Here is a 72,089-nt window from a genome sequence, read left to right on the forward strand (position 1 = left end):
GCTAACAATTGTTATCTCTTGTCCTTTTGACAAAAGCCATCCTAAGAGATGAGAGGTGTGATATAGTTAGAATATTTGTTCTCTTAAAATATCATGCAGAAATGTGACCCCCAGTGTTGGAGGTGGAGCCTAATGGAAGGTGTTTGGATCATGGGGGCAGATCCCTGATGAATGGTTTGGTGTCCTCCCTCACAGTAATGAGTGAGCTCTTGTTTTATTAGTTCACATAAGATCTGGTTGTTAAAAAGAACCTGGCACCTTGTCCTCTCTCTCTTGCTTTCTCTTTCACCTGGTGACACGCTGGCTCCCCTTGCTTTCTGCCTTCAAACTGAAAGGCTTCTGTACAGCAAAAGATACAGTCAAGAAAGTGAAAAAACAACCTATAGACTGATAAATGTTTGCAAACCATTTAACTCTGAAAGGATTAATATCTAAATTATATGAGAAACTGACCTAACACAATAGCAAAACAATGAATAGCCCAATTGAAAACTGAGCAAAAAACAATGAGTAAAAGCTTCCTGAGATACCTACCAGAAGCCAAGCAGATATTGGTGCTATGCTTCTTGCACAACCTGCAGAATTATGAGCCAAATAAACCTCTTTTCTTTACAAATGATCTAGTCTCAGATATTCTGTTATAGCAATGCAAAATGGATCAATATGAAGTGATATATCACTGTGGTTTTGATTAGCATTTCCCTGATTACTGATGTTCAGCATTCTTTTATATATCTGTTGTTATATGTCTTTTTTGAAGAAATGTTTATTCAGATCCTTTGCTCATTTTTTCAGAGTCCAGAGTGCTCACCATTACTTGATGGAACCTCTCTTTGCTCATTTTTAAATTGGGTTATTCATTGTTTCGCTATTGAATTATGTCAGTTTCTTACATACTTTAGATATTAATCCCTTAAGAATTAACTGGTTTACAAACATTTATCAGTCCATAGGTTGCTTTTCACTTTCTTGATTGTATCCTTTGTTGTGCAGGAGGTTTTTAGTTTGATGCAGTCCCACTTATTTATTTCTGCTTTTGTTGCTTGTGCTTTTGGTATGTTATCCAAAAATCACTGGTAAGACCAATGTCAAGAAACTTTCCCTTCATGTTTTATTCTAGGAGTTTTGTGGTTTTAGGTCTTACACTCAGATCTTTGGTGTATTTTTTAGTTGATTTTTGCATATGGTATGATAGGGATTCAATTTTATTCTTTTGCATGTAGATATCCCCAACACCAGTTTTTCCAACACTGTTTATGGAAGAGACTGTCTTTTCTCCATGATGTCTTCTTGGTGTTCTTGTTGAAAATAGTTGACCACATAAGCTTGCATTTATTTCTAGTCTGTATTCTGTTCCATTTGTCTGTCTGCTTTCATCTCAGTGCCATACTGCTATGATTACTACAGCTTTCTAGTAGATTTTGAGATAAGGTAGTGTGATACATCCAACTTTGTTATTTTTGCTCAGGAATGCTTCGGCTATTTATGGTCTTATGTTGCTCCATATGAATTTTGAATTTTTTTCCATTTCTGTCAGAAATGTTATTGGAATTTTGATAGAGATTGCACTGAATTTGTAGATCACTTCGGGTAGTGTGGACATTTTTACAATACTCATTCTTCCAACACAAAGTTGATAATAACCTAAATTTGATTGCATTAAAAAATTCTAGTTTTACTCTCACACATTTTATGTTTTTGATGTTACAACTTATATATTTTATGTTGTATATCCTTTAAAAATTATTGCAGCTATAGTTATTTTTAAGAGATTTCTCTTTTAACATCAGCATATAGATATAAGTTATTTATACACAACCAATACAGTATTAAAGTATTATGAATTTGACTGCATATTTGACTGTATTTTTGAGTCTTTCACTTACATATGTTTTTATGTTGCTGCTTAGCATCCTTTATTTCAATTCAAATAACTCCCTTCAGCATTTTTTCAAGCCTAGTGTAATGAACTCTCTCTGCTTTTGTTTGTCTGTGAATGTCTTTATCTCTCCTTTATTTCTAAAGGACATCTTTTCTGGTTTTAGTACTATTGGTTGGCAAGTTTTGTTTTCCCTTCAGCACTTTGAATACATCATCCCACTGCTTCCTGGCTTGCAAAGTTTCTGGTGGGAAATCTTCGTTATCCTTATGGATTTCCCTTCTATATAATGATTATCTTTTCTCTTACTGCTTTCAGAATTCTCATTGTCTTTAACTTTTGAAAATTTAATTATAATATGCTTCAGAGAATTCTTTAGGTTGATCTTGCTTGGAGTCTTTCGAGATTCATAAATTTGGATGTCGATATCCCTCACCAAATTTGGCAAGTTTTTATACAGTATTTCATTAAATATGCTTTCTTCCCCTTTACTTCCTCTTTTCCTTCTGGGACTTCCATAATTCAAATATCTGCATGTTTGATGGTGTCCTGTAGGTCCTTTGATATTTCTTCACTCTTTCTCATTCTTTTTTTTCTTTTTGTTCCTCTAATTGTCTGATTTCAAGTGACTTGTGTTTGGTGGGCCTGTTAACAGGGGCTGAAGTGGGTTTCTGGCCCCTGGATAGTGTGGACTGCTTCCAGAGCCTTGATCCATAGGGCTGGTGCTGAGATGAGGATCCACTTCAGGAGCCACAAACAGTGAACCTGTTACTAAGTGTGAGGATGGGTGTGGCTTTCGCTGGGTCCCTACGAGTTCTCCTGCTGGGTCACTGGGTGGATCTCTAGGCAGGCAGTATTGCCTTAATCTGTATCTGAGAGGATCTAGAACTGAGTTTCAGGGCTATTATAGGGTCTATAGCTGGGACCAATGTCAGCAGGCCTGCCCAGAGGACTCAGGTTGCATGTAGTTCTCTGTGTCCCTGTGCTGCTGGCAGCACTGATCACAGACCACTACTGAGAGGGGCTAAGGCTGAGACTCCGAACCATTTCAGGATCTGCTGTAGACCTGGGGTCACAAGCATGTCCTGGCAAATGTTTCTTCCTTTGGGTCCCTGTGCTGCTGGCAGGACTCTTCTCTGACCACTGCTGAGCGGGGCTGGAGCCAAGTCTCAGGGCTATTTCAGCATCCACAACCATGGTTGAAGCCAGAAAACCTGCCCTAATGACTCAGGTGGACATGTCTCTTCCTGTGTCCCTATTCTTCTGGCAGGATTGAGCCCATAGGCTATCTAAATAGCTCAGCCGTTGCTTACAATTTGTACTTCAGGACCCTGACAGAGTTCCCCATAAGGCTTCTAATAGCACTATGTAGGTGGTGTCCTGATATGAGGGCCCTCTGAGGAGGCAGTCAAAGAGGATTTGCATGCAGCATCTCCAAGAACAGGGGCAGGCAATGACTCTACACAAAATCCTAGGTCTGCCAACCTCAGTGAAATTCTTGGGCATAGTCTGGTCTTCCAATGGCCAACAAATTTCTAACACTGTTAGACATTAGCTTTTATAGCTCAGCCCATCCCAGACATTTTGCCAGGCTCAACATCTGTTAAGTCTCTACATGTTCTGGCAACAACACATTCCACCCCTTTCCATTTTACTTCAGCCTTTCTACAAAATCACTTGCAAGTCTACCACCTTCCACTGGGGGAAGCCCCAGCAATGAGCATTAGAAGAAACTCAGCAGGCTATATAAGGCAGTTGGTTCCCCCAGAAGCCAGTTTTAGATTTGAGATATTGGCCAACCCTGACAATGCTTTCTGGAGCATATGGAATAAGCATGGTCAAAAATGGCTCCTGATGGGATTTTGGATCCAGAGGCTGCCATCAGCTGCTGCCTGATACATGCCAAATATCAAATGTTTACTGATGACTGCTACAGACCAAGGCTCATTTTGGCCACCAGCAGGTAAAACTCTACACCCAGATCCTTACTTTGTCCTGGATGGATAGATTCCTCTCGGCAACAGCTCAGCACAGCTGTGGAAGTTTCCTTGCTTAAATGGAAATGGTACTTCTAGGAGTGTGTTAAACTGGACAAACAGGTCTTTTACAAGTTCTAGGAGGTTGCAGCTTGCCCCATGCTCAATCTCTTGCCTGTGGACCTAGGGACACTGGTACTGGCATTACCACTGCCTCTTCCTCTGGAAAATGAGGTGCCCCTTGGGACCAACTGTCTGACATGAAAAAGGAGTCAACGTACTTTACTGATGATATTGTCACCATTGTATGCAATGCAGCTTGCTGGAGAACCATGGCCTATCACTTGGCTTTGAGTACCTCTCTAACCAGGTTCAGTGTCATCAGGTCTGCCCAACTTGGAAGCTATACACTTGGCTGTACAGAATGCCCTTACTAGGTAACTTCTTCATAGATCTTCTTCTAGATCTTTACTGATTGCTAACAGCTTTACATCTGGCAAGGCCAATAGCAGAGAGATGATTTCTTAATACAAGGCTGTCCCTTCTGGGGATCCTAAATTTGTAAGGTATTGTCAACTTGGCCTATTTCTATTTTTGTTACACGTTTTTGCACAAACTTTAACATGACATTCCAGAGGCACATTTCAACAACACAGCAGGCTGATTTCTAGGATGAATACACTTTCTCTAGCCACTTCTGTTGCCTCCCTGGATCCCTCCTCACTTCCATACCTGCTGGCAACTTGGCCACATAATCCCTCTGGGCATTGAGGAATGCATGTGTTTGTTGAATGGACCCATAGACAAGGCATTCCCCTGCAAGTCTCTCTGGCCAAGACAGAGACTGACAACTGAGACATATGCTTCAAGATCAAATATTGGTGTGAAACTCAATGGGGATCTTTTCCACAGAATTTCTATCCCTTTTCCTGGTGTTGTATTGATTACATTGATCCCTTGCCCCCTACTGCAGGCGCTGCCTAGTGTACCCTTACTATGATTGACTCCTTTATGGGGTATGCTGGCCTTTCACTGCCTCTGGCCTAATGAGGACCATTTTAGTTTCCTTTGTTGTTCCAGATATCATAAATTCTGACCAAGGGACTCATTTTCTCTACCATGCTACCCAGAACCAGACACTAGAACAGGGCATCTTATGGAACTTTCATTTGCCATACCAAGCACAACCTCAGGCCTCACTTAATGTAACAATGGCCCATTGAAAGACATGCTACTAAAATTACTCTTTGGTAAATGGATCTTTAAGTAGGTCTCCTTTCTCCTACAACCCATAATTTATCTCAACTCGTTATCGACAGTATTCTATATCCCTTACACTAATTTTATATAGCCTTCCACTCTGCTCCTGTTTGCTCGCAAGGGCAATCTGGCTCATTTTGCTGTCCGGGAGGATTGTACCTGTTACTCTGTCAATGATTTCTCTCCATATGAATTTGACTTTTCAATTATTCCTCCAACCTTTTTGACTTGGATGCTTAATCAAGAAACAGATGGCTAAATACAATCCCTTAATGACTGAAAGCCCATTGAAATGCCCTAGACATTTAATTTGAGCACAAGAGTACCTGGATAAGCTGATGCCAGAGCCTGAGACCCTGCCTTCGTACTCAGGATATAAAGGGTGCCTGCTTAATCCCCATCCCACGCCGAGGCAGGAATTGGAAATTATAGATACAGGGTTGAGTAGTGGAAATGTGTGGGTTGCTATTTGTGGAGACAGCAAGTTATATCTGGAGAATGCGAGCCACTTCTGGAAATGACAGATTCCAAATGTGACCCACAGCCACCACCATACTAGTTCCCAACTCTCACTACTGGGAGGTTTGTACTTAGCTAGGAGCTACAGATGTATTTAAGACTCCAAGATTCCCCAGTGGTGTTACTACAACTGCCCCATGTCCAGGGTACAGTCTCTGCCAAATTAATAAAATATTGTTACTTCCCTTGGCTGTGTTTGTTAGTTTGCTTGTGCTTAACTTGGGCACTGGGGATATGGGTCAACCCATAATGTTTCAACCTGACCCATGGAATGTGCAACAGCCCCACAGAGCCCCTTCAGTAGTGTACCACAAATTGGAGAAATTGGACCTGCCTGGAGGTTATCCTGAGCTCCATGAGAGCAGCCTATCTTTGAGCCTGGCTCATGACTGAATCCCTCCCCAGCTGGCAGCCTTCCATTATGAATAGCTCAAATGATATTGGTGTTTAAACAATTTTGAGCAGTAGTATATGCTAGTGGACATTCTCTTGAGCATGGCCTCTATAGATTGACTGAATTCATGTCTGTGGATTAAACCCTGGCTGTTAATTCTTTGCTCCATGGTACCTGAGATCTCTACGGGAAGCTGTGCCCCAGAATGTAGAATCATGCATAGAGTCTCTCTGAACACAGCCTATCAGTGCTCCAAGAATATACATCCTTTATAGATAGACTACGAAGGGCAGTCCCAGATCAAAGTGGCTTTAGCATTTGCCTGTTGTGTCACTGACGACCCAGCAGACTTGAAAGAAATCTGTGTCTCCCATGCACACATATGTTTATTGTGGCACTATTCACAACCGCAAAGACTTGGAACCAACCCAAATGTGCATCAATGATAAACTGGATTAAGAGAATGTGGCACATATACACCATGAAATACTACACAGCCATAAAAAAGGATGAGTTCATGTCCTTTGTAGGGACATGGATGCAGCTGGAAACCATCATTCTCAGCAAACTATTGCAAGAACAGAAAACCAAACACCACATGTTCTCACTCATAGGTGAGAATTGAACAATGAGACCACTTGGACACAGGAAGGGGAACATCACACACTGGGGCCTGTCATGGGGAGGAGGGAGGGGGGAGGGATAGCATTAGGAGATATACCTAATGTAAATGACTAGTTAACAGGTGCAGCACACCAACATGGCACATGTATACATATGTAACAAACCTGCATGTTGTGCACATGTACCCTAGAACTTAAAGTATAATAATAATAAGAAGAAGAAGAAATCTGTGTCTCCAGCAGCTGCAGAGTCACCTGTAAATCTATTTTGGGCAAGACCTTCACATGTTACCATAACTCTTAGTCCTTAGACGCTCCCTTTTATTCCCTATGGATTGCTACATGGTAGGGACATCCTTTTCCTGGATTGCTCCTGACATCAACCCAATCCAAGAGGTCATTGATAGATATGACATCATCTCAGACAATGTCATCCCAGCCCAAGTGCTTGCCAGTGGAATTGATTTCACCTCAGACAACTGCTTCTGCTCCAAACTTGGACTGTTTTAGACATCCCCTTTAAACAACTCCCACACTCAGTGCTCAGTCTTGATTCCCCTGCTATCCATGACTGATCCAAACATACTGCAACCTTATATTGCCCAATGTGAATATGAACCCTGGGAAGACTATTTCCTTGAGATTGTTACTTGTTTGACCCTGGATCCTGCCCTGCTGACACCTGCCTGTGAAACTAAGAGTTCAAAAGTCCTACTATTGCAAAGCAGCCCTAGAGTGCATTAAGCCTCTGTGGGATGCAAAGCATTTCATCTTGAATGCCATTCAGGGTAGAGTTTCTCCTAATATGTCTTCTGTGCCATGCCTAGCCATGTACCATCCAGATTTTCTATTCCTATGTGCACTTCTAATGATTTCCTGCGATTTCTCTTTGCCTGCAATGCCAACCATGGCAGAAACAGCCATGCACCCCAGCATTCTTGAGGCTGGTGCCCAGGAAACTATACCCACAGATACCACACCCATAAATACCTCTACTTCCTGTCTTCTTCACACTTATGTCACAACAACAACTACACTAACCTGGTACAGACCAAGATCTCCAACACATATGTACAAGCTGCCAAAGTTTCAGCCATGGCCATAGCCCTTCACAACTGTTAAGCCTACCACCAAGTCCCATTGGGCATGGACCCACCTTAATGACTTTCCTGCTGACACCACATTAGGCCAAGTTCTATCAAAGCTTACAATAAAATTCTTAAATTTCACATCTGCTTAAATATACCAGCTACCTTCATTTCTAGCTATACTCACCAGGGACAGCTGCACATTATAATCAAGTTCCCCCCTAGGCTTACCATTTGTGCCCAGGAGCCCACTAAACTTGGCCAGTTCTCCACATTGGGGCCTTCAACCTCCTTATAATATCTTCATGGGTACATTAGGCTCTAAATAACAGCACTTTCAGGCTCTACTGTGGCCCAAACTCATAGGCATAGCACCTTATATATTTTCCTTGCTTAATCCCCCATATTTTTCCGAATAAAACCATACTCCCATGTACAGTGGTTACACTGAGGATTCTCCTAGTTCTTTATCAACCAGCTAACTGCTCATTTCCATCAACCCCAAAACACCAGGCAAAACAGGTAATATTTATTCCCATCTTAACAGGGCTTACCATAGCCACAGGAGCTGCCAGTGTTGGCACCAGAACAGCAGCCTTTGCATACAAAACAAAATCTTAGCTGGCAACCAGCACATTTCAGATCATAGGCCCTTTCAGATCATATTCAAAGGCTACATGAAACGTTGTCCTTTACACAACAAGCCCATTTGTCTCTAACCCGAGTGATAATGGATAGCACACTGCTCTTGACTACTCACTAGCCAGGGGAGAGAGGGGTTTGTGCCATGCAAGGCACCTCCTGCCATATATACATTAATAACTCTGGACAGGTACAGGCCAAGCTATGAGGAATAGGCTAAGAAGTAAAGAACTTTTATAAAATAACCAAAATCTACCAATGTATTTCCTTAAATACACAGGGATCTGATCTGTTCTCTTGGCTTTCTCGCACAAGGCGATGTGCCTGGTTGTGAACTGAGTTCCAACCACTTGCCATATGGCTAATAGAACATCTCCTAGTTGTCATCTGTATCAAAGTTTGCCTTCAGTGGCTAGCTAGTCACCTTTAACATCTCCACAATCCAGGTGGCAAGCAGTCTTCCTCCCAATTAGTATTGTTAAAGATGTTGAGGCACCACAGGGTTGAAAGTATTGTAAATTTAAAAACTTTATATTTTCTTGCTGCCTCAACATCCCCACAAAGAGGCTATGAACACCACGACCAAGTAACCAGATGTACCTGTGTGGTAAGGTTGGCTTCTGTCACAAGTTTCCTTTCTTGCCCTCCCTGACTGTGATCTACTAACTTTCTGATGCACCAATGAAATCCTTTTATGCCTTTTGCTTATTTACTCCACCGTGGCCCTTAATAAAGGCACTTATGCGTGGGTCTTCTCTCTTTTTTGACTCCCTTCTGCATGGTTGAGCCCACTCCCTTGGTGCTCTTCCTATGTGAACCTCTCTTGGCAGGCAGTTACTCTTTAGGGTCCATGATGTAATCAACTTTGTTTTCCTGAACCTCTCCTTTTCCCCCATCTTGTGGCCATACCTGACCAACCATCACCTGAAAGTAAACAGAACAGAAAACAAAAAGGCAATCTAATGGATGGGAGAAATATTTGCAAATTATATGACTGATAAAGGATTCATATCCAAAATATATAAAGAACTCCTACAACTTAACATTTTTTTAGAAATCAATTCAAAAATGGGCAAATGATTTGAATGGACATTTCTCCAGAGAAGATACACGAATGATCAATAAGCTCATGAAAAGATGCTCAATATTATTAGTCATTAGGAAAATGCCAGTCAAAACCTCTTCACCCACTAGAATGACTACAATTTTTAAAAATAGAAAAATGTCAAGTGTTGACTAACATGTGGAGGAACTTGAACACCCATACATTGTTTGCTGAGAATGTAAAATGATGCAGCCACTGCTGAAATAAGTTAGCAGTTTCTCAGAAAGTTAAACAAAAAATTACCATATGACCCAGTAATTTCAGAGAATTAAAAACAGGTGTTCAAACAAAAAACTGTACATCAATGTTTATAGCAGCACTATTCACAATGGCTAATAGGTGGAAATAATGCAAATGGCCATCAAAAGGTGAATGCATGAAGAGAGTGTGGTATATCCATTCAATAGAATATTATTCAACCATAAAAATGAAGTATTGATACATGCTACAACAGATAAGTGCCTAGAAAATATTATGCTAAGTAACAGGAGCCAAACACAGATGGTAACATATTAAGATTTCATTTATATGAAATACCCAGATTAGGTAAATCTGTAGAGAGCAAAAGCAGATTAGTGGTTTCCAGGAGCTTAGGAGAGGGGGAAATGGAAGCTGACTGCTAATAGACAAAACATATCTTTGAGATGATAAAAATGCTTTGCAGGTCCGGCGTGGTGGCTCACACCTGTAATCCCAGCACTTTGGGAGGCCGAGGCAGGTGGATCACTTGAGGTCAGGAGTTCGAATTCAGCCTGGCCAACATGGAGATATCCCATCTCTACTAAAAACACAAAAGATTAGCCCGGCGTGGTGGCAGGCACCTGTAATCCCAACTACTCAGGAGGCTAAGGCAGCAGAATTGCTTGAACCGGGGAGGCAGAAGTTGCAGTCAGCCAACATTGCGCCACTGCACTCCAGCCCAGGCGACAGTGCGAGACTCTGTCTCAAAAAAAAAAAAAAAAAAAAAAAAAGAATGTTTTGCACGACATTGTGAATAAATAAATATATACAGATCTGGTATGGTGACTCATTCCTGTTATCCTAGCACTTTGGAAGGCCAAGGAAGGAATATCACTTAAGGCCAGGAGTTTGAGACTAGCCTGGGCAACATAGAGAGACCATATCTATATAAAAAAACAAACAAACAAAAATTATTCAGGCATGGTGACACACATCTGTAGTCCTAGCTACTCATAAGGCTTAGGCAGGAGGGTTGCCTGAGCCCAGAAGTTGGAGGTTACAAGGTTATAGTGAGATATAATCATATCACTGTACTCCAGCCTGGGCAACAGAGTAAGACCTTATCTCATATATATATATATATATGTATTCTTCTATTGATTCTATTTCTCTGGAGAGCCCTGATTAACACAAGCAAACTGATGTCATTGATTTGATACTTTTTTCCTTTTTCTAATATAGAAATTTATAGCCATAAGTTTTCCTTTAAATACAGCTTGAGAGGTATTCCATTAATGTTTTTGATCAATAGGCTTTCTTTCTCAGCAGCTTTAGATAAATGGAAAAAAACTGAGCTAAAAGTACAAAGTTCCCATATACCCTTTATCACTCACTTTTAATTCCCTATTATTAACATCTTGCATTATTGTGGTATATTTGTTACAATTGATGAGCCAATAATACATTATTATTAACTAAAATCCATAGCTTACATTAGGATTCGCTCATGGTGTTGTACATTTTATAGATTTTGACAAATGTATGATGACATGTATCCAGCATTATAGAATCACAGAATAATTATTTCACTGCCTTAGAAATTGGTGCTGTACTTAAATTTCCCTCTCTTCTCCCTAGCCCCAACAACCACTGATCTTTACACTGTCTCGAGTTTTGCCTTTCCCAGAAAGTCATTTACAGGCATACCTCATTTTAGTGTGCTTCATTTTATTGCACTTTGCAGATACCCCCCTTCTTTTTTTATTTACAAATTGCAGGTTTGTGGCAACACTGCATCAAGCAAGTCTATCAGTGCAATTTTTCCAAAAACATGTGCTCCACCAAAACCTCTCAGATTTGATAAATGAATTGGGTAAAGTTGCAGGATACAAAATCAGTGTACAAAATCAGTGGTGTTTCTATGCACCAATAACTAGCTGAGAATAAAATCAGGAAATCAATCTCATTTACAATAGCTACAAAAAAATAAAATGAAATATCTAGAAATAAATTTAACAAAGGAGGTGAAAGATTACCATAAGAAAAACCACAAAACACTAATGAAATAAATTGTTGATAACACAAATAAATAGAAAAACGTGCTCATGGATCAGAATAATTAATATAATTAAAATGACCATATTGCCCAAAGAAATCTGTAGATTCAAAGCACTATCAAAATATCAACATCATTTTTGAAAGAATTTGAAAAAACAATCCTAAAATTCATTTGGAACCAAAAGACAGCCTGATTATCCAAACCAATTCTAACCAAAAAGGAACAAAGCTTGAGGTATCACATTACTTGACTTCAAATTATATTCCAAGGCTATAATAACCCAAACGGCATGGTACTGGTATAAAAATAGACACATAGATCAATGTGTCAGATTAGAATAGAATAGAGAACTCAGAAATAATGCCACATATTTACAGCCAACTGATCTTCCACAAAGATCAGTTAGGGCTTCAGCATATGAATTTTGGTGGAATACAATTCAGCTCATAGAAGTAATTCAGGGAATAGGGAAAAGTAGATAAAATCTAGATCCTATCCAAGGTAGGAATCTAAAAGGAGGCTCCTTCCATCTATAATGCTGGGATCTCAAAGTGGCAAACCCTCAGTGTAACTGTAAACAACTCAGGGATCTGTGTGAAGGATTTGGCAAGAGATAATGCTTGTCTTACCTTTGTCACCAGTGAAGGGAAACTTAAAGTTACCTATGTGGTCCTAAAAAAATCAAGTGTATCATTTAAAGTACTCTGACATGGGCATCTTCCTACAAAGACTGGCAAAAGAAAATGCAAATAGCCAAAAGCTAGAAAGAACACAAATGTCCATCATTATTAGGAAGAATAAATAACTTATGGCCTTATATAATAGAATATTACATACCAAAGAAAAAACAAACTGCTGCTAAATGTAACAACGCAGACAAATACCACAGACGTAATGTTGAGCAAAAGAATCCATGATATGCTATAAATTTTTTCTATATAAAAACCAATTACTTTTATAGGCCCTAATCCTGTCTTACTGGTGTCCTTATAAGAAGAGGCAAAGTTAACCCATGTGATAGTGATGTGAATAGTGTTTTTCCTTACTGATGGAGTGTTGAGTGGTAACATACAACATGGAGCCTTTTGCAGTCCAAAAACTGTTCTACATGGGCCAGGCACAGTGGCTCACACCTGTAATCCCAGCACTTTGGGATGCCGAGGTGGGCAGATCACTTGAGGTCAGGAGTTCAAGACCAGCCTGACCAACATGGTGAAACCCCATCTCTACTAAAACTACAAAAATTAGCCAGGTGTGGTGGCACATGCCTGTAATCCTAGCTACTCGGGAGGCTGAAGCATGAGAATCACTTGAACCCAGGAGGCAGAGGTTGTAGTGAGCCTAGATCATGCGACTGCAATCCAGCCTGGGCAACAGAGTGAAACTTCATCTCAAAAAAAAAGAAAAGAAAAGAAAAGAAAATACTCTACATGGATGTGTTCATAAGTGAAAATTTGCTGAGCTGTGTACCTAAGATTTCTCTAGTTTATTGTATGTAAATAATACTTTAATTTTTAAAATCTTATTTTTTTATTATACTTTAAGTTCTAGGGTACATGTGCATAACATGCAGGTTTGTTACATATGTATAGTTGTGCCATGTTGGTGTGCTGCACCCATCAACGCATCAGCACCCATCAATTCGTCATTTATATCAGGTGTAACTCCCAATGCAATCGCTCCCAAAATCTTATTTTTAAAAGAAAATGCAAATTATCTATGGAGGAATGAAAGGCTAGACTTTTAATTTTTATAAATCTATAATGACAAACTTATAAAAAGACTAGAAAATTAATATGAATTTCCAAAAAACCTGATCTTGCATTCGGAAATTATAATCAGAAATGATGCCTAATAAGCTTCTCAAGGATATTAGATACTGAAATAATCAAACTATAAAAAATATATTTACTGAATAAAATTGAAGTTGGAAAGTAAACATGTACCAAAAACTTTAGACAATTAGCAGAATCAAAAATGAACTAGATATCCTAGAAAGGAAAATTATAAATATTGAAATTACAGAATCAATATATTTTCTTGAGAAAACTTTTAGTTCTGACCAGGACGGAGTAGCTTATATTTTAGTAACCCTTTTTACATATACACATACAAGCATATACATATGTGTGTGTGTGTGTGTGTGTGTGTGTGTGTGCATGTGAACAGTCTATATAAGACAATGGTTTAAGGCATTGAGGAGTAATCGATAATGTTAGGAGTTGAGGAACCATGGTCCTTGAGAGAAGGAAAGCATAAGAGAAAAGATTCATATTTATCCTGACCTATTTTTTGAAAAAATTTTAACATGAGGACTATAGTCAAAGTATACAGCATAGTCATATTGGAAAGAGAAAGCAGAGATCAGAATTCAGAGATGCCAAGTGGCTGGGACTTAAGCAAATTCCCAAAGGGGAATAAATCATAGAGAAAGAAGCCAACTACAAATTTACCTCAAATCACTGGCCAAATTCTGAGCTTCACATTAAGAGTCAGGAATCCAATAAATCCAGCAGAAAACAGCAGCTAGGAGGCTAACAAACTGTACAGAAGTTTCAGCAATTATGTTGTACTGATGAGACAGAGATTGGAGTTCAATATTTGCCAAGGTAAAGGGGTTTTGGTAAAAACTGGGTTTTCAATTGAGATCCCAGAATGATCACACTCTAGAAATATAGACCATTCTCTACAAGTAATAATAAATTGAAATGGAGTAGTCATAACAAAGTCTCAACTCAACCCTCTGCAGGATTGATATGGTCATTAGTACTTAGAAGAGGACTTAACTCCTTTAAGTTTTCATGGAGAATGTTTAGCACCCAGTACAAATTGTGAGACATCTTATACAACATAAGCAAAAAGACAAAAACAAAGAGTAAAATAGACAATAAAAACAGACTCAGAAAAGATTTGACATTAACAGATATTTTATATTATTATTAATTGACACATAAATACAGATTTAAAATGTAAAACTTGATCAGAGATATGAAATATAAAAAGAGTCAAATGAAAGTTCTAAAATGGAAAACTACTATAATTAAAATAAGAAGTTTAATAGATTACTAAATAGTTCATTAGATACGATTTTTCAGATGGTTGGTGAGCTGGGAAATATAAAAGAATCAAGAACATAAAAGGAGATATAAAATATTGAATAAAACATAAGAGACACATGGGACATTGATAAAAGGGCTAACATATGGGTAATTGGAGTCAAGATAGAAGCGAGAGAGTAAGTAAAAGGTATAGTATTTGAAGAAATACTGGTGAATAATTTTTGAAAATTGGAAAGAAATTGATTAAGAAATGAGTGTAAAAACTCTTTGAGGCTTTTTTTTTTTTTTTTTTTTTTTTTTTTTTTTTTTGAGACGGAGTCTCACTCTGTCTCCCAGGCTGGAGTGCCGTGGCGTGATCTCGGCTCACTGCAAGCTCCACCTTCCAGGTTCACGCCTTTCTCCTGCCTCAGCCTCCCCAGTAGCTGGGACTACAGGCACCTGCCACCATTTTTAGCAAAGAAGAGTAAAGATTTAACTAAACTATGGATTTATATCCTAGAACAGTCATATAAATTTATTTTCTTACTTTTTTTGAGACAGAGTCTCACTCTGTCGCCCAGGCTGGAGTGCAGTGGCGCCATCTCGGGTCACTGCAAGCTCCGCCTCCTGGGTTCACGCCATTCTCCTGCCTCAGCCTCCCGAGTAGCTGTGACTACAGGCGCCCACCACCACGCCCAGCTAATTTTTTGTATTTTTAGTAGAGAAGGAGTTTCACCGTGTTAGCCAGGATGGTCTCAATCTCCTGACCTCATGATCCACCCACCTTGGCCTCCCAAAGTGCTGGGATTACAGGTGTGAGCCAGGGCGCCTGGCCAATTTTTTTTAAGTTTATAAAATATAGGTTCAAAATTCCCTATAAACACCAAACAAGATAAATACAAAGAGAACCACATCAGGGACTAAGCTTAACGCTCAGTTATTATTTCTTCTGTAAGATATAATCTTCCATTAATGTAATAAAGTGTATTTTTCTTTTTTTAACTGCTGTGCAGGAAAGTATTTTATTTAAAAATGAACTGAAAGTGCCTGTCAATATTCATATATAGGAACTGTGAACACAATCATAAAATTAGAATCAAAACACTTTGGTGATAAAAGCTTCTTCCCAAATCAAGCATGAGGCAAAAGAAAAATGTAAGACTTCATAAAACAGTAAAAATACTTGAGAAATTCAAAGCTCATAGCAGAAGTGGACATAAAAACAAATATGGCTGGGCACGGTGGCTCACACCTGTAATCCCAGCACTTTGGGAGGCCGAGGCAGGTGGATCACATGAAGTCAGCAGTTCGAGACCAGCCTGGCCAACATGGTGAAACTCCATCTTTACTAAAAATAAAAAAATTAGCTGAGTGTGGTGGCACAGGCCTGTCATTACAGCTACTTGGGAAGCTGAGGCAGGAGAATCCCTTGAACCCAGGAGGTAGTGGTTGCAGTGAGCAGAGATCGTGCCACTGCACTCCAGCCTGGGCGATGAGAGTGAAATTCTGTCTAAAAAACAAAACAAAAAACCAACCAACAAACAAAAAACTGTAAAATAAAAGAAGAGTTGGCTGAATTCAATAAAGTAAATGAGGTTAAGATCATCATAGAAATAAGGTAAAGTGTATTTTCCTATTTCATCACGATAGCTTTCCTCTTTGGAAATTTTATTTGAATTTTAAAAATATCCTCTATATGTTTACTTAACTTTTTGAACATAGAGTATACAGTTGTAATATTTGTATTAATATCCCTATTTGCTAATTCCAATATCTTGGTCTGTTTTGACGGATTATTTTCCTTGTGGATATTGTATTGCCTCTGTATGCCTGGTAATCTTTGATTAGGCTCTAACATTGTAAATATTACCTTGTTGGGTGCTGGATATTTTTGTATTGCTATACATTCTCTTGAGTTTTGTTTTGAGATACAGTTATTTTATTTGGAAAAAGTTTGATACTTTCAAATCTTGTTTTTGTGATTTGTTAGGTACATCTGAAGTGTAGCAGTACTCTATTCCACACACATGAAATATGAATTTTTCCAGTCCGTGGTGGGAAAAGGCACTGTTTCCAGCCATGTGTGTTAGGTACTATTCCTTCTTATCCTTTTTGACAGTTCATTCCCCAGCATTGAGTTTCATTACAGACAGACGCTTGTCAGTACTCTACTGAATATTCCACATGAACTGTGCTGGTTAATTTTATGTATCAGTTTGTCTTGGCTAAGGGATGCCCAGATAGCTGGCAACACGTTATTACTGTGTGTGCCTGTAAGGGTGTCTTTGGAGTAGATTAGCATTTGGACCAGTAGTCTAAATAAAAAGATCTACCCTCACCAAGGCATCATCCCATCAGTTGAGGGTCTGAATAGAACAAAAATGTGGAAGAAGGATGAATTCCTTCTTTTCTTGAGATAGGCTCATCCACTTCTGCCATCAGACATCAGCACTCCTGGTTTTCGGGCCCTACGACTTTGAGACTTACACCTGCACTCTCCTTCCCACTCCCGGGTTCTTAGGCCTTGGAGTCATACTGAGAGTTATACCATTGGCTCCTCTGGCTCTTCAATCCTTAGATCCAGACTGAATTACACCACTGGCTTTCCTGGTTATCCAACTTCCAAATGGCAGATGGTGGAACTTCTTGACCACTATAATCACATGAAACAATTTCCATAATAAATCTCTTCTTCCCCCTTTCTCTCTCTTCACACCACCAACTCACCACCACCACACACACACACATATATCTCCTTCCATGCAGTTATCTCTTCTTTTTGATAGTCTGTCCTATCAACTTTGGCTTCCTTGGTTTCCCAGGATTCAGCTCCATTTCCTCAACACAGCTAGTCTGACAGGCTCTGCCTCAGTTCCTCTTCCTTGAGCTGTAGGCTGAAAATCTCTCAAGATGGTAAAATGAGGCAATGGTAACGCTTACCTCATTTTTTCCCATATTTCAAAATCACTGTCTTTCATTGCCTTATTCCAGTATCTTAAAAGGTACTGTTTCACACATTCTTGTCTGTTTTGTTGCTGTTGTTTTTGCTATAGACATTGCTGCAAGTGGGAGAGTAAATCCAGCCCCTGTTGCTCATCTCACCCAAAGTGGCTTTACAAAGGTTTTTAAATTATCTTTGTAGGTAGTTCTGATATAACATGACATATCCATTCCTAACATCACCACATTATGCAGAATCATACAATAAAAACCCCAGGGTTCATGGGAAACTGAAGTTAGGGAAACAATATAAAATACTGATACATTAAACAAAAATACAGCAACTGCCAAAAAAATGGAAGTACAGTTTTTAACATGTTAAATGGTTAGTAAATACATAAATAATACGTGGACAGGACACTTTACATTGTAAAATACCTCAAATTTGCTTTTGGAAGTGTATGCCCATGCTCTTGCACTGCACCCAGCTCCCACACCTACCACCCAGCCTGTGTAAGGAAGAGAACAAAAGAGAGATAGAAAAGGTGAAAGAAATAAGAGATAAAAAGGAAGAACATGGAGGCAAATACAAATAAGCAACGAGGAGAGAGGGGAAAATTAAAGGGAGAGGATACAGAGGACTGAGTAGCCAAGATGACAATTTGAAGAGCTGCAGCTTGTGTGTTATTAAGTAGTAGGCGTTAACTGAATTAATGTGAAAAGTTACAATGCCTTATGTGGATGGGTGTGGCTCATTGTCCTTTTGAAATGTGTGGAAGTTTTTTTTTTTTTTAATTTAAGTTTTAGGTTAAAGGGTACATGCGCAGGTTTGTTATACAGGTAAACTTGTGTCACAGGAATTTGTTGTACAGATTATTTCATCGCCCAGGTAGTAATCCCAGTGTCCATTAGTTAGTTTTCCTGATGTTCTTCCTTCTCACTCCTCCAACCCTACAATAGGCCTCATGTCTGTTGTTCTCTATGGGGCCATGTGTTCTCATCATTTAACTCCCACTTTAAAGTGGAAACATTTGGTATTTGATTTTCTGTTCCTGTGTTAGATTGCTAAGGATAATGGCCTCCAGCCCCATCTATGTTACTGCAAAGCACATGATCTCACTCTTTTTTATGGCTGCATAGTATTCTATGGTGCATATGTACCACATTTTCTTTATCCAGTCTACCATTGATGGGCATTTAGGTTGATTCCATGTCTTTGCTATTATGAATAGTGTTGCAACGAATATGTGCATGTGTCTTTATGGTAGAATAATTTATATTCCTCTGGGTACATACCCAGTAATGGGATTGCTGGGTCAAGCGGTAGCTCTGGTTTTGGGTCTCTGAGGAATCACCACACTGTTTTCCATACTGGTTGATTTAATTTACACTCCCACCACAGTGTATAAGTGTTTCTTCTTCTCCACATCTTCACCAGCATCTGTTATTTTTTGACTTTTTATAGCCATTCTGACTGGTGCAAAATGGTATCTCATAGTGGGTTTGATTTGCATTTCTCTACTGCTTAGTGATGTTGAGCTTTTTTTCATATGCTTGTTTGTTGCATGTATGTCTCTTTTGAAGAGTGTCTGTTCATGTCCTCTGCCAACTTTTTAATGGGCTTGTTTTTCTCTTGTAAATGTGTTTAAGTTTCCTATAGATGCTGGATATTAGACCTTTGTCAACTGCATAGTTTAGAAATATTATCTCTCATTCTGTAGATTGTCTGGTTACTCTGTTGATAGTTCTTTTGCTGTGCAGAAGTTCTACAGTTTAGTTAGATCCCATTTGTCAATGTTTGCTGTTGTTGTGACTGTTTTTTGTGTCTTTACCCATTCCTATGTCTCAGATGGTATTGCCTAGGTTGTCTTCCAGGATTTTTAAAGTTTTGAGTTTTACATGAAAGTCCTTAATCCATCTTGCATTGATTTTTGTATACGGTATAAGGAAGGCACCTAGCTTCAATCTTCTGCACATGGCTAGCCTATTATCCCAGCACCATTTATTAATAAGGCAGTTTTTTCCCCAGTGCTTGTTTGTGTCAGCTTTGTCAAAGATCAGATAACCATAAGTGTACAGCCTTATTTCAGGGCTCTCTATTCTGTCCCATTGATATATGTGTCTGTTTTTATACCAACACCATGCTGTTTTGGTGACTGTAACCTGTAGTATAGTTTGAAGTCTGTTAGTATTGATACCCCCAGCTTTGTTCTTTTTGCTTAGGCTTGCCTTGGCTATTCAGGCTCTTTTTTGGTTTCATATGAATTTTTAAATATTTTTTTCTAGTTCCTTGAAGAACATCATTGGTAGTTTAATAGGAATATCCTTGAAACTATAAATTTCTTTGAGCAGTACGGCCATTTTAACTATATTGATTCTTCCTATCCATGAGTATGGAATGTTTTTCCATTTGTTTGTGTCGGCTCTGATTTCTTTGAGCAGTGTTTTGTAGTTCCCCTTGTAGAGATCGTTCACCTCTCTGGTTTGCTGTATTCCTAGATACTTTTTTCTTTTTGTGGCAGTTTTGAATGGGATTGCATTCCTAATTTGGCTGTCCGCATCACTGTTGTTGGTGTATAGAAATGCTAATGATTTCTGTACATTAATTTTGTATCCTAAGACTTTGCTGAAGTTGTTTATCAGCTGAAGGAGCTTTTGGGCTGAGGCTAAGGAGTCTTCTAGATATAGCATTGTGCCATCGGCTGACAGGGATAATTTGACTTACTCTCTTCTTGTTTGGATGGCCTTTCTTTCTTTCTCTTGCATGACTGCACTGGCCAGGACTTTCAATACTATGTTGAACAGGAGTGGTGAGAGAAGGTATCCTTGTTTTGTGCTGGTTTTCACAGGGAATGCTTCCAGCTTTTGCCCAAATAGCATGATGTTGTCTCTGGCTTTGTCATATGTAGCTCTTATTATTTTGAGGTATGTTCCTTCAATACCTCATTTGTTGAGAGTTTTTAACATAGAGGGGTATTGAATTTTATTGAAATATGCTTGTTTGTTGCATGTATAAGTTATTTCTTAGAACATTTACAAAAAAGGGCTTATAATTATGCATCCTTTTCATTTTCCTTTGAAATGTATATATAACTCCTACAACTCAGAAGTGTCTTTCTGAAGAAACTGAAGGACATTCCTTTGAAATGTAATCATCAGGAAGTATAAGACCCCTGTCTCTCAGTTTCTAAGAAAATAGAGTCCTAACTTCAGTAACTGCCAGATAGCAGACACAGCTGGCCTAGATGCATTTATGTTGACCGATCTTTTGTAATTTTTTACTTCTCTGACTTTTCTTGACCCTCTGCTCATGGGTCCCTCATTTTCCCTTTAAAACACCCAATCACCTCTGCACAAATAAAAGTGGAACTCAGCTATTTCCCTTACTATCAGTAATTACTGAATAAAATCTGTTTTCAATGTTTTAACTAATGTCCTGTTGGGTTTATCTTTGGCAGCCCACGTGACAAGAAACTGAAGGCAGCAGCCTTTGGCCAACAACCAGCAAGAAACACAGGCCCTCAGTCCAACTGCGGCAAAGAACTGAATCCCTCCAATAATAAAAGAGCTTGAAATTGGCTCCTTCTCTAGTTGAGCCTTCAGATGAGACAGTAGCCCTGACCAACACCTTGAGTGCAGCCTTGTAAATGACTCTATAGCAGAGGACCTGACTAAGCTGTGCCTAGATTCCTAACTGACATTTGTTATTTTTAACTGCTAAATTTATGGTTATTTTTCATGCAGAAATATGTGGTTATTTGCTATGCAGAAAATAATACATTTTTCCTCCCTGAAAGCTTTGTTTTTTTTTCGTTTTGATATTCTAGTTTTAATTTCTTAAGGCATTTTTTTTTCTTATTTCTCTTACTTGGTACCTTAGGACACGCTTTAACTGACATCTTTCTGTTTTCTTTAATTCTGGGAAAAAGAGCTTTCAGATTTAAAAAATATTTGTTTTAATTTCTGTCCTTCTGCAATCCTATTTTCCAGATATTGAAACTTCTACTTTTATATCACACAAATTTTAACTTTTATTTTTATATTTGCTCTCTTTTTATCCTTTCCTACTGCTTTCCAGCATTTTCTTTACTCTCTTCTATCAGTTTCCTAATTCTTTATTCAGCTGCATGCATTCAACTATTTATCTCATCTAGTGTGCTTATTTTGGTTCATATTTGGTTTCAATCTCATGCCCCAAATATGTTCATTTTTTTTCTGATTTTCACTGATATACAGAAGTATATCTGTGGGGGATATGTTTCAAGACTCCCAGTGAATGCTTAAAACCATGAATAGTACCAGACTGAATATATGCTACATATTTTTTCTTATACATACATACCTATAATAAAGTTTAATTTATAATTTAGGCATAGTAAGAGATTAATAACAACTAATAATAAAAATAGAACAACATGCTAGCATCACTACTCATGTACTTTGGGCCATTTTTAAGTAAATAAGGGTTACTTGAACATAAACATTGTGATACCATGACAGTGGATCTGAAAACCAACATAGCACCTAAGTAACTAACAGGTGGGGATATGCTAGAGAAAGGGATGACTCACACCCTGGTGGGCAAAAAAGGACAGCTCAAGATTTCATCATGCTACCCAGAATGGCACACAAGTTAATACTTGTGAATTTCTGGAATTTTCATGTAATATTTTGGAACTATGGTTGACCACGGGTAAGTGAAACCACAAAAAACAAAACTGGATAAGCAGGGTCTAATGTAGTTTTCTATTACTTTAATTTTACATGTAACTTGATTGTACGTTTAACATTTTTGATCTGTTTTTGTAATGCTAATTTAGTAACAGGTCATTTCATTTCTAAATATGTCTTTAAACGAGTATTTATTAACTGAATTGCGAGGTGATGCGCACGAGTAGTCCCAGCTACTCGGGAGGCTGAAGCAGGAGAATCGCTTGAACCTGATAGGCGAAGGTTGCAGTGAACTGAGATCACGCCACTGCACTCCAGCCTGGGTGACACAGCAAGACTCTGTCTCAACAACAACCACCACCACAAAAAAAACCAAGAAAAGAAAGAAAGATATTTAAGCCTCAGTCTGCATTTCCCAATGAATTTAGAAGAAAACGTGTACGTCCCAAGGAATTCAAAGAAGCACTGCTGATCATACCAGTTACCTTCCACTCCAGAAGGCAGTTTCCATGGTTAGAGTTATATTTAAATTGTAGTGCAAGACCTGACTGATAAAAGTCAAGTTACCTATTTATAATGTACCATCCAGGGCAGTTTTGTGGGAAGGATGGAGTAGTGACTTCCCAACTTTGGCTGGTAATACTGCATCTATTTTCATCAGTGCCTTACCTTAGCATTTGTTTCTCCTGCCTTGACTTTATCCTGTTTATACCAGGAGCTTGGCTATTGCTACAGGTTTATTTTCAAAGGACAATTAATGATCATACCTGTTACAACGAAAAATTCAAATAATTTCCTCCACCCTCTGCTGCCCATGCTGGTCCTTGGCTTTAGCCTGTAACAATCTATACACTCACATACCAGTTCTGAAAATTTCCTACAGATCGGAATTTTCACAGCTGCTTTGTGTGTGTGTGTGTGTGTGTGGTGGTTGTTGCTGTTAATTCCTAAAAATCTAAACTTCCTTTTTTTTTTTTTTTTTTATTTATCTGGGTGTCAGCAGTCTGTACTAGTTCAACATCTTGATTAGAATCAAGGATTTTGGCTGGGCACAGTGGCTCAAAAGTGCCTGTAATCCCAGCAGTTGCCTGTAATCCTTGGCAGGCAGGCAGATTGAGGTCAGGAGTTACACACCAACCTAGCCAACATGGTGAAACCCTGTCTCTACTAAAAATACAAAAAATGAGCCAGGCATGGTAGTGTGCGCCTGTAATCCCAGCTACTCAGGAGACTGAGGCACGAGAATCGTTTGAATCCAGGAGGCGGAGGTTGCAGTGAGCTGAAATCATACCACTGCACTCCAGCCTGGCATGACAGACTGAGACCCTGTCTAAAAAGAAAAAAAAAAAAAAAAAAAGAAAGAAAGAAAAAAGGAAAAGAATCAAGGATTTTGATCCTTATCATAAAAGCAATGGGGAAACTGATTTTTTTTTTTAATGCAGTGAGATGACACTATCAGATTTGTTTCCATATGGTATCTCTGGCTGCAGCATTTAGAGGAATACAAGAGTGGATATGAGGCCCATGCCTGTAATCCCAGCACTTTGGGAGGCTGAGGCGGGTGGATCACGAGGTCAGGAGATCAAGACCATCCTGGTTAACATGGTGAAACCCTGCCTCTAATAAAAATACAAAAAATTAGCCTGTGTGGTGGCGGGCACCTGTAGTCCCAGCTACTCGGGAGGCTGAGGCAGGAGAATAGCTTGAACCTGGTAGGCAGAGCTTGCAGTCAGCTGAGATTGCACCACTGCACTCCAGCCTGGGCGACAGCAAGACTCCCTCTAAAAAAAAAAAAAAAGTGGATATAAGGATATCAGATAAAGCTTCACTAGAGTAAGTAAGCTTGCTCTATAGTAGTAGTAATAGAAATATAAAGCAGACTTGTAAGATAGGTAGAAGATAAAATCTGCAAAAGTTGGTGAATTATATATTTTGGAATAAAAAGAGGAAAGTGTTAAGGATGACACTGGAATTTTGGCAACTTTAATAGAAGGAAGTTTTTTCTTTCTTTCTTTCTAGAGATAGTACTGATAAAAGAAAATGTGTAGTGCGGGGAAGAGAAGCAAGTCAGAAATGTGGTTTTGAACACGTTTCATTTGAAGGGGCTTTTAACATAGCAAAAAGGATATCTCAACAATTCACTTGAACATCCAGGTATAGATCTCAGAGAAATCAGAACTGTGAACATAAATTTATGAGTCACACAGCAGCATAATGCAGTAATAAAGTATATGGTGTGTTCAGCCAGACAACCTGGATTTGGAGCCTGGCTCCATCACTCACAACCTCTATGACCTCTAAAAACTTGTTCACCCTCTCTGAGCATCCGTTTCTTCATCTGCATATAATCATTCTTTTATTAGTTGTTAGGAGTAAATTAATTTTGTAAAACACTTAAATCAGTGCCAAGGACACATATGTGTTTAGTGGTAAAATAATGGGTGGATGTGGTAATTCAAGCCAGGAGTATGAATAAAACCACTAATTGAGACAAGACAGTTTGAAAACATTAAGAGAATCAGTGATCAAGATGTAAGGAACTCCCTTGAAAAGGGAGAGATCTTCAAAAGAGATTGAGAAGCTGTAGACAAAAAAGTAGGAGCAAAACCAGGAAAGTATATTGCCAATGGCGTCAAGATGAGGGAATAATTAATAGTGCTGAGAGGAAAAATTTTGAAATAGTGTGAGATAAAGAGCATCAACTGCAATGGATAGCTGAATAAATGACTGAATGAATACAATGGATGTTCTGATGCAACTCCAAGATCTCCCTTCAGAAAGGAAGGTCTATGACAATAAGTGATAGTTTCGATGAACGTGGGCTGGAGGAAAGCGTTAGGTAAGTCTAGAGGCAAAGCTTCAGGAAAGAGGAGTAAATGGGAAACCTTCAGAGAACCAGCAACAAAAATCGCTGGCCACAGGCAGGCGTTTGAAGTTTTCTCAGGCCACAAGTGTATGATTCCAAAAAAGCCCGCCGATGTCTTTTGCACCGACGGGAGAGCAAAACAAACCAGCCGCGAGCACAAAAGCGGAAAATTTAAGATTGACCCCGGAAACATTTTATTTTGCGTAGGTGTCCGGAGAGCTTTCTTTTGCGTTTGTTCCTTGATCCGGAAGAAAAGATAGCAAATATCACTTGCCATTGGATTGAATCATAAGGGTTGGGCTTTAGCGAGCCAGTCACCTTGGCAAACGGACGTGACGACCCCGGAAGACGCCCGACCGAGCTTTTCTCCAGCTATCCGCTTCAGTGGGCGGGGCAGCAGAGCCAGTCTGACGCAGTCTTCAGCACTGACCAGGCCCCGTTGGGGGCGGTGCCACCAAGGCCACGCCCCTTGCGCCTGCTCCGGCGGGGTCTGGCGCGTTGTCGTAGGCTCTGGGGGCGGAGACTCACGCCGATTCTCTCTGAGCGTAGCGCTGTGAGGACGCAGTCCACCGCCAGGAGCCTTCCGGTTTCTGGGTGGCTGCGCGACCTCGCTCCGGAGCTTGGGGATACACCCTCCGGAGAGCCCGGTGTCGCTCTCCGTTAAGGTCGAACCTCTCACAGTTGCTGCGGGCAACTGCTGCCCAACATTCCCTCGCTTTGGTTCTCGCCCCATTGAGAAACTCGGCCCCACGCTTCCCACTTTCCTGGCTGAGGTGTCCCCTTTCTCCCCACTAAAATGTCAAATAACCTACGGAGGGTCTTCCTGAAACCCGCAGAGGAAAATTCAGGCAGCGCCTCGCGTTGGTAAGTACCGGTTTCGAATCCTCCCCACGCCTGCCCCCCTGTCCGTCTTTGGGATGTGGAGTCGGCCGTCGTTTCCGGACGCTGTGTAGTTTGAGAGGAGTTGGAGCCCGCAGAGTGCGCCACTCAGGCGGGAAGCGCTCGTCACCGGGGCGCTTAAAGCCCATAGAGCGCCTTCCTCTGGGAAATGTAAAACCTCTTTTAGAGGCAGACACAGCCCCTCCCGGGCTCCGCGGGACTCCAGCGTCTCAAGTTTAATAGGCGGACTGAGTAGATCTCCACGGGAGATGAAAACCAAGATGGCCGACGCTCTTATGTGACTCAAACCTTCTGGAAGATTCTCACGCACACGCAGAAACGCGGCAGTCAGCGCGGATTAGCAAGTGCAGCCCTGGTGGCGCTGGACCTTCAGTGAAAATAGTTACATTTTAATGGTGAGACAGAAAGGGTGTGTGATTGAAGAAAAATGGCTTTAGAACAAGGAGATTGAATATTTAAAATTTCAAGTAATAGCTTTATGTGAAGAGAGAGAAGTAAGAATGGAGAAATCCTCGTGTAAAGTCAATCCTTTTGAACAGCGTTTTTGAAGTGGATTGTAATGAAGTGCCATTTCATTGGCTATTTATATTTGGCATGAGGAGAGTCCAGTATTTCTAAGGAAGGTATTCTTGTAAAGTTAGAAAATAGATGATCAGTAACTTAGTTTTTTTTTTGTTTTGTTTTTTTAATTGTATTAAGAGGAAATGAATCGGAAACAGAATGTTAGCTAAAGCAGAATGTTTTCACTTGTACTCTCACATGGTTAGTAGATTAAGTGATAAGGAAAAAATAGGGTCTGGAGACTCTAATAAGAAAATGAAGAACTAAGATGCAAAACTCGCGGAAAAGCATTTTCGTTTGAAGAAAATCAGGCTACCTGGGATTAATCTCAACTTTGCTGGTTAGCATTTGTGAGGCCAGGTACCTGTTTCCAGTCTGTAAATAATAGCACTTAGAAATATTTTAAAGATTAGGAGAATGAAATAATGTAAAATACCTCATGTAGGAAAATAGTAAAGCACAATATAAATGTTAGCTGTTACTATTATAAGCATACAACTTTAATTCTGCACAGATTTTAGCCCAGGAAGTAGTTTTGTTTAATTACAGACAAATAGAAAACTTGATTGCAATAAAGACCGAAAGTAATGTTTGTTTCTTGAAAGCAGTATTATAAAAGGAAATGGTCACTAATAGTAATGAGCCAAAATTCTATTGAAGAACTGTCAAGAAAGAACCATTGTATTTCAAATCATAGAGAGCCATTTTGGTATACTTGTGTGTTTTTTTCTTTTTTTTTTTTTTTTTTTTTTTTTTAATTTGTGGTGGAAATTTGGGGGAAGGGGCAGAGTGCGCCCTGTGTAGAGATTAAAAAGTAGAATTACTTTTTAATGATTAATTTCTGCTGCCTTATTTTAGTACCCGAATAATGATCCCTGACTTAGCTTAATTTATAGAAAATTTGTTTTTCGATTGCATTTTTAAATATAAAAAGCAAGATAAACAACTTTGTGTGTGTGTGTGTGTGTACCCTTAACTCTGTTATCCAATTTCTAATCCTTTTGGGGATTTGGAGATTTTAAAATTACAATTACATTCATAAGTCATTTTGAGTTCATTAACTCATTGATTTATACGTTGTTTTTATTATCTTTGAATGTATTTATTTAAATCATTGAGGTTTTACATCATATATTTGGGACATTTACCAGATGACTTTCAGAAGCTTCGACATTTACTTTGGTTAATAGTTGCATATTTGATTCCATTCTGTTTTGTAAGAAACAAAACATCCAAATGTAATTTTGTAAATAATGTTAACATCAGCCCTTTTAGTTTATTGGAAGCTTAGTTTTCTTACTTTTCTGGTAACATGTTTGATGGTACTAAGTATTTTTATAACTTAAGTGACTATGATTTTCTTCTTATTTGTAGCTTAATTTTTTCCTAAGTTACCGCTTTCTAAAAATTTTTCAGTAGCATAATACAAAATTGTATATGGTTATGTATTGTTTGAAGTATCTCTAATTCATCAGAGCATAAAATGTAAACCCCAAATTTAATCTTAGAGTACAAAGGAAAAATCTGGAAGATATTTGTGATACTATGCATTTAATTTATGTTGATTTGGGTTTTATTGTCAAAGAACAAAGTAGGAGTCCGAATGCTATAGTGGAAAGAACCTTTTAAGTCATAGAGACTTGGGTTCATATCCTAGCTTACCACTTATTATCAATACAGTCTAAACATTTGATGACAAAACATTCATTTAGTACCTACTATGTATGTGGTAGACTGTGCTAGATGGGAAGACTGATTAAATAAAAGGATATGGGCTGTTTCCAGGGAAGACCTTACAGTCATGGTGGAGGAGGAGGAATGATAGAGTTGATGTTGATGTAGTAAAGGAAGAGAGTAGAGGAAGGGAGTTGAAGGAAAGATTGCAAGAACAGCTGAGTTGGGAAACATAAGTATCAGCCATTCAGTTAAAGATGAATGCAGGATATACGTATGCAGAGAACTGGTAAATAAAGGACCTGTGTGGTTTATGACTGATACTTGTTGCTTAATTCTGTACAAGTAGGATAGATAGATAGCTCTTAAGGGTTCTGTTTGCCCTGCTAAGGAAATTAGACTTCATCTATTGGAAATTGTTCAGAGTATTTTAAGAAAAAGACTGACATAGGTGTGCATTTTAGATAACTCTTGGCAGTGTGGATTTGAGGGTGAGTGATCTACATATAAGGATCCTATTTCAGTTGTCTTTTCAGAAATTCTGAGGGCCTGAACTAGCTGATGCAGTACCATAGGGGTTGAATTCAAAGAAATATAGAAGGGAAAATAGACTGACTTTGTTAATGAATTGGCAGGAAGAAAGGCGGATCAGTTATGATGCCGGTTTTCTGGATGGATATTGGTAAATAAACTGAGATGAGGCACACATCAAGAAAGCAGTCAGATATTTGGATATGAAACTCAGGCTGAGTCAGAGCTGAGACTAGAGATTTGGGAAGCATCACGTTAGAGGTACTATAATGAAAGCCTGTGGTTATATATCCTACAATAATAAGAATTAAGACATCATGTGATTGGCCATTGGCAGCTGTCTTCCCATAAATGGAGAGCTAAACTTAAGTGTTCTCAGCAGGGGGTTTGGTTTGATTGGAGTGATGATGCTTCATTGTCAGTTCAGTATGCATTTTGTTGTACAGTGTTTTATTATCTTTTGTGATTTGAGTGTGTCTGTGTATGTGTGTGTGAGGGAGAGACAGACACATACTATACAGTCTAAATGAAATCTGTCATTAATCTCTCAGTTTATACATTTGAATTTTTTGGACCCTGTTATCATGGGGGTATGCTAAAGTAAATACAGAAAGTAGATAAGCTTTCTCAAGGGGAGTGTGTAATTCTAAGTAAGTTATTAAATATTTCTAAATCTCCATTTTCTCAAGTGTAAAATGGGAATGGCAGTTCATAACTTGCTTGACTGTTTATTAGGATTAGAGTTAGTAACAACTGTTATATCTATCATGTATGCAATACATGGTACATATTATTGGATAGATAACTATGTTATGTACTTACATATGTTATGTTCTATATGTACATAATATTATGTCATAGTAAGATGGAAAAGGATTTCCTAGCAGTTGAAAAAAACGTATTTTGTAAAAAAATATATAAAATGTTCCTCAGCCTTCAACATTTTTTATTAGTCTATTTCTTTTTCTTTTTTTTCTTTTTTCTTTTTTTTTTTTTTGAGACAGAGTCTCACTCTGTCGCCCAGGCTGGAGTGCAGTGGCGCGATCTCGGCTCACTGCAAGTTCCGCCTCCCAGGTTCCCACCATTCTCCTGCCTCAGCCTCCCGAGTAGCTGGGACTACAGGCTCCCGCCACCTCGCCCGGCTAGTTTTTTGTATTTTTTAGTAGAGACGGGGTTTCACCGTGTTAGCCAGGATGGTCTTGATCTCCTCACCTCGTGATCCACCCGTCGCGGCCTCCCAAAGTGCTGGGATTACAGGCTTGAGCCACCGTGCCCGGCCTATTAGTCTATTTCTAATATGTGAATGCCTCATATCAATACTAGAATAGTAAAAAATGTCAGAAGTTATATAACATTACCAGTATGTTTAATGTGCCTTTTTATTAAATTTCTCATTACCTTTTTTTTTTTTTTTTTGAGATGGAGTCTTGTTCTGTTGCCAGACTGGAGTGCAGTGGTGCAATCTGGGCTCACTGCAACCTCCACCTCCCAGGTTCAAGTGATTCTCCTGCCTCAGCCTCCCAACTACCTGGGACTACAGGCATGTGCCACCACACCCAGCTAATTTTTGTATTTTTAGTAGAGATGGGGTTTCACCATGTTGGCCAGGATGGTCTCGATCTCTAGACCTCGTGATCTGCCCACCTCGGCCTCCCAAGTTTCTGAGATTGCAGGCATGAGCCACTACACCCCGCCAAATTTCTCGTTACATTTTTAAAAGACCTTACCTTACCTTATTCTCAGAGACCAATTGCATATTTTAATGGAAGATAACTATTATGTTCCCAGGCAGTTATTTCATTTACTACTCCTAGTAAGCTTTATTTTCCCCTATTTAACAAATGAAGAAACAGATTCAAAGAGGATAAGTAAATTTTCTAGTCAACTTGTAATTATAAGAACCAGAATTAGAAGCCCGTAATCTTTCTAATATGTTCCTCTTTTCTCTTTTAAACTGTTAAACTGTATTATTTTTCAAATGAGTTTCTCAGTTTGAACACCAGCTGGTTTAAAGTAATTACCTTAAAGTAATTAGGTGACCAAACTAGAAAATGGGATGCAGAATCTGGTTCTACTTTTAGTTCTGACATTAATCTGCAGAATATGATCTTTCAGAAAACAGAATCTTCGTAGGGTTTTAATTATTTAATCTCTTCAATGGAAGGCTCTTAGATATGAAAAACTGTATATTGATAGAAGGAGTACATATTTCATCATGAGTTATTACTTCTTAGCATTCTGCATTTCAGATTAATTTTTAGAACTCATTACATTTTGTTGCCAAGAAATCATGGACTTTTTAAAAAATTATAGCGCATAGGATTCAATTCAGCTAACATTATTGTGTGCAACTTCCAGTTTCTGGATTAGATGTAGAGTATATTGATATGAATAGTATAATCTACCCTACAGGAATTTATGGTCTGTGGTAGATTATGTGAATCTCACTGATAACACTGACATGTAAGAAGCTTAATTTTTCTTCCTTTTTTTTAATCTTTTGGAGGAGAAATAGAGGAAAAGAGAGGGAAAAATGTAGTGATCAGATTGGAAAATAGCTCATACGATATAGTTTTTTTATAAAGCAGAAATATAGAGGTCATATAAAATACTGTGCTTGGTATTGGAAGGATAATTGCAAAATAAATTATAAAGCCTCTCACCTTAAGGAGTTTCAGTCTTATTGAATGAAACAATACTTTACTCATTTTTTAAAATTAGCTAATAGATTAAAGTCAATAAAGAAAGCATTATGTAATTTCCAACATTAGCGGCACGAATGGGAGTGCATTCGGAATTCCAAGTTGGAAAAAATTAAACTGGAGTGACTGGCAGATATTTTATGAAAAAGGTAGAATTGGAAACTAATTTTATATTGTTGGAGAAGAAAAATAATAATACTTTGAGTAAATAATGTAATGTACATGGCATATTTCAGAATAGCAAAGAGATCTCTCTGGTAAGAGAGATTTCACATTGAGAAGTTGTGGGTGGTATTGTTGTAGAGATTGGTTGGAGCTAGATTGTAGATGATTTTTGTGTCCAGCTGAATTGGCAATGATGAATACTAAAACTTTGAACAGGAGATAACAGGATGAAAACAATTTTAATCTACCAGAGGTACATAATATTCAATAGTGGCTGCAATCAGAAAAACTAAACATCAGCAAAATACTGTAGGGATGAGAATGATGAGTGCTAGACACATCTGATGAGGATCTCATGTAGATGGTGGAAGTCACAATGATGAAGAAAGAAGAGATGGATGAAATGAGTTAAAAAGAAAACCTTATAGACTTGATGATTCAGTATGCATCTATTAAATGTTTACCTTTTGTAAGCACATGTGCAAAGTTCTGTGGATGAATTTAAATAAAAATGATGATAAAGACAAATCAGCAATGACTAGGTGATTTAAAACCTATATGATGTGAAAAATACTGGTGCTGCCACATGATTGAATGGTAGGAGAGACTACTAGTTTTCAATAGAGTTATTTTGACTTCCTGGGTTTAAAGTGATGGTATTAAAATGTTTGGTAAGACATTGCAAATACAGAACTGATGTCAAGTCCAGTAGGGGACAGGAATAAAAGGATATAACTATGGGAGTCATTATTCCAAAGAAGATAGTTGAAAATAGTTGAAGCCGTGAGAATTGTTGCAGTCTTTAAGGAAGAATGTCTTGAAGGAGAAAAACAGGATCAAGAATTGTACTTTGTGGTTTGTGGAATAGTTACAGGAGAATGCTTAGAATGCAGAAAATGAGTAAGGGAGCAGTAAGAAAGTCAACAGAAACAGAAATTGTACACAGTGGAAACCATGATAGGAAAGAGGATCAATATAGAGGGATAATTAGTTGCAACAGAGAGTACCTAGGGAATGAAGATAAAGACATATTTAACTGTGAGAACATTTGTGGTAATCTTTGAGAATGAAGTTTTAGTAGAATAATAGGAAAGAAAATAGACTACAGAAGAAAGTAGGCTTCAAAATAACTTTCTGGCATATCACTTAATTACGGCTTGTTAACACCATCTACCAGCTTCCTGTCGCTGAACTTGGCACTTAATTCACCATCTTCCCTGTAATCCTATGTGATTTCAGTATCCGTATGGATAATCTCTTTGTTGCCTCATCTTTATTACAGAGATCTTTTCCCCCAGTGATCTTACTCTCTGTTCTGCTGCACCTATCTACTTTTGTAGTCCTTATTGCATCTACAAAATTGTTTCACGCATCCTGTTTTCTAAATGCCAGTTCCTGTATTTCTAGCTGACTTGTTTAACTGTTCCTACTTTAACTGTTAACTTTATCTGGCCCTAAAGACCAATAATCCCTTTATTTTATCCCTATACTTGAGCCTTTTATTCTCTCATTTTCTTCCTATCCAGTTTAGATTCTGTGTTTCATTTTAATAACTCTTATCAATACCTTAAATTCTTTTGCTCTTCTTTGATTTTTGTTGCACCTTCCTGATGCCACCCCAACCCTAGATGAACTCGATATGCTTTCTGTTTATCTGTGCTTGGTGTGACAAGGAAAGCCTCGAGTACAGATTAGTACCACTGTAAATTCATAACCACTAGCTGTCTCCCCATGCCATCAATACATCCTGGCAACTCTAATATCTTCTGTGGTCAGTTTACTCCCTCACGAAGACTGTTTCAGATCTTTGATTCTCCTCAAATCTTTCCATATTTTTGCTCTTACTTTTAGCAGATGATGTCATGTGATTTTTCATAAAGAAAATACAACCCTTTAAATGAGAATTACCTCAGCCTTCTAACCCCAAAGTTGTATGCTTACCTGAAAATGCACCTAACCTCTCCTCCAGTGTTCCAGTGGAGGGAGATAGGTCTCCAGCTCTCTTTAAGGTTCAGTCCCTCCAGCTGTCTCTCTGGTTTCCATTTCCTACCTCCTTCTCATTGTGTATCCCTTTTGTTCCTTTATCACCAGTTTCTTCCCTTAACTGGCTCACTTGAGTATTTACATTTGTTCTGGTTTGTCTAACTTTAAACAAAGAAAAAGGAAAGATCCCTTCTTTGATACCACTTATTCCTGTAACTTCCTGCCAGTCTTTCTCTTCCCCTTGACAGTCAAAGTTTCCAAAGAGTTGTCTACTTGCTTTCTTCATATCCACTCCTTAGCAACTGCTTTCCCCTACCACACTGCTCTTACTAAAGCCATCAGTGATCTTCACAGCACTATTTTAGGTGTACATTTTTAATCCTCATCCTATTTGGCATCTCAGAAACTTTTAGTATAATTGCCCAATTTTCTTAAAATCCTCTCTTCCTTTGGCTTAACATTGCATCAGAAGCAGTGGTTTTCTTCCTACAACTCTAAGAATAATGGAAAGCCACTGCAATGTTTTAAGCAGAGAAAGATCAGTTTTAGTGTGCTGAGTAAATTGAAAAGTAGAAGATATGATTGAAGAAAAAAATCAGTCATGAAGCTATTGTAGTATTCTAAGCCAGAGATGATGTTTGCTTGGAGTAGAGTTGATTCGGAGAGAACTGAACAGATCAAAGGAAATTTAGGAGACAATATCAACAGGATTTTGTGATCACTGAATATAGAGAATAAGAAAGGAACATTTACCTATTCTGACTTAAGGCATCTAAGGTAGATGAGATGCTATTTAGCAAAGAAAACCCTGCAGAAGATGGAATTTGGGGGATTAGGATGGGCAGAGATCTGGCCATGTTGAATTTTAGGAATGTTTGAGATTCTGAATGAAAATGTTAAAAGGGAATTTGGATGTATAAGCCTACATTTCAAAGAAGCCACAGATAGAAATATTGAGATTGTTGATATGTAAGTGATAATTTAATTGAAGTTATGCATTGAGAAGCATCTAAGGAAAGAGTACAGAATAGGAAGAGAAGGATTCTTTCTAAGCTTTGGTAAACTCCCAACATTTGAAAGTTGATTGAAAAGTATGAGTCGGCAAAGAAGACTGAGGAGCCACTACAGAGGCTACTGTTACTCTTTTGATTTTTAAAAATCAAGTAAAATATAAGAATCCACAAAAACAGAGTGGGCCAGATTAGGCCCAGAGGCTACAGCTTACTGATCCTTTTTTCCTAATGAGCCTGGTGCTTAAATTATAGCAGACACTTGGTAACTTTTTGTGTAATGACATAATATTGAATATGTCCTTATCCAGGTCAAATGTGCTTTTCTTGTGGTGCAGGGAGGTAATAAAGGTAGATTTTTCCTCTTAAAGCCCTGAAAGCAAGAATTCATCCTTTTCTTAGGGTTTATTCTCTTTAGAAGTTAACTTTTAATTTATTAAAAGTCAGTGTATGACCAGCCTGGGCAACATAGCAAAACTTTGCCTCTATAAAAAATACAAAAACTAGCTGGGTTTGGTGGCATGCATCTGTAGTCTCAGCTACTTGAGAAGCTGAGGTAGAAGGATGGTTTGAGCCCAGGAGGCAGAGATTGCAGTGAGCCGAGATTGTATACTTACACTCCAGTCTGGATGACAGAGCCAGGCCCTGTCTCAACAACAACAACAACAACAAAAGGTCAATGTAATATTTTGACCCATTCTCAAGTGTCCAGAAGACAGTTTTACATTTTTGTAAGGACATAATAATGTTATTCATGCTGCAGAAAGGTAAACCAACATTTCTATGGATACATAGAATTTTGGGTATTAATTTTTATTAATACCTGAGAGTTTTAAAAACATACCTTTATGCTTTTGAGAATCCTAATTATTATCATTATTATTTGCCCTTGAACTTTTTTGTTTATTTGATCTTAGTTATCTAAGACCATGCTAGGTCTATGGGATATGGACACTGCACTCATATTGCTAGAATTTAACATGAGAGACAGTCTATAGACAAACATGTTAATATATGATGACAATCTATGACATATACCATGAAGGAAGCTAACAAGTGTGATGTTACAGATTAATTATGAAGGAAGGACAAGGATAAAGTGGTCAGAAAATGTATCTCTTGGGAAATATCATTTATGCCAAGACTTGAGCTATGTGAAGAGTTGAGTTGGGTGAGGAGTACCTAGGTAGAGTGATAGTATGTGTGATGGCCCTGAATCCCATGAAAGCTCAATATTTCCCAGGAGCTGAAAGATGTTTTAGATATAAATAAGGTAATGTATCTACATTCAAGTAATCTCCAAATAACTAATTATGCAAACAGATTAGTATATGTTGACTTTTCTTAAAATTAGACAATCTGTACTAAGAAATAGTTCAAGGCATGGGGGGTCAGAATTGATTCAGTTAAAAAAAAATGATTTCCAGTCTTTTCCACATTGATTGGAAATCATTCAGCTGAAATTGCAGTGGTATTATATGTATGGGTTGATAGGTGATTGACAATTGACCAATATAAATAATTGCTATACCAAGGACTGTTTAGCACTAAACCTTAAATGTGCTGAAACAGTAATCAGAAGAAAATGATTCCTACATAAACAGTTCAGTGAAGTCTATAGTACAAAAATGTGGCAAACTAAGGTAACACCATAGAGAGAGCTTAGGCAAAAGAAGAATGGCTAGCAGAACTTGTGAGTTATTGAAGGAAGAAGACAGAACAGATTGAGGGGGAAAAGACTGAGAGAAATGGAATAAGAGTAAAGGGAGAGGGAATGAGAATCTTCAGTTAGAGTAGAGGAGGAGGACAAGAGGAAAGAATTCAGGGAAAGGAGGAAGGGAAGATGCTAATATTTTTAAGAGGAGCTTACTTTAGTAGCATAATTTTATATAGGGCAAAACCTTAGAAATGTCTACTTTTAGTCTTAGGAATAAATGTTATTATCTCATACCCATTGCCTAATATAAAAAGCTGACTATAGCATTATCTCTTCTACTTCAAAATACTTGTTTTGCAGTCTTTCACTTTAAAAACTCAAAATGGAAGATTATATACTTTATATTTTAATATTTAAAAATAATATTTACAAATATATATTTTTAAATAAAATGTATATACCATGTAGTATGTTTGTATTTATTTACTCAATGTTCTTTTAAGTGTTTCAGGCTGCATGTACCAAGTAGTTCAGACGATTGGCTCGGATGGAAAAAATCTTCTGCAATTACTTCCAATTCCTAAGTCTTCTGGAAATCTTATACCACTAGTTCAATCTTCAGTCATGTCTGATGCTTTGAAAGGGAATACAGGAAAACCAGTTCAAGTTACTTTTCAGACTCAGATTTCCAGCTCTTCCACAAGTGCGTCCGTTCAATTGCCCATTTTTCAACCAGCCAGTTCTTCAAACTATTTTCTTACAAGAACAGTAGATACATCAGAAAAAGGTAGAGTTACTTCTGTGGGAACTGGAAATTTTTCATCATCAGTTTCTAAAGTTCAGAGTCATGGTGTGAAAATTGATGGACTCACCATGCAAACATTTGCTGTTCCTCCCTCAACACAAAAAGACTCATCTTTTATTGTAGTTAATACCCAGAGTCTTCCAGTGACTGTGAAGTCTCCAGTTTTGCCTTCTGGGCATCATTTACAGATTCCAGCCCATGCTGAAGTGAAATCTGTACCAGCGTCATCATTGCCTCCTTCAGTGCAGCAAAAAATACTTGCAACTGCCACCACCAGTACCTCAGGAATGGTTGAGGCCTCCCAAATGCCAACTGTTATTTATGTATCTCCTGTAAATACAGTGAAAAATGTAGTTACCAAGAACTTTCAAAACATTTACCCAAAACCTGTTACAGAAATAGCAAAGCCAGTAATACTAAATACCACACAAATTCCAAAGAATGTTGCTACAGAGACAAAATTGAAAGGTGGTCAGCATTCTCAAGCAGCTCCAGTGAAATGGATTTTCCAAGATAATCTACAACCTTTTACGCCATCTCTTGTTCCTGTTAAGTCTTCAAATAATGTGGCTTCAAAGATTTTAAAAACTTTCGTAGATAGGAAAAATTTGGGAGATAATACTATAAATATGCCATCATTGAGTACCATCGATCGTAGTGGGACACAATCCAAAAATATGCCTATTAAAGATAATGCTTTGGTTATGTTTAATGGGAAAGTCTATCTGTTGGCTAAAAAGGGGACAGATGTTCTACCATCACAAATTGACAAACAGAATTCTGTTTCTCCTGATACTCCAGTAAGAAAAGACACGTTACAGATAGTGAGTTCAAGTCCAGTCACAGAAATATCCAGAGAGGTTGTAAATATTGTTTTGGCTAAAAGTAAATCTTCCCAGATGGAGACAAAATCACTTTCCAATACCCAGCTTGCTTCCATGGCCAATCTAAGGGCAGAGAAGAATAAAGTGGAGAAACCATCTCCTTCTACCACAAATCCACATATGAACCAATTCAGTAACTACTTAAAACAGAGTAAGACTTTATTCACAAATCCAATCTTTCCAGATGGATTTAGTACAGGACACAATGCCCCCAGAAAAGGAAGTATCCTCCAGAGCATAGAGAAAATAAGTTCCTCTGTTGATGCAACAACTGTTACTTCACAACAGTGTGTTTTCAGAGACCAAGAACCAAAGGTAATTTTCCCATGTCAGGGTGCTCTTTTTATATATCTATATAGAAAAGTTTGTTTTCTTAATTCTCAAAGTTATCTATGATAACGTCTTTCCCCCACTGCCAACCTTATCACACACAGACTGTACACATATGAGTATTTAATTTCAAAACTTCCATCTGAGCAAATTTGAGGAGGAGTACAATTGGGTACAATCATGTACAAAGGAGTACAATCTTTCTCTTGAATCACTTGGCATGCCAAATCTTTAAAACAAAAAAAAATCACAGAGCAAAAAAGTTTAGAAGAGTTGGGGAAGGATAATGTGAATTCAAAGCTTAGTGAAAATGTGTGAGTATATGTATATACGTACATGTATGTATGTATGTTCATATATAATAGCCTTTCTAGTATATGAGGAGATAGTATGCATGTAAAAGAGTTGGTTTCGGGGTTTTGTGGGGTTTTTTTTTGGTAGTGCTGGTATACTATGGAAAAGGTGAGACAGGGCTAATCAATACCTTTCAGTAATTTGTGGAAATAAGATTATATCAGCATCTTTGATGAGTTTATTTATTTTTTGGTAGACAAATTTCATTTTTCTTTTTATTAGCTCTTTGTGACTCCTCAGCCAGTTACCCAACATGCTCACATAGTTACCTTTATGTTCGACCTAAGGTTTGTCCGTCTGTGTGCTTACTAGATATTTGTACCCACCTTTTCCTTGCTTAGTTAGAGGTCTACTCAATAATGTCAGCATTTCTCCCCTTCAATACAGAATTCATTGAACTCCAGAGATGTAAGGAGGTAAATTCTGATTGTTAAATACAAGATTGATTAAAGGCATGTGTGACTTTTCCAGAAGACTACAATTTCTAAATAATGTCATATATGTTATTTTAATGTCATTAGTATGTATTCTCATTTCAGTTGTTTTAGAGTTGACTACTTACTGCCTTTCTAGTGCAACAAATTAATTGAGAAATTGTAGGGGGGAATGTTTTAAGTTTGTACTTCCTTTTATTCAGTTTTTTGAGTGTGGGTGGTAAGGCAAGGATAATACAAACCAATCATAAAGCATGATGTGTTCTTTTATGTAAGATGAAATAATCACTTAGTTGCTTGTTTAATAAAGTAACTTGAATAATTAGCAGTATTGTTTGTGTGTTTTCTTTTCCTAATTCCAGATCCATAATGAGATGGCATCAACATCAGATAAAGGTGCCCAAGGAAGAAATGACAAGAAAGATTCCCACGGAAGAAGTAATAAGGCATCACATCTGAAGAGTGATGCTGAATTTAAAAAGATATTTGGCCTTACTAAAGATTTGAGAGTGTGCCTTACTCGAATTCCTGACCATTTGACCTCTGGAGAAGGTTTTGATTCCTTTAGCAGTTTGGTAAACAGTGGCACTTACAAAGAGACAGAGTTTATGGTGAAGGAAGGAGAGAGAAAACAGGTAGGTAATACATTTTAATGTGCTTTTCATAGGTACTACAAATGATACATGAATATTAATTTTCTTGATTTGGTTTTAACCCTTGTGCATTAGTATAAATGACGGTTGTTAGGTTTTGCAAATACATAGTACCAAAACGATATTTTAAACAACCGGGCCCCAGCACTTTGGGAGGCTGAGGCAGGTGGATCACCCAAGGTCAGGAGTACAAGAGCAGCCTGACCAATGTGGTGAAACCCCGTCTCTACTAAAAATACAAAAATTAGCTGGGCGTGGTGGCGGTCGCCTGTAATCCCAGCTACTCAAGAGGCTGAGGCAGGAGAATCACTTGAACCCGGAAGGTGGAGGTTGCAGTGAGCCGAGATCGCATCATTGCACTCCAGCCCAGACGACAGGGCAAGACTCCATCTCAAAAAAAAAAAGAACCAGGCTGGGCGCCGTGGCTCATGCCTGTAATCCCAGCACTTTGGGAGGCCGAGGTGGGTGGATCACAAGGTTAAGAGATCGAGACCATCCTGGCCAACATGGTGAAACCCCATCTCTACTAAAAATACAAAAAGCTGAACGAGGTAGCGCACGCCTGTAGTCCCAACTACTCGCGAAGCTGAGGGCAGGAGAATTGCTTGAACCTGGAGGGCGGAGGTTGCAGTGAGCTGAGATGGCGTCACTGCACTCCAGTCTGGCAACAGAACGAAACTCCTGTCTCCAAAAAAAAAAAAAATTGTATATTTTTCTACATACACACACACACACACACACACACACATGCACAGGTAAAAATGCATCCCAGTTAAAGATGTGTTTTAATTGTTTTTATTCACCAGCGACATTTTTTTTTCCATTGTGTTACAAGAAAATGGTCATAGCTTTTTAACTAGTCATTCTACTTTGAGAACTCTATCTAAATGAAATAATTCAAATGTAGTGGAAGATATAAGCATGCATATGTTCTTAATACTAAGCTTTTAAGCAACTTATATATCTAATAATGATAAAAAGAAATGTCTGTAACTTTGTCTACTGTTTGACTTATGAATATATCATTATCGTGTAATATTCTGAACTTTAGATCAGAGACTAGTAAACCTTTTCTAATGAAAATCCTCCACATGTGCCTGCTGTGCAAAGGAAAAGAAAAAAATTAAATAACTTGTATATCTCAGGCACTTTACAAGTGCTATTATATTTCTGTGGTAGGTCAGTATGGAGAAAATGTGAATTAGGCAATTTCTTCTTACTGAATGTGATTAAGACATTTTGGTAGCATACAGTGGGAAATATTTCTTTCTTGCTGTAGTTGTCTTCCATAAATTTTGTTAATAAAATAGGTAAATATTTGTTTCTGCAGACGTTGTTAAACTTGATAGTACCTCGTGCATTTAGCAATAACATTTTGTTTTTGTTTTGGAATGTTATTTGATATTGCAGCAGAATTTTGATACGAAAAGAAAAGCAAAAACTATTAAGAAGATGGATCACATAAAGAAGAGAAAAACAGAGAATGCTTCTAACACAATCATAAATGGGGAAGCTAATGTCACCAGTTCCCAACCTCTGAGCAGTATTTTACCAACTTCAGATGTGTCCCAACATAACATTCTCACGAGTCACAGCAAAACCAGACAGGAAAAGAGAACTGAGATAGAATACTATACCTATGAGAGGCAAGAGAAAGGCACATTGAATACAAGTGCAGCTTATGAACAAAGTCATTTCTTCAATAAAAATTATACCGAAGATATTTTCCCAGTGACACCACCAGAGTTAGAAGAAACCGTTCGAGATGAAAAAATAAGAAGACTTAAGCAGGTGCTGAGAGAGAAAGAAGCAGCTCTTGAAGAAATGCGTAAGAAGATGCACCAAAAATAAAATCTCCTGTACCTAAAGACTTCAATGAAATAGCTGTTTTTTAAAATATACTTCTGCATTAATAAGTTAATTGTAGATGTGTTCTGAAAGTGTCTTTGAATACGAAACTTGTTTTTTCATCAGTTAATTATAGAACTTTATTTAAGGAATACAGAAAAGGTTGATTCACATATAACTTGTGAATAATTTACATGTGGTATCTATACCTTTGTCTTAGATACCTTTTTTTGGAAGGATAAAATTTTATATTTTTCTATTATTTTAACTAGAATTCTCCAAGTTTGAATATTTGGGTAGGGTTTTATTGTTTGTATCTTTAATTGCTCAGGCATTATTCCAGCAGTAGATAATGACTGTATTACTGAAATTTTACAATCCAAGAGAGGAAATCAGCTCCAAACTTAGCTTTTCCAATGGATTTGTATATGTACTTGCTTGATCTCATTACCCTTAAAATGATGATACCTTGTACTCGCCATTTTTTTTTTTTTAATGCCATGAAAGAATATGTATTATGGCAACATTATTTAAACATTGAAACATTTCTCAAGAATGAGCAACATTTGTTTTGTAACTTTACAATGTAATTTTATATAATCCAAAGTGTATTTTAGAATTCTGGCTATTTGATGCTTTGTTTGCTTATAGTGATGTGTTGTTCCCAGGCAATGCTCCTTTTTTTTTTTTTTTTTTTTAAATATGTACATATACTACTGAGATTGTGTAAAAAGTAGATCCTGAACAGTTGTCACGTTTAACATTTCTTAAACTGTAAAAGTATATTTTCTCTGTCTGGTTAATCTTTAATTTGGGAAGGTTTGGGAATGCTGTAGGCATAGGGATTAAGAAATGGGGAGTTAGCTGAACGTGGTGTGTGTTTGTAGTCCCAGCTGCCCAGGAGTCTGAGTGGGGGGAGAATTGCTTGAGGCTAGGAGTTTGAGGCCAGCCTGGGCAGCACAGCGAGACTCTGTCTCTTAAAGAGAGAGAGGAGGAGGAGAATAAGGTTAATAAAAAATGATCAGGTCAGGCATAGTGGCTCACACCTGTAATCCCAGCACTTTGGGAAGCCGAGGTGGGCGGATCACCTGAGGTCAGGAATTTGAGACAAGCCTGGCCAACATGGCAAAACCCTATCTCTGCTAAAAATACAAATATTAGTCGGGCACAGTGGCGGGCACCTGTAATCCTAACTACTCAGGAGGCTGAGGCAGGAGAATCACTTGAACCCGGGAGGTGGAGGTTGCAGTGAGCAAAGACTGTGCCACCACTGCACTACATCCTGGGCGACAGAGCCAGACTCCATCTCAAAAAAAAAAGCAAATCTCTGGAAGTAAAAGAAGTTAAAGAAAAAAAAAATCTGTACAATGGCAACAAAAGAGAATAGTAGATCAGAAAGTACCATAAAGAAGTGAAACAAATACATACCTCAGCTAGATTTTGCTGCTTTTTATTTTATTAACAGCTGTTTTGTGATAAAATTCATGTACTGTAAAATCCAGCTTTTTAAAGTGTACAGTTCACTGGTTTTTATTATGTTTACAGAGTTGTACAACCATCAACACTATAATTTTAGAACATTTTCAAAATGTTCAAAACGTCCCCAAACCAACCTTATACCCATTAGCAGTCATTCCCCATCACCTCTCTGTGTGCCATAGGCAAGCACTAAAAAGCTTTCTGTCTTTATGGAATTGCCTGTTGTGAACATTTCATATATATGGAATCATACAATATGTTTTTCTTTGTGATAGGTGTTTTTTACTTCATCTAATGTTTTCAAGATTTATCCATGTTGTAGCATTTATCAGCACTTCATTATTTATTGCTGAATAATATTCCATCATAGATATACCACACTTTATCCATTCGTTTGTTTTGAGCGTTTGGATTGTTTCCACTTTTGGCAGCTACAAATAATGTTGCTGTGTATATTTGTGTACAGGGTTTTTTAGTATATGTTTTCAGTTCCTCTTGGGTATATACCTAGGACTGTAATTGCTAGGTCATACAATAACTGTTTTTATGTTTTGAGGAACTGCTAAACTATTTCAGTCATGTTTTGCTCTCCCCACACCACATAAACATATTGTCAAGGTCACTAGTGACTTCCATATTACTAGATTCAGTAGTCAATTATCAGTCTTCTTGATTTATCAGCAGAATGTAATTTGATGAATCATCACTTCTTTTGAAAAATGTTTAATATCTGTCATAGAAACAGTGAAAATGTATTGTAGAAAATTAGAAAATATAGGCCAGGCGCAGTGGCTCACACCTGTAATCCCAGCACTTTGGGAAGCCGAGGTGGGCGGATCACCTGAGGTAAGGAGTTTGAGACCAGTCTGACCAACATTGGCGAAACATCTTCTTGTTTCTACGTATATCTTATTGTACTGCCTATGTCATGAAAAGTTATTGTTTGTGATTGGTTCATTGGTCAGTCTTTTTAGGATAAGAGTAGTTTACATACCACAGTTACAGTGTTAGAATATTCTGTTTTTTTTTTTTTTTTTCTGTGTACCATTACCAGTGTGTTTTGTACTCTTAGGTGATTGCTTATTTCTTGTTAATGTCCTTTTCTTTCTGACTGGTGTTGATGAAAGCCCTCAGCTTTTGTTTGTCTGGGAAAGTCTTTATTTCACCTTCATGTTTGAACAATATTTTTGCTGAATATACTATTCTAGGGTAAAAAGTTTTTTCCTGCATCATGTTAAATATGTCATGCCACTCTCTCTTGGCTTATGAGTTTTCCACTGGAAAGTCTGCTGCCAGATATATTGGAGTTCCATTGTATGTTTTTTTTTTTCTCTTGCTGCTTTTAGAAATATTTCTTTGTCCTTGATCTTTGGGAGTTTGATTATTAAATGCCTTGAGGTAGTCTTCCTTGGATTAAATCTGCTCATTGTTCTATAACCTTCTTGTATATGGATATTGATATATTTCTTTAGGTTTGGTAAGTTCTCTGTTATTATCCCTTTGACTAGGCTTTCTAGTTCTATCTATATCTCCTTTCTAAGGCCAGTAACTCTTAAATTTGCCCTTCTGAGGCTATTTTCTAGATCCTGTAGGTATGTTTTATTGTTTTTTATTCTTTTTTATCTCCTCTGTGATTTCAAATAACCTGTCTTTAAGCTAACTAATTCTTTCTTCTGCTTGATCAGTTCTGCTATTAAAATACTCTGATGCATTCTTCAATATGCCAACTGCATTTTTTAGCTCCAAAATTTCTGCTGAAAAAAAGTTGATTCTTTTAAATCATTTCAATCTCTTTGTTAAACATATCTGATCGAATTCTGGATTCCTTCTCTGTGTTATCGTGAATTTCTGTGAGTTTCCTTAACACAGCTATTTTGAATTCTCTGTCTGAAAGGTCATATGTCTCTGTTTCTTCAGGATTGGTCCTTGGTGCCTTATTTAGTTTATTTGGTGAGGTCATGATTTCCTGCATAGTGTTGATGCTAGTAGATGTTCTTTGGTGTCTGGACATAGAAGAGTTAGGTATTTATTGTAGTCTTCACTGTCTGGGCTTGTTTGTATCTGTCCTTTTTGGAAAAGTTTTTCAGATATCTAAAGGACTTGAGTGTTGTGCTCTAAGTTGTATCTGTTTCATGGAGCACCCCAAGGTCAGTAATTTCGGTGGTTCTTGAAGACTCATAGAGGTACTGCCTTGATGGTTTTGGACAAGATCCAGAATTCTCTGGATTACTAGGCAGAGCTCTGCTCCTGTTCTCTTTCCTCACTTTCTTCTAAAGAAGTGGAGTCTTTCTGTCCTGAACCACCTAAACCTGAGGATGAAGTTACACAAGCACCTCTGTGGCCCCCACCACTATGACAGTACTGTGTCATACTTGAAGCTAGCATAACCCTGGATCTCACTTAAGACCTGCTATAACTACTCCCTGGCTATCGTCTATGTTCACTTAAGGCCCTAGGACTCTATAATTAGCAGGTGGCAAAGCCAGCCAGGCCCGCGTCCTTCCCTTTAGGTTGGAAAGTTCCCTCAGGCCCTGTGTAAGTCCAGAGGTGCCACCTGGGAGTCAGGGACTAGGGTAAAAAACCTTAGACATCTACCTGGTGTTCTATTATACTGTGACTGAGCTAGCATTCAAAACACAAGACACAGTGTTTCCTACTCTTCCTTCCCCTTTCCAAAGGCAGAGGAACCTCATGCTGTAGCCACTGCCACCACAAGACATGGAGAGTACTGCTGGAGGACCTCCAGTATTCCCTTAAGGCCCAACAGCTCGTCAGTTAGCTGTGGTGAATCTCGCCCAGCCTGAGAATCACTCTTAATGGCAGGGGGCTCCCTTCTGACCCAGGGCAGGTCCAGGGATTCCATCCAAGAGTCAAACCCTGGAATCGGAAAACCCAAGAGCATGCTTGGTTCATGATCCCCCTGTTGCCATGCTGGTACCTAAGGTGCAAGACAAAGTCTCCTTTACTTTTCCTTCTGCTTTTCTCAAGCAGAGGAGTTTCATCCAATAGCCGCCATAGCTGGTAATGTGCTGAGTCTCACCTGAAGCCAACAAGTCTCAGTGGCTCACCTAAAGCCCTCAACATAGTACCTGGGTATCACTGCTGGTAATTCAGGACTGAAGGGCTTTTCAGTTAGCAGGTGATGAATGCTGCCAGGACTGGGTCCTTCCCTTCAAGGCAGCAGTTTCCCTTCTCATCCAGGGTGTGTTTAGAATTGTCATCCAGGAGCTAGAGCCTGGAACAAGGGCCTCTGAATTCTGATCTGTGCCCCATCCTTCTGTGGCTGAGCTGGTATACAAGATACAAGACAAAGTCCCTCCTACTATTCCCTTTCCTCTCCTCAGACAGAAGGAAGGGGTCTCTTTTGGAGCTGTGATCTGTGCACCCTGTGGCTAAGGAGAGGTTATGTCAGCACTCCCTTAGCCACCCCAGCTGGTGTCTTCATAGGTCACATGTCCCCCAAGTCCACTGTTTTTTGGACCAGTTCAGCACATGGACTCACCTGTGAGTTGTAGTCCTTATAGCTTGGACTGCCTTTTAAGTTTACTGAGCAACCTAGAATACTGTAGCTCTCCATGGAGAGGTTTGCATTAACTCAAGTTTCGACCTCTGGGATGGGTGATTCCCCTCTGGCTAGGGCTGGTTTGAGTTCTCCCTCCATGGGTGGGCATCAGGTGAGTTTGGTCTCCTTTTCTTTTCCAGCAAGGCAGCACTGAGTTCAATGCCCCGCAATTGCTGTGCTCTCCCTCCTCAGCACCCAGAGATGCCCTCCACACAACCTGGCCTCTACACCACCTGGCTGCTCTTGGGGGTTTTGGGAGGGGTGGTGTCAGTGATTCAAGGATGTTTTTTTCTGTGTCTTCAAGGCCTCTTTCAGGAGTACAGAGTTAAAACTAGGTACTGAGTGCTCACCTGGTTTTTGGTTCTTATGAAGGTGTTCTTTCTGTGTAGATAGTTGCTAAATTAGTGACCTTGTGAGGGCAGCAGGGACCATTAGTGGAGCCATCTATTCTGCCATTTTGTTGTGCCTCAAGATCTTGGCTTCTAAACACCATTCTCAACATAAGAAACCAAGGCTTTTTGGAGAAGCTGATTCCAGAGTTGAGCAAGGAAATATGTAAGATGAGCCTAGAACATCTTGTGATGTCAGAAGGCAGGAAAATATTTTGTAACAAATGGGCTTATCAAAGAAACAGAGGAGCCAACCTAAAGAAGTTACTAATGACCAAAGTTGGAATAATTTGAACAATAAAATAAATAGTATTTAACCGCTAGAACAAAATATACCTATTAATCTATACCAATATGAGACTGAAGCACTGCCAGCTGTCCAAAGAGGGAAACTTTTTAATCTATACCAATATAAAAATCAAATAAATGAGGGGAGAAGAAGCAGTTCTTCATTACAGTTGAATTCCAATTAATAAATGTCAATGGAAAGAGAAAATAGAGATTCATCATTGCAAATGCCTTAGTAATAGTAACTGCAGACAAGATTCACCAATGGATGCTAAAATGAGTGGGCAAAAGTTCCAGGAGAAATAGGATTTAGATAGCCTCCAAAGAAGATACTTATTAACTATAAACAGAAAGATAGCAACTTTATAGCAGAGAAACCTAGCAGATACCAACCAAAATGATCAAGGTAAACGTCAATAATAAAACATACATGCTCATGGATAGGGAAAATCAATATTGTAAAAATGGCCATATTGCCCAAGGTAATTTATAGATTCAATGCTATCCCCATTAAGCTACCACTGACTTTCTTCATAGAATTGGAAAAAACTACTTTAAAGTTCACATGGAACCAAAAAAGAGCCCACATTGCCAAGACAATCTTAAGCAAAAAGAACAAAGCTGGAGGCATCATGCTACTTGACTTCAAACTATACTACAAGGCTTCAACAACCAAAACAGCATGGTACTGTACCAAAACAGATATATAGACCAATGGAACAGAACAGAGTCCTCAGAAATAACACCACACATCTATGCCCATCTGATCTTTGACAAACCTGACAAAAACAAGAAATGGAAAAAGGATTCCCTATTTAATAAATGGTGCTGGGAAAACTGGCTAGCCATATGTAGAAAGCTGAAACTGGATCCCTTACTTACACCTATACAAAAATTAATTCAAGATGGATTAAAGACTTAAATGTAAGACCTAACACCATAAAAACCCTAGAAGAAAGCCTAGGCAATACCATTCAGGACATAGGCATGGGAAAAGTCTTCATGACTAAAACACCAAAAGCAATGGCAACAAAAGCCAAAATAGACAAACGGGATCTAATTAAGCTAAAGAGCTTCTGCACAGCAAAAGAAACTATCATCAGAGTGAACAGGCAACTTACAGAATGGGAGAAAATCTTTGCAATCTACCCATCTGACAAAGGGCTAATAGCCAGAATGCACAAAGAACTTAAACACATTTACAAGAAAAAAAACAACCCCATCAAAAAGGGGGCAAAGGATATGAACAGACACTTCTCAAAACAATACATTTATGCAGCCAACAAACATATGAAAAAATGCTCATCATCACTGGTCATCAGCCAAATGCAAATCAAAACCACAATGAGATACTATCTCACACCAATTAGAATGGCTAGCATTAAAAAGTCAGGAAACAACAGATGCTGGAGAGGACATGGAGAAATAGGAACACTTTTACACTGTTGGTGGGAGTGTGAATTAGTTCAACCATTGTGGAAGACAGTGTGGTGATTCCTCAAGGATCTAGAACTAGAAATACCATTTGACCCAGCAATCCCATTACTGGGTATATACCCAAGATTATAAATCATGCTACTATAAAGACACATTCACACATATGTTTCTTGCACCACTATTCACAATAGCAAAGATTTGGAGCCAACCCAAATGTCCATCAATGATAGACTGGATTAAGAAAATGTGGCACATATACACCATGGAATACTATGCAGCCATAAAAAAGGATGAGTTCATGTCCTTTGCAGGGACATGGATGAAGCTGTAAACCATCATTCTAAGCAAACTGTCACAAGGAGAGAAAACCAAACACCGCATGTTCTCACTCACAGGTGGGAGTTGAACAATGAAAACACATGGACACAGGGAGGGGAACATCACACCCTGGGGCCTGTCAGGGGGTGGGAGGCTGGGGGAGGGATAGCATTAGGAGAAATACCTAATGTAAATGATGAGTTGGTGGATGCAGCAAACCAACATGGCACATGTATACCTATGTAACAAACCTGCATGTTGTGCACATGTACCCTAGAACTTAAAAGTATTGGGAAAAAAAAAAAAAAAGGTCATGCTGCCTTTTGGTGGTACCCATAGGCTGGATGACAGGGTCAAGATGCCAGGCCAACAAGTCAATCATCAGAAAGAAACTTGGTGCCAGCCCGTCTCCTAAAAGCTGAGTATGTTGTACAGATTGCTGGTTCTCAATAGGATATTCTAATAAACATTGCTATTACTAAAAAAAAAAAAAAAAAATTTCAACATCATCAATACCTTAATATGATGCATAAGGAAAGACTTTTTTTTGCATATTATAGTAGTCTTGCCAAAGATACAAAGCCTTCTGTTATGAATTGAATGTTTTTGTCCCCCCTAAAATTCATATATTGAAGCATTAACCCACAGTATAGCTGTATTTGGTGATGGGGCCTCTATGAAAGTAATTAAGGTTATAGTTACTTGAGATCATAAAGGTGGGACCTTAATCCAATAGTATAATATTAGAGTCCTTATAAGAAAGGGCATCAGAGGGCTTATTTTCTAACTCCCCACGGCTCAATGCATGCACACAGAGGAAAGGCCATGTAAGGACACAGAAGGTAGGTATCTGCAAGCCAGGAAAAGAACCCTCACCAAAAACGGAATCAGCTGAACTCTTGATCCTAGCTTTCAGAACTGTGAGAAATAAATTTCTGTTGTTTAAACCATCCAATCTGTGTTATATTGTTATGGTAGCTTGAGCAAACTATTACACTTTCCAATCATGAGAAAAATGCTTTAACAAATAAACCCAAATTGAGGGACATTCTACAAAATGGCTGATTAATAATCTTCCAAGTGTCAGGTCATGAAAGATAAGGAAAAAATTGAAGAACTGTTGCAGACTGGAATGGCTAAGGAAGGTACAATATATGTACCCATGTTTCTCAAAAAACATGATCTCATTCTTTTTTGCAAACTATGCTTCTGACAAAGATCTAACATCCAGCGCCTATAAGGAACTTAAACAAATTTATAAGAAAAAAAAAACCATTAAAAAGTAGGCAAAGTACATGAACAGACACTTTTCAAAGTACAATATATGACTCTGGATAGGATGCCAGACAGAAAAAAAACACTTAGGAAAAAATGTGTGAAAATCAAATAAGGTCTATAGTTTGGTTAATAATATCACACCAAATGTTGATTTCCTTTTTTTCAAAAAACTTTTATTTTAGATTCAGGGGTACATGTACAGCTTTGTTATATTGTAAACTTGTGTCACGGGAGTTTGATGTACAGATTATTTTGTTACCCAGGTGCTAAGACTAGCATCTAATGGTTATTTTTTCTGTTTCTCTCCTTCCTCTCACCTCTCCTGGTAGGCCCCAGTATCTGTTGTTTCCTCTTTATTTCCATGTGATCTCATCATTTAGCTTCCACTTATAAGTGAGAACATGTGGTATTTGGTTTTCTGTTCCTGCCTTAGTTTGCTAAGGATAATGGCCTCTAGCTCCATCCATGTTTCTCAAAAAACATGATCTCATTCTTTTTTGCAAACTGTGCTTCTGACAAATATCTAATATCCAGCACCTATAAGGAACTTAAACAAATTTACAAGAAAAAAAAACATTAAAAAGTAGGCAAAGTACATGAACAGACACTTTTCAAAAGAAGACATACACACAGGCAACAAGCATATGAAAAAAAGCTCAATATCACTGAGCAGTAGAGAAATGCAAATCAAAACCACAATGAGATACCATCTTATATCAGTCAGAAAGACTATTATTCGAAAGTCAAAAAATAACAGATGCTGGTGAGATTGTGGAGAAAAGACAATGCTTATACACTGTTGGTGAAAGTGTAAAGTAGTTCAACCCTTGTGGAAAGCAGTATGGTGATTCCTCAAAGAGCTAAAACCAGAATTACCATTTGACCCAGCAATCCCATTACTGGGTATATACCCAAAGGAATAAAAATCATTCTATCATGAAGACATATGCATATGTATGTTCATCGTAGCACTATTCATAATAGCAAAGACATGGAAGCAATCTAAATGCCCATCAATGACAGACTGGAAAAAGAAAATGTGATATGTATACACCATGGAATACTATGCAGCCATAAACAATTGCCTGCTTTGATATTGGGTGTTTACATTAGGGAAAGTACAGTGAGGGATATAAGGAAACTCTGTATTACGTTTGCAATTTTTATGTAGGTATAAAATTCGATGAAAGTAAAAAGGTTTAAAACAAAGTCTTAAAAACATAAATCACAGCAAGTCACTCCCCTGTTCAGAACTCTCTAGCGATGTTTTATCTCACTCAAAGCAGATGGCAAATTCTACACAATGACCTAAAAGCCCTACATTAATTGTCCCCATCTGTCCTCTCTAACCTCATCTCCTACTAGTCCTCTATCACCACTGAACTTCAGTAAACTAGCTGCTTGCTGGTTGTGAAACATAGCAGGCATATTCCCAGGTCAGATCTTTGCATTGTTTATTTCCTTCGCACTCTCTGGAAAGTTCCTCTTCTAGATAGCTGCATGGCCTGCTCCCTGTCCCCACCACTTTGTTTAATGTTACACTCACTAGCTTCTTAGAATCTCATATTCTAACATTTTTTCCTACAGCGCTTATCATTGTTCATATTCTAAACAGTTTACTTAATTCTGTTATTGTTTCTTGATATACACTAGAGTTTAAGATACACAAGGCGAGAGACATTTGACTGTTTTGTTCGCTGATGAATTACCACTGAACATAAATGGAGAAGGAATATATCGTCACATGAAGGCTGCTTCACCTCCAATGTCTCATTCTAGTTTCAAGAGCAGGAAGAAGGAAGTAATAACGGAAGAAATATGTTAGGAAAGCAAAACCTCTTTTCATGTGTCATTGGATCACTGGCCAAAACTGTGTTACATAGCCACCTCTAATTTCAGTGAAGGCTAGGAACATTACTATTCAACAAACAAAATTTAGTTTTTGTTGGTAAAAAAGCAAGGAGGCAAATTCCTGGCTGGCTGCTGATAATATCACTATATCTCGACCCTTGTAACAAAAGAGTTAGGTTATAAAGACAAAGAATGAATACAAATCTATTCAGACCCACCCTGCCAAAACTAGTGTTACTTAAAAGCCAAAAACTGCCAGGAATTTTTACTTTTGTTTTAATAATACTGAGAGAAAACAGCACTTTGTTACAGAGTTCAGAGGGAAAAAATGTAGATCAAGGATTTTCTACACATGCAAGTCTTGAATGATGTATAAGATGAAGGAAAAGATATTTTTAAGTATTCAAGAGCTCAGAAAATATACTCATCTTTTCTTCTTAAATAAAATTTCTTAAATATTTACTATAACAGCTGCTTATTATGTATTCTTAAGAAAACTATTTCTACCTCTGATGGTTTTGTTTTGTCAGCCTGGCTAGGGTGAACTACGTTTCCCAGAATTCACTTTTATGTATATTTCTGGTTAGGGTGGACTGCAAGAGACATTACCGTGGAAAACTTGGAAGGCAAAAGTGAAGCAGCAGCCATTTTGTAGCTGACCCGTATTGTCTCTGATCTACTGATTCATCTCATTGGCATAAAGCAGTGGCCACATCTGAAACTGCCCCATCATCCCCTGGATCTTTCTTCAGCTTCTCTTACTCCTTGGCCAGGTAATTGTGTTTAGCTCTGTAACAAATAGTTCTGGCTACTGGAGGACACCCATACCGTTAATGTCAGAGACACTAAGAACCAACATAGGTTTCAATAGGTCCTCGTGAGCTTCAGGTTGTTCCTCTGTGTTCCAGCGTGTTCTTGCTCGCTCACACTACATTTATTTATTTTTATTCCTGACTTCTTATATTATGAACTCTAAGTTCTAGGATCAGGAGGAAAGACAATAGCTCCTCACAAGGAGGCAAGAAGTTCAGATCCCTGGAGCAAATTACTTTACACACACATACAGACTCACACACATACTCCACATTTTAGTGATTCTGCTTCTCTGATTGAAACATAACTATACACTATCCTGAATTTACAAAGAAATTATCCCATAATTTCTTCTAAGAGTTTTTAGAATTTTCCCTTTCAAACAAAGACTGGTCTTTAATTCACCTCATATTGATTTTATGTGTATAGTGTGAATGAAGAGTCCAGTTGCATTTCTTTCCTTATGGATAACCATTGTCCCAACATTCTTAATTGAAAAGTCTACCTTTTCTCAACTGATCTGTAATACCAACTTTATTATATAGCAAGTGTCCATATATGTCTGGGTTTATTTTCCAGTCTTTCTCTTAGGTTCCATTGGTATATCTATTTCTCAGTGGACACTTTCATCTTAATTACAATAGCTTTAACATAAATCTTGGCAGATACCCTATTTATTCTTTCTCCGCAAGAGTATCTTGACATTCTTGATCCTTTGTACTTTTATACAAATTTTGGAATTATCTTGTCAAATTCCATAATGCCATCTGTTGGCTATGTATTGGGGTTGAATGGAAACAATAGATTAATGTGGAGGTAATTGACATGTATACAATGTTGAGAGATGCAATCTCTAAGCATGGTACATTTCTTCATTTATTTGAGTCTTTTGTAATATCTTTCTAAGTTTTACTTTAAACGCTAATATTTTCTTTAAAAGGTCTTGTACAGCTTTTTGAAGATTTATTTTTAGTTTCTTAATCTTTTGATATATTAAAAACAATAATTAAAATATTTTTAGTGTGAAATGTAATATACAACTCTAAAAGTGCTTAGTATAACTATAATGTATGTATTAATGTGTGATTTTTCATTCAATATTCTAAAGATTCATCCATCAGTTTCTTTCCATTGCCATGTGATATATTATTGTATGAATATACCACAATTTCCATTTTATTGTTGATAGACATTAGGGCTTTTTATCTTCTATTCCCTTGGTCTAACTATCATTGTGCCAATATTTTGTCATCATGATTACCCTAGCCTCATTATGTCTTTATATTTGATAGATCAAGTATTTTACCTTATACTTCACCAAGGATACATTGGATACATTGGCTATTTCCAGTTCTTTGAATTTCCATATAAATTTTAGAATTATTGTCTTACACATACACAATAATGTGCTTTTGATTATGATGACATTTAAAACTATAAATCAATTTTGGGGGAAATGACATTTTTACCAATCTTTTCCATCCATCATATTTACCTATTTATTTTGGTCTATCTTAATTTCTCTCAGAAAAAATTTGTGGTTTTCTCCATAGAATTCTTACACATTGGCTATTAGATTTATTCTATTTGCTTGATTAAAATATTTTTATAATATTTAGCTTCAATTTCATTTTCTACCTGATTATTGTTAGCATATCAAAATATAATTTATATTTGTATATTGACTATGTATCTAACAATCTTGCTAAACTCTCTTATTCTAGATAATTCATCTCATTAGATTAATTGGATAAATCAATTCTAACAGACTGGTTTATCTGCAGATGCTTTTTGGATTTTCTACATATACAATTACATATTATATGTAACGAATGATGGTTTTCTTTAACCCTTTCTCATCCTTTTATCTTGGTTTTTTTTTTTTTTTTTTTTTTGCCTTATTCTCTTGCTCTAGAATCTCTAGTATGATACTAAATTATTATTTCCTTCTCAATATCAGACAGAAATTTTCAACATTTCCCCATGAATAATGATGTTTGTTGTATTTTTTTTTTTTTTTTTTTTTTGTAAATACTGTCTTTTACTGTGTATTGGTCCGGGTTTCTACAGAAAAACAGAACCAATAAAGTGTGTATGTGTATGTGTGTGTGGAGAGAGAGAGGGAGAGAGAGAGAGATTTTAAGAAATTGGCTTATGTGATCGTGGAGGCTGGCATGTCCAAGATCTGCAGAGTAGGCTGACAGGTTGGAGACTGAGCTGAGGAAAGAGTTGCAATTTGAGTCCAAAGGCAGTCTGATGGCAGAATTCCCTCTTTGGGGAAGGTCAGTTTGTTTGTTTGTTTGTTTGTTTGTTTGTTTGTTTGTTTTTCTTAAGGCTTTCAACTGATTGGATGAAGCTCACCCACATTATAGTGGGAAATCTGCTTTTCCCAAAATTACTGAGTTAAATGTTAATCCCATTTATAAAAACCTTCATGTAAACATCAAGAATGATGTTTAACCAAATATCTGGGTACTGTGACCTAGCCAAGTTGACACATAAAATTAATCATCATTGTAGATTTTTAAAGTTTCCTTACACTGCTAGTTCATTAAAAGGTGTTTGTTTTAATAATTAGTGAATGTTAAAATTATATGAAATTATATGAAATGCTTTCTGGATATCTGTTGAGATGATGATATGTTTTTCTCTTTTATTTGATTAATATGATGAATTACATTAGTTTTCTAATGCATTCCTAAAATAAAGTTAACTTGATCATAATCTTTTATCCATTATTCTAGGATAAATGCTGCTAATATTTAGTTTATAATTTTTGCGTCTATGTTCATGAGTGAGAATGGCTATAATTTTTCTTTCTCATAATGTTCTTTTTAAGTTTTGATATTAAGCTGATGTGGTTAGGCTTTGTATCCCCACCCAAATCTCATTTTGAATTGCAGTCCCCATAATCCCCATAATTGTCAGATGTCAAAGGAGAGACCAGGTGGGGGTAATTGAATCATGGGGGCGGTTTCCCCCATGTTGTTCTCATGATAGTGAGTTCTCACGAGATCTGATGGTTTTATAAGGGGCTCTATCCCCTTCACTTGGCACTTCTTCATGTCACCTTGTGAAGAAGGCACCTTGCTTCCTTTTTGCCCTCTGCCATGATTGTAAATTTCCTGAGGCCTTCCTGTCATGTGAAGTTGTGAGTCAATTAAACTTCTTTCCTTTATAAATTACCCAGTCTCAGGCAGTTCTTTATAGCAGTATGAAAATAGACTAATACATAAGCCTGGGGAGTATTCTCTTTTTTTAGTCTGGAGTTTTTTGAGTAACATTACAATAATTTCTTTTTTAATATTTTGTAGGACTCACCAGTGAAGCCATTTGGGACTAGATTTTCTTTATGATAATATTTTTGATTATTGATCCAATTTTGTAAATGGCTGTTGGACTAGTCATGTTTTCTGCTTGAAATATTTTTGGTAAATTATATTCCTAAGAATTTTTCCAGTTCAACCAACTTTTAATGTTTTGTCATAAAGTTATTCACAATACTTTTATTTCTGTTTAATGTCTCTAGAATCTCTAGTGATATCTCCTTTTCATTCTTTGTATTTGTAATGTGACTTTTCCTTTTTATCTACAACAATCTTACCAGAAGTTTTCATTTTTGCTAGATTTTTGAAAGAACCTGTTTCTAGTTTTACTGAGCCTATCTACTACATGTTGTTACATATCTTTAATTCCTGCAAGAATTTTATTGTTTATTTTGTTCTACTTCTTTCAGATTATTTTTGCCATTCTGTTTTTACTTTAATATTCACTCTTTAATATTCACTCTTTTTTCTCTTCTAATATATGAATTTAGAAAACAAATGTCACTCTGGCACTTGTTTAACTGCATCTCCTATGTTTGATCTGTTCTGAAAAATTTTTAGTCACTATCTCTCAATGGTATTTTCTCAGAGTTTTAGTTTAAACATTTTCTATTTGCCATTGTTTATTTCTTTAACTCATGGCTACTTAGGAGTGTATTTTTTATTTTTCAAATATATAAAGATTTTCTGATTCTTTTTATTGATTTCTACCAAAGTTGCATCATGATAAAAAATTTTCATATGCTTTTTATCTTCTGATTTTTTTGAGACTTGATTTATGACCCTTGCACATGATAAAATTTGGTAAATGTTCATTTATGTGGTAGACTAATAATGCCCCTTCCCCAAAGATGTTGACGTCCAAATACCTGGAACCTATAAATATTTTTTCTTACACTGTAAAAGAAACTTTGTTGGAATGGTAAGTTAGAGTTTTGTTGTTGTTTTTGAGATGGAATCTTGATGTGTCTCGCAGGCTGGAGTACAGTGGCGCGATCTCGGCTCACTGAAACTTCCGCCTCCCGGTTTGAAGAGATTCTCCTGCCTCAGTCTCCACAGTAGCTGGGACTACAGCCGTGCACCACCACACCCGGCTAATTCGTATATTTTTAGTAGAGATGGAGTTTCACCATGTTAGCCACGCTGGTCTGGTATTCCTGACCTCAGACAATCCGCCTGCCTCGGCCTCCCAAAGTGCTGGTATTACAGGTGTGAGCCACCCTGCCTGGCCAAGTTAGAATTCTTGAGGTGCGGAAGTTAGCCTGGATTATCCAGGTGGGTTCAATGTAATCACAAGAGGAAGAGAAGGAGAGGTTTGACTATGGAGGAGATGAGGCAATGTTACAACGGAAGCAGAGTCTGGAGTGGCCAGGACCCAAGGAATGCCATAGCCTCTAGAAGCTGAAAGAGGCAAAGAACAGATTCTCCCTAAATGCATGCAGAAGGAACAGAAATGCTGAGACTTTGACTTTAACCTCTTAAAACTCATCTTGGGCATCTGATATCCAGAACTATGAGAGAACAAATCTGTGTTGTTTTAAGCCACTAAATTTGTGGTAATTTGTTACAGTAGCAATAGAAAACAACTACAATGTGTGTTTACTTGAAAACAATTTGTATTATTCACATTGGATGGATAACTTTATAACTTTATATATGGGTTTGTTAGGACAATTTTATGAATCATGTTTCCTAAATCTTCTCAATCTTTACCAATATTTTTTTCATCTACTTATTCTATTTACCTGTTTTTGTTTTGTGCTGCTATAACAGAGTATCTGAAACTAGGTAATTTCTAAAAACAGAAATTTATTTCCCAACAGTTCTGGAGGCTGGGAAGTCCATGATCAAAGCCTCAACATGTGGTGAGGGACTTCTTGCTGCATCATAACATTGCAGAAGGCGCAGGATATGAGAGAGGGAAGAAGGCTGAACTCATCCTTTATAAGGAACCCACTCCCACAATAATGATTTCATTTTCCCAATAAGGGCATTAATCAATTCATGAGGGCAGAACCCTCAAATCCTAGTCATCTCGTAAAGGTACTGCCTCTCTACTATACACCATAGAATACTATGCAGCCATAAAAAAAGAACAAGATCATATCTTTTGCCAGAACATGGATAGAGCCGGAGGCTTATCCTTTTCCTTAGCAAACTAACACAGGAACGCAAAACCAAATACCACATGTTCTCACTTACAAGTGGGAGCTAAATGATGACAACTCATAAACATAACGAAAGGAACAACAGACACTGGGGTCTACATGAGGTTGTAGGGTGGGAGGAGGGAGAGGAGCAGAAAAGATAACTATTGAGTACTGGGCTTAATACCTGGATGATGACATAATCTGTACAACAAACCCTCATAATACAAGTTTATATACCAAACCTTCACATATACCCCTGAACCTGAAATAAAAGCTTCTTTAAAAAAAAGTACCACCTCTCATCACTGTTGTCTTGAGTCTTAAGTTTCCAACACATGAACTTTAGGAGGCACGTCTAAACCATAGCACTATCACTGAAAAAAAGACATATCTCACTGTAATTATCTACTTGTCTATTTCTCTCTATGGCTCTGTCAGTCATTGCCTTTATACATTTTGAGTCTATGCAATTTGGCATATAAAAATTTTTAATTGCTATTATTTTGGTGACTTGAAGTGGTCCTTCACTTACAATAATGTTGTTTCCCTTAAACTATTATTTTGCCTGATTTTAATAAAGCTTTTTTGTTATATTAGTTACATTTTGTTTTTATTCAATTTTATGACTTTTTTAAAAGGTGGACCTTTAATTGTTTTACATTTGGTGTTTCCATTGAAATATTTGGATTCACATTTGCCATTTTATTTTTTATTGTTTGTTAGTCCCAACAGAAAAGTCCTTTCTTGATATTTTTTGACTGAATGTGTATTCCTTTTTAATCATTTCATTTTTTAATCTCTATTAGTTTAGAAGTTATTCATGCTATTTCTGTACTTTCACTGGTAACCCAAGCATTGAAAACATGAACACTTAATTACCAAATTCTTTTTATTATTATTATTATTTTTTTATTATACTTTAAGTTCTAGGGTACATGTGCATAACGTGCAGGTTTGTTACATATGTATACTTGTGCCATGTTGGTGTGCTACACCCATCAACTCGTCAGCACCCATCAATTCATCATTTATATCCTGTATAACTCCCCAATGCAATCGCTCCCCCCTCCCCCCTCCCCATGATAGGCCCCAGTGTGTGATGTTCCCCTTCCCGAGTCCAAGTGAGCTCATTGTTCAGTTCCCACCTATGAGTGAGAACATGCGGTGTTTGGTTTTCTCTTCTTGCGACAGTTTGCTGAGAATGATGGTTTCCAGCTGCATCCATGTCCCTACAAAGGATACAAACTCATCCTTTTTTATGGCTGCATAGTATTCCATGGTGTATATGTGCCACATTTTCTTAATCCAGTCTGTCACAGATGGACATTTGGGTTGATTCCAAGTCTTTGCTATTGTGAATAGTGCTGCAATAAACATACATGTGCATGTGTCTTTGTAGTAGAATAATTTATAATCCTTTGGGTGTATACCCAGTAGTGGGATGGCTGGGTCATATGGTACATCTAGTTCTAGATCCTTGAGGAATTGCCATACTGTTTTCCATAATGGTTGAACTAGTTTACAATCCCACCAACAGTGTAAAAGTGTTCCTATTTCTCCACATCCTCTCCAACACCTGTTGTTTCCTGATTTTTTAATGATTGCCGTTCTAACTGGTGTGAGATGGTATCTCATTGTGGTTTTGATTTGCATTTCTCTGATGGCCAGTGATGATGAGCATTTTTTCATGTGTCTGTTGGCTGTATGAATGTCTTCTTTTGAGAAATGTCTGTTCATATCCTTTGCCCACTTTTTGATGGGGTTGTTTGTTTTTTTCTTGTATATTTGTTTGAGTTCTTTGTAGATTCTGGATATTAGCCCTTTGTCAGATGAGTAGATTGCAAAATTTTTCTCCCATTCTGTAGGTTGCCTGTTCACTCTGATGGTAGTTTCTTTTGCTGTGCAGAAGCTCTTTAGTTTAATTAGATCCCATTTGTCAATTTTGGCTTTTGTTGCCGTTGCTTTTGGTGTTTTAGACATGAAGTCCTTGCCCATGCCTATGTCCTGAATGGTACTACCTAGATTTTCTTCTAGGGTTTTTATGGTATTAGGTCTAACATTTAAGTCTCTAATCCATCTTGAATTAATCTTCGTATAAGGAGTAAGGAAAGGATCCAGTTTCAGCTTTCTACTTATAGCTAGCCAATTTTCCCAGCACCATTTATTAAACAGGGAATCCTTTCCCCATTTCTTGTTTTTGTCAGGTTTGTCAAAGATCAGATGGCTGTAGATGTGTGGTATTATTTCTGAGGACTCTGTTCTGTTCCATTGGTCTATATCTCTGTTTTGGTACCAATACCATGCTGTTTTTACCAAATTCTTAACTTAATTAAAACCTTTACTCACCTACCAGATGACACAAAGCTTTTAGAACACTTTAACTTCATATACACACCTCATAATTCAAATGTTGTCTGGGAATTTGAGTAGAACTTTTAAGTATATTTTAAATTTCATAAACATTATTCTGGTTTTAGAAAGTCATGTTCATTTATACTTGCCCACTTTTTTCCCTCTCTTCATTTATTCTTGTATCTTAGATATTTTCCCTAGAACCACTTTCCATTTGCCTAAAGTATAACTTTTAGAATTTCTTCTAACTAGATTTTGCTGGTCATAAATTCTCCCATTTGTCTCAAATTGTGTTTGTTTCACTTCAACTTTTTAAATTAATAAACTTTATTAATTAGAGCACTTTTAGGTTCACAGCAAAATGGAGTGGAAAGTACAAATTTTCTATATATGCCTTTTCCCCACCCAATGTACAGCTTCTTCCACCATCAACATCCCCCATCATAGTGGTGTATTTGTTACAATCAATGAACTTGCACTAACATATCATTATCACCCCAAAGTCCAGAGTTTAAGGTTCACTCTTGGTGTTGTAGGTTCTATGGGTTTTAACAAATGTTATAATGAAATGTATCTACCATTGTAGTATTATAAGGAATAATTTCACTGCCATAAAAAATCCTCTGTGCTCTGCCTATTTATTTCTCTCTCCCCACTAACCCCTGGTAACTACTGGTCCTTTTATTGTCACCATTGTTTTGCTTTTTCCAGAATGTCTTATAGCTGGAATCATACATTAGCTAGACTTTCAGATTGGCTCCTTTCACTTAGTAATATGCATTTAGGGTTTCTTCATGTCTTTTTGTAGCTTGGTAGTTATTTTTTTAGCATTGAATAATATTCTATTGTCTGGATGTACCACAGTTTGTCCATTCATCTACTGAAGTATGTCTTAGTTGCTCTCAAGTTCTGGCAATTATTAATAAAGTTGTTATAAGCATCCATATGCAGGTTTCTATATGAATATACGTCTTCAATTCTTTTGGGTAAACACCAAAGAGAGCATGATTGCTGGATCATGTGGTAAGAGCATGCTCAGTTTTGCAAGACTATATTCCAAAGTGGGTGTACTTTTTCATTACCACCAGCCACTAGTGAATGAGAGACTTCAGGTTGTTTCACATCCTTCAAGCATTTGGTGGTGTCTGCATTTTCGATTTTGGCCATTCTAATGGATATGTGTTCTATCTCATTGTCTTAGTTAGCAGTTTCCTAATGATATATGATGTTGAACATCTTTTTATATGCTTATTTGTCATCTATATATCTTCTTTGATGAGACGCCTGTTCAGATCATTTGCCTATTTTTTAATTAGGTGGCTCATTTTCTTATTGTTCAGTTTTAAGTGTTCTTTGTATATTTTGGATAACAGCCCTATGTCAGATGTGCCTGCAAATATTTTCTCCTAGTCTGTGGCTTGTCTTCTAATTCTCTTTTTATTATTTTCATTTTGAAAGACATTTTCGTTAAGCATAGAATTCTAGTTTGACAGTTATTTTTCTTTAGCTTTGAAGTTATCATACTACTGATTTTAGCCTCCAGAGAAGTTTAGCCAATTTACCACTTTTTGGAAGATCATCTTTTTCTGTTTGGATGTTGTATTAGTTAGGGTTCCCTAGAGGGGTAGAACTAATAGGATAGATAGATATAAAGGGGAGTTTAATAAGTATTAATTACACAATCACAAGGTCCCACAATAGGCTGTCTGCAAGCTTGAGGAGCAAGAGAGTCAGTCCAAACTTTGAAACTGAAGAACTTGAAGTCTGATGTTTGAGGGCAGGAAGCATCCAGCACGGGAGAAAGATGCAGGCTGGAAGACTAGGCCATTCATACCTTTTCATGTTTTTCTGCCGACTTTATATTCACTGGCAGCTGATTAGACTGCACTCACCAGATTAAGGGTGGGTCTGCCTTCCCCAGTCCACTGACTGGAATGTTAAGTTCCTATGGCAACACCCTCACAGACACGTACCCAGGAACAATACTTTGTATCCTTCAATCCATTCAAGTTCACCCTCAGTATTAACCATCACAGATGTTTTAAAGATTTTTCTCATTGACTTTGGTTTTCTAGTTTCACTATGTCGTGCCATTTACTTGTCAGGTACTTGTAGGTACCACTTATAAGAAACCACCTCAAAATAAATGTATAGCCAGAGATTTCTTGGCTAACCTAAGCTATGTCTAACTCAGGTGTAAACTGGAGGGCCAGGCCATGGCCCCCACTTCTTATGTACAATTTTGTATTCCCTAATTATTATGCTCTGTTTCCTGGCAGAGAAACTCTTTCCAACTGGGTTGAGGGAGTGGTTTTTCTTCTGGCTGGCTCTTAATCTGGGTGTGTAGTTTTTTAGTGTCCAGTGTAATGTAGGGAGAAGATCTCCTGTAAGACTCCTTGCCTGGGAAAGTTCTTCCTCTGACTTCTGTGCCGTGAAGACTCTGAACCAAAGCCCAAATGTATGAGGTCTCCAAATGCTCAATACATTTTTGGGTGCTGATATTTTGCCTGTCTTTCTCATAAAATTGGCCTTGGAGTTTTCTCACTGTCTCTTCAACTTGTCTGTTCTTCTAAGCTGAGTTTGCAAATATTTTATCCCTCATTTCTATTATTTCAGTGAGGCAGTATATCCAAATAACCTCATCACAATTATCAGAAAACTAAATCTCCTGAGTTTTTTAATTTCATTTTATAATTCTTTGTCATTTATACATAACATTGAATTAATCTTTGGATTCAATATTTATCAACTATGAAACATTTTAAAATATTGTGTCTATTAGTAATAATGGATTGACTATAAACTATAAAATCACTATCATCTATGAGTAATAACAATATTATTTCTCCCTTTCCATTCTTATTTTTTGTTCCTGTCTTACTACACTGTCCTGATCTTCAGGACAATGCTGAGTATTAGTGACAGCACACAATCTTATCTTGACACCAGTCTCAAAGGGAATTGTTCAGCGCTTCATCGTTAAACAAGGTGTTTGTTGCAGAGTTTAGGATTTCTTTTGGTTTTGTTTGTGTGTGTATTTATGTTTGTGTAGTGGAGGGAAGGTGGGTGTTTTTAGGTACTTTTTATAAATTTAAGAAAGCCCATTTAAACAATAATTTTGTTAAAAGGTTTTATTATATTTTAAATTTCATTCAATGCATTTTGATATATTAAGATAATCATACATATTTAATCTATCAACAAATTAAATCATATTTAATGATTTTTAAAACTAATATATTTAATTTCTGAGACAAAATTAATTGAGCATAAAACACCATTTATATGTTGCTGGACAAATTTTGTTAGTATTTTGTTTAGGATTTGTATGTTTTGAATAAGATCGTGCTATAATTTTCTTCTCTCACATTGTTCTTTGCAAGTTATAGACCTCAAACTAATTCCAGTCCCTTACCTATATTACCCCTGAGCTGATCTAATTTTTTCCATAGCACATACAACTTTATAACATACTATAGAGTTTAACTGTTTACTTCAGCTTTTTTTTATGTTCACCTCTCTCCAAAAATAAAAAGAAATACATATATAAGCTCCTTAAGGCCAGGGATTTTTGTTATGTGCATTGATATATGTCAAGCACCCAAATTCCTGGCATGTCATAAACTTTGAGTAAATATTTTAAATAAATGAGTTGAAGACAGAGATTGTGGTACAAATTACCCTATGCCCCTAATTGTGGTCAATTTCTGCAAATGTTTCATGTGCACTTGAATATTCAAATACGCACATAATTTGTTACATAAATTTTACTTACACAATTGTGGGAGCTGGTTAAACAATCTCTGAAAAGACATTGTCTTCCTGTCTGATGTTAGAGCTGAAAGTCTGCAGGGTAAGCAATTGGGAAGGAAAGATGGATGTAAATTGGGAGAGAGTAGGAACAGGTGGGAACCAACTAATGTAAGCTGGAATCTGTGAGGATACACGAGCCCCTGTCAGTTCTCACTGCTCCAATAATGGATAATGTAGGTGTCCTGCAGGAGGAACTTTGTCCTGATGCTAAACATAATCCTAGCTCAGGAGTAGGAGAACCTGAAGGAGGATCCAGGAGAAGGGGAAACAGTTGCAGGACTGGCTGCTGCCCACACCCACAAGGTGAGCCAGCAAATATGGTGACTCTGCCCTGAACTGGCTAGTGTAAAACAACATGACTGCAGTTTCACTGTCATCCTCCAAATCGCATATGAAAATATGTCTGTGGCACACCCTAAGCAGGAAACATAATTTAGTTTAGATAAGTTGGACAAAGTCACAGCAGGAGTTTAAAAATTTGAAGTTTTATTTTTTCCTTATGAGTTGACAGTGTTCTCATTATAAAGTGACCCTCTTTATTTCTATAAATGCTGTCTGCCTTGAGGTCTATCTAATACAGCTTCACTGGTTTTTGTTTGGTTAGTGCCTGTAAGACATATTTTTCCAACTATTCACTTTCAATTTCAGTATCTTTATATTTTAGAGCTATCTCATAAACAGCATATACTGGAATTTATTTTTTAAACAGACAGTTTGGGGCAAGTTTTGTCTTTCTTATTTGTACATTTAGAATATTTACATTACTTATAATGACTAAGATGTTAGTGTTGACTCTTCTTATTTTTATTGCTTTCTATTTTCCAATCTTTTCAATATTTCATTTTTGGTATCATTTTATATTACTTTGACTGAATTAGGTTTTACTTTTTATCGTTTTTGAGTTTTATATGTTGTTTCTCTCCATTTACTGATTAGTTCATATAACCACACATATTTAATGTTAGTTGATGTAATGTTATTTGACCCTACAAGTCTAAAATGAATCAATATATTTGTCTTCTTTCCAACAATGACATTACATTTAAGCACTTTAACTTCATTTGCCACCTTTCCTGTGTCTACAATACTCTTGACTTTGCAAGACATTATTATCTTGCAAATATATCTTGTTTATAAAGTCAAAATATATTTAGATTATGTATATATTTATCATTTTACTAGGCTCTTCATTTTTTTCTGGTTTCAGACTTTTCATCTTGGATCACTTTCTGCCTGAAGTACATATTTTAGAATTTCTTTTAGTGAGTAAAGGAAATTCCTTTACCTGCTCTTGATAAACACATTCAGTTTTTGTTTGTTGAAGGTCTACATTTCACATACATGCTAAAAGATATTTTCCACTACGTATAAAATGTTACACTGACATTTATTTTCTCCTACCACATCAAAGATAGGCAACAGTCATCAAAGATGTGCTGTTGTCAATCAGACATCTACTATTAGCTGTTGAGAAGACAGTTGACAATCTGTTGCTTTTTAAAAGTTAATTTGTCTTTTTATTTTCATAGCTTATATTATTTTTTAAATTTTTTACCCTTGTGTGACATAATATCTAAAAAACGAGTAAGACATAAATAACATTTGAACAAGTAGTGATAAAAGAAACACTGGCCTTGTGTACAACACCCAGATCAAGAATGAAACATTACTGGCATCCCAAGAGTTTCCTGCATATTCCTTCACAATTACCACTTGTTCTCCTCCTCCATGGATAGTCACTGCTCTGACTTTATGATAATGACTTTCTTCCTTCACTTTTGCTGTTGGTGAAGATATCGCTAAATAATATGGTTTTGTACATTTTTGAACATAATTAATAAATTTATTTTTATAGCCTTTTTATAGTTTAATATTTTATTTGTAGGATTCATCTATGTTGTTAGAAATATTTGTAGCTTATTTTTTACTATGTACTATAATTCCTATGTGGCTGTACCATAATTTATTTGCCCATTCTAAGTTTATGATAATGTAGATTATTTCTAGTCACAGGTAGTTAAAAATAATGCTGCTACTGACATTCTTATACTTTCTTTTGGTGCACATAAACATGCATTTATGTTGAGTATATACTTAGGAATGGAATTGTTGGGTCATATCTTCAATTCTACTATATAATGACATACTGTTGTGAAACATTGTTGTACCATGAAACATTTCCACCAGCAGTTAATCAGGTTTTCTGAGGCTCCATATCCTTGGTAAGATCTGTATTATTTATATATCTGATCTTTTAATTATTTTCTAATCTGATCAGTATTTCTTTTCTTTTCTTTTCTTTTTTTTTTTTTTTTTTTTTTTTTTTTTTGAGACAGATTCTGTAATCCCAGCATTTTGGGAGGCTGAGGCAAGTGGATCACCTGAGGTCAGGAGTTTTAGATCAGCCTGGCCAACATGGTGAAACCCCATCTCTACTAAAAATACAAAAATTAGCCAAGTGTGGTGGCTCATGCCTGTAATCCCAACTACTTGGGAGGCTGAAGCATGAGAATCGTTTGAACCCAGTAGGTGGAGGTTGCAGTGAGCCAGGATCGTGCCACTGTACTCCAGTCTGGGCGATAGAGCCAGACCCGGTCATTCATAAATAAATAAATAAATAAATACATACATACATACATACATACATACATACATACATAAAAGAAATGCTATTGATTTTTGTACATTGGTTTTGCATCCTAAAACTTTACTTGTTTACCAATTCTAGGAGCCTTTGGGCAGAGACTGTGAATTTTTCTAGGTAAGAATTACACTGTCTATGAAGAGAGATAGTTTGACTTGCTCTTTTCCAGTTGGTTGTCTTTTATTTCTTTCTCTTGCCTGATTGCTCTGGAGGGAATTCCAGTACTATGTTGAATAGGAGTGGTGAGAATGGGCATCCTTGTCTTGTGCTGGTTCTCAAGGGGAATGCTTCCAGTTTTTGCCCATTAGTATGATATTGGCTGTGGGTTTGTCATAGATAGCTCTAATATTTTAAGGTATATTCCCTCATTGCCTAGTTTTTTGAGGGCTTTTAATATGAAGGGGTGTTAATTTTTATCAAAAGCCTTTTCTGCATTTCTTGAGATGATCATGTGGTTTTTGTAGTTCTGTTTATGTTGACGAATCACATTTATTGATTCATACATGTTGAACCAAACCCTTTATCCTAGGGATAAAGCCCACTTGATTGTTTGGTAGATTACCTTTTTGATTTGCTGCTGGATTCAGTTTGCTCGTATTTTGTTGAGGATTTTGTGTTTGTGTTCATCAGGTATATTGGCCTTAACTTTTCTTTTTTATTTTTGTCTTTGCCATGTTTTAGTATGAGAATGATGCTGGCCTTGTAGAATGAGTTAGGAAAAAGTCCCTCCTCCTCAATATTTTTGAATAATTTTAGTAGAATTGGTATCACCTCTTCTTTATACATCTGGAAGAATTAGCTGTGAATCTATCTGGTCCAGGGCTTTTTCTAGTTGATAGGGATTTTTTAAAAAATAGCTCATTCAATTCTGAAACTCATTAATTGATCTCTTCAGGATTTCAGTTTCTTCATACTTCAGTCTTGGGAGGCTGCATGTTTCTAAGAATTCATCCATTTCTTTTAGGTTTTCCAGTTTGTGTGTATAGAAGTGTTCATAATAGTCTCCAGAGTTTTTGTTTTTTGTTTTTTTTTTCCTGTGGGGTTGAGGGTACTGTAACCTATGTCATTTCTAATTGTATTTTTCTGTATCTTCTTTTTCTCATTTATTAATCTATAGTGAGCTATTGTTCTTGTTTATTCTTTTGATGGACCAACTCTTGCCTTCATTCATGTTTTGTGTGGATTTTCACATCTCAGTTTCATTTACCTCAGCTCTGATTTTGGTTATTGCTTTCCTTTTGCTAGTTTTGGGGTTGATTTGCTCTTATTTTTCAGTTTCTCTAGGTGTGATCTTAGGTTGTTAATTTGAGACCTTTCTAGCTTCTTGATGCAGGCATTTAGCACTATAAACTTTCCTCTTAACACTGCTTTGGCTGTGTCCCAGAGATTCTGGTATGTTGTATTTTTGTTTTTTGTTTTTTGTTTTTTTTGAGATGGAGTCTTGCTCTGTCGCCCAGGCTGGAGTGCAGTGGCTGGATCTCAGCTCACTGCAAGCTCCGCCTCCCAGGTTCACGCCATTCTCCTGCCTCAGCCTCCCGAGTAGCCGGGACTACAGGTGCCCGCCACCACGCCCGGCTAATTTTTTGTATTTTTAGTAGAGACGGGGTTTCACCGTGTTAGTCAGGATGGCCTCGATCTCCTGACCTCGTGATCCGCCCGTCTCGGCCTCCCAAAGTGCTGGGATTACAGGCTTGAGCCACCGCGCCCGGCCGAACTTTTTCAATTTTTGCCTTAATTTGATTCTTTACCCCAAAAGTCATTCAGGAGCAGGTTGTTTAATTTTCATGTAATTATGTGGTTTTGAGAGATCTTCTTGGTATTTATTTCTATTTTTATTAAACTGTGGTCTTTGAGAGTGTGGTTGGTATGATTTTCAGGTGTTTTTGTTTTGTTTTGTTTTTCTGAGACAGAGTCTCACTCTGTTGCCCAGGCTGGAGTGCAGTGGCAAGATCTTGGCTCACTCCAACCTCTGCCTCCTGGGTTCAAGCGATTCTCCTGCCTCAGCCTCCCAAGTAGCTGGGATTACAAGCATGTGCCACCATGCCCAGCTAATTGTTTTGTATTTTTGGTAGAGACGGGGTTTCACCATGTTGGCCAGCCTGGTCTCGAACTCCTGAACTCAGGTGATCCACCCACCTCAGCCTCCCAAAGTGCTGGGATTATAGGCATGAGCCACTGTGTCTGCCCCAGGGATTTTTTTTTTTTTTTTTTTTGAAAATTGCTTTAAGGCAATTGCGTGGTTGATCTCATAATATGTGCCATGTGTAGATGGGAAGAATGAATGTTCTGTTTTCAGGTGGAGTGTTCTGTTGATGTCTGTTAGGTCTGTTTTTTTCAAGTGTCAAGTTTAGATTCTAGATATCTCTGTTAGTTTTCTGCCTTGATGATCTGTGAAACTGTCAGTGGAGTGCTGAAGTCTCCTACTAATATTATGTAGTTATCTAAGTCTCTTGGTAGGTCTCTAAGAATGGGCTTTATGAATCTAGATGCTCCAATGTTGGGTGCATGTATATTTAGGATAGTTAAGTCTTCTTGTTTAATTGAACCCTTTTTCATTATATAATGTCCTTTTTGATTGTTGTTGGTTTAAAGTCTGTTTTGTCTGATATAAGAATAGCTACCCCAGCTGGGTGCGGTGACTCATACCTGTAATCTCAGCATTTTGGGAGGCAGAGCTGGGCGGATCACCTGAGGTCAGGAGTTCAAGACCAGACTGATCAACATGGAGAAACCCCATCTCTACTAAAAATACAAAAATTAGCCAGGCGTGGTGGTGCCTGCCTGTAATCCCAGCTACTCGGGAGGCTGAGGCAGGAGAATCACTTGAACCTAGGAGGGAGAGGTTGCGGTGAGCTGAGATCACGCCATTGCACTCCAAGCTGGGCAGCAAGAGCTAAACTCCATCTCAAAAAACAAAACAAAACAAAAACAAACAACAACAACAAAAAAAGCTACTCCTGCTCCTATATGTGTCATTGCATGTGAGACGAATCTCTTGAGGACAGTATAGAGTTGGGTCTTGCTTCTTTATTCAACTTGCCATTCTGTGTCTTTTAAGCGGTGTTTAGCTTATTTACATTGAAAGTTAATGTTAATATGTGAGAATTTCATTCTATCATGTTGTTGGCTGGTTGTTATGTAGACTGGTTGTATAGTTCCTTTATAATGGCAGTAAACTCTATGTACTTAAGTGTGTTTTTGTGGTGACAGGTATTAGGCTTTCAATTTTATGTTTAGCCCTCCTTAAGGACCTCTTGTAAGGCAGGTCTGGTGGCAATGAATTTTCTTAGCATTTGCTTGCCTGAAATGGATTTTATTTCTCATTTGCTTATGAAACTTAGTTTGACTAGATATGAAGTTCTTGGTTGGATTTGTGTTTTCTTTAATGATGATGAATATAGGCCCCCAACTTTTTCTGTCCTGTAAAGTTTCTACTAAGAGGTCCACTGTTAGCCCTTGTACATGACCTGCCCCTTCTCTCTAGCTGCCTTTAAGATTTTTTCTTTCACATTGGCTTTAGAGAATCTGATGACTTTGTGGCTTGGGGATAGTCATCTTGCATAGTATCTTACAGGGGTGGTCTGAATTTCCTGAACTTGTGTGTTGACCTCTCTAGAGATGTTGGGAAAATTTTCATGGATGATATCCTTAAACATGTTTCCAAAGTTGCTTGCTGTCTCTCAATCTCTTTCAAGAATCCAATGAGTTTTGTCTCTTTTACATAATTCCATATTTCTTAGAGGTTTTGTTCATTTTCTTAAAATTATTATTTTTTTATTTTTATCTGCCTGTGTTGATTCAAAAGAATGGTCTTTGAGTTCAGAGATTCTTTGAGTTCTGAGATTCTTACCTTAGCTTGGTTTATTCTGATATTAATGCTGCCCATTACATTATGAAGTTCCTGTGCTAATTCATTTTGGAAGTTCAGTTTCGTTCTCTCTTAAAATGAATATGTCATCTCTCAACTCTTGAACCATTTTACTGTTTTCTATGGATTGGGTTTCAACCTTCTGTATCTAAATGAGCTTCCTTGACATCGAGATTCTGAATTCTATGTTATTTCAGTCATTTCAGTCTGGTTGAGAACCATGGCTGGGGAGCTAGTGTGATCATTTGGAGGTATGAAGACACTCTTGCTTTTAGAGTTGCTGGAGTTACTGCACTCGCACTTTCTCACCCGTGTAGGCTGATGGTCCTTTAATCTTTGAAGTTACTGTCTTTTGAATGAGGTTTTTTGCTTTTATATTCTTCACCATCATGCCCAGCCTCCCCAAAGCTTTCTATGTTTGTCTTTTACATCTAAATATTTATTTCACTTGAAATTGATTTACAAATTGTTGTGATGTGAGATAGGAATCAAAACTTGTTCTTTTTATATAGAATTTCTGTTTTCCCAGGAACATTTGTTGAAAAGACCCTTCTTTTATCATCTCTCTGAAAGGTCACTGTGATATAAATCAAGCATCATATTAGCATTTTGAAATATAAACAAGTTGGACACTAGTTAAAGCAGTAAAGGCAAATTGTATTCAGTAATAACTATGGCAATAGGGGAGAGAACCACGTGTCATCGGAGTTCAACTCTGTTGAAACAAAAAGCAAAATATTTTTTAGCATCTAGAGTATGCTAATGGTAAGGTGCTGAAGGATGTTAAAGT

The 72,089-nt window shown here is 37.4% G+C and overlaps 1 protein-coding gene across 3 annotated transcripts; it reads left to right on the top strand.

Annotated features, from left to right (window-relative positions):
• Window positions 1-25,644: 25,644 nt before the first annotated feature.
• Window positions 25,645-42,521, top strand: LRIF1 (ligand dependent nuclear receptor interacting factor 1). 3 transcript variants are annotated; one of them, XM_023232583.1, is made up of 4 exons: window positions 25,743-26,104; window positions 36,927-38,427; window positions 39,593-39,865; window positions 41,294-42,521. In XM_023232583.1, the coding sequence occupies exons 1-4, from the start codon at window positions 26,037-26,039 to the stop codon at window positions 41,732-41,734; spliced, it is 2,283 nt and encodes a 760-aa protein (XP_023088351.1). In that variant the 5' UTR covers window positions 25,743-26,036; the 3' UTR covers window positions 41,735-42,521. The 3 variants fall into 3 exon arrangements, with proteins under 3 accessions (XP_023088354.1, XP_023088351.1, XP_023088353.1); XM_023232585.1 differs by having other exon boundaries at window positions 41,297-42,521; XM_023232586.1 differs by lacking the exon at window positions 36,927-38,427 and having other exon boundaries at window positions 25,645-26,104.
• Window positions 42,522-72,089: the final 29,568 nt, after the last annotated feature.

Source organism: Piliocolobus tephrosceles, chromosome 1, assembly GCF_002776525.5.
Source record: "Piliocolobus tephrosceles isolate RC106 chromosome 1, ASM277652v3, whole genome shotgun sequence".
NCBI classification, from domain to species: Eukaryota; Metazoa; Chordata; class Mammalia; order Primates; family Cercopithecidae; genus Piliocolobus; species Piliocolobus tephrosceles.

Bases quoted from the DNA above. Each gene is read 5' to 3' on its own strand.
- LRIF1 (XM_023232583.1), top strand. From the start codon at position 26,037: ATGTCAAATAACCTACGGAGGGTCTTCCTGAAACCCGCAGAGGAAAAT. The intron at 38,428-39,592 runs GTAATTTTCCCA...TCCTAATTCCAG, and splicing joins TCAGAGACCAAGAACCAAAG to ATCCATAATGAGATGGCATC. The intron at 39,866-41,293 runs GTAGGTAATACA...TTGATATTGCAG, and splicing joins AGGAAGGAGAGAGAAAACAG to CAGAATTTTGATACGAAAAG.